This window comes from Nansenia antarctica (genome assembly GCF_963989245.1).
Source record: "Nansenia antarctica genome assembly, chromosome: 5".
Lineage (NCBI taxonomy): Eukaryota > Metazoa > Chordata > Actinopteri > Argentiniformes > Microstomatidae > Nansenia > Nansenia antarctica.
In genome coordinates, this window is record NC_137690.1 from 2,685,679 (window position 1) to 2,757,767 (window position 72,089).

Below are 72,089 nucleotides of genomic sequence, written 5' to 3' on the forward strand. Positions count from 1 at the left end.
GGCTTGTCTAAGTGGATTATTTTCCCTTCATTTTATGGGTCATAAAGTATTTCCTAAGCGAGCATAAGAGAACAGAAATTTGATTTTTATTAGTTTTTTTTGCCATTTCTGTGCAAATACAAACACATGAGAGATGTGTTTTTTATCAAGTAAACTCATTATCATTCTATCATGATTAAACATGTCATACATTTAGGTGGAAAGTCACAAATCAACAGATTCTGGCACATATGATCACACTCCACACTCTATAGGCTTGTTACAAAGTCATTCAAGATGTATGAAAAGTAAAAGGTCTTAAAATCTAAAAAAGCAGTCTAAGTAATTCAAATGTGTCCAAATATCAAGCTATCATTTATGAGCAAAAAGAAAAAAATGAAAATACCTTTTTAAACGTATTTTTTCTGACAAGACACCTAAACATTTACACACCTAATTGTAATATATTATATATTAATTAATATCAAATGATATATTTAAATTATACCTAAAAACTACAACCACCTCAAACAAGCCACCATAAACAACACAACAGCAAACAACCTAGATTGAAACATTGTCATTTAAAAATGAATACACCTGATATTAACACTAGCAAAACCCTGCCCCCCACCCCCCCTACACCCCCTAACCACAAACAAGCCACCATACACAACACAACAGCATATAACCCAGCATCACAACCAGCAGAGGCGAGGGGAGGTAGAAATGGGAGGACTGGCTCATGGTACTGCAGAGAAGGGAATGATGATGGTTTCTACAGCGTATGAGGAATATACCATTCCTCATTCCTCATTCTATTACATCAGTTACAATGAGCCAGTCCTCCCATTTCTGCCTCCACCAGCCTCCACTAATAAACACACATCCCAAAACAACAAACCATCACTGTACAGTACACACATCCAGACCAGTGGGATATTATCCTGAACCCCGCTGACGTGTTTCACATACAAACATTCAACCCCTCGTCATCATCAGCCGTACACACAGCCCCACCCAGACACCAGACATTCTGAAAAGCCCTTATATGGTAAAACAGGATGTAGTAGGCATACTCTACCCTACACATACTCTACAGCAGGGGTTTTCAAAGTCCAAGACAGTGAGCCTACCCTAAGAGAATTGTGACATACACACGCCCCAAAATAAACACCCCAACAGAAAACACCTCCCCCAGCCTCCCCCCCAACTCCCCCAGCCTCCCTCCCAACTCCCCCAGCCTCCCCCCCAACTCCCCCAGCCTCCCCACTACCCCAGCCTCCCCCCCAACTCCCCCAGCCTCCCCACTACCCCAGCCTCCCCCCCTCCCCCAGCCTCCCCCGCTCCCCCATTCTCCCTCTCCCCCAGCCTCAGACACAGGTGTTGCAGTAACCCAGAGACAGGTATTAAACGTGCACAAAATGGAATTGCCGTCATGATTAAACCACTTTCTCACAGATCCAGTACCGCTTGTAGCTACATGGGAAGTCATGCCACTGATTAGATGTACTTCCATAATTATATATGCCAACACAGTCCTCATTCCAATATTTGTCTGGCTGATTGTCACCCCAGTACTCTGAGGTCAGAGGTGTGCCATCCACCCATTTCCAGGTCCCCAATGTGTCTCTGTCAGTCAGACCAATCCAGGCCCACAAATTCTCCTTCAAATCAATGATAAAGTTCTGTTCCTCTCTGCTGTTGATGACCACCAGGTCTGCTCCTCTGCCTCTGCAGTCCTGTCTGCTCTCCTCCCAGGTTTTAGTCTCAGCGGAGAGGAAGTAGCAGCTGGAGCCAAACTTCATCCATCCTTCTGCACCAACGGTTTTCTCACAAAGTTTCCTCTGAAGGTCGTCTCTCTCTTCAGTCAGGGCGTTGCTACTGGTCTGTAACTGGTCTCTCTCTTCAGTCAGAGCGTTGTTACTGGTCTGTAACTGGTCTCTCTCTTCAGTCAGGGCGTTGTTACTGGTCTGAAACTGGTCTCTCTCTTCAGTCAGAGCGTTGTTACTGGTCTGTAACTGGTCTCTCTCTTCAGTCAGGGCGTTGTTACTGGTCTGTAACTGGTCTCTGGTGGAGTATAAATGGACACTCAGACCTATGATCCCAGCCAGTAGGAGAACACACAGCAGCCCCAGACACACTGCAGCAGCTCTGAAGGGTCTCTTCTCTGAGGTCTCCGTACCTGACAGCTGATCACTTGCTACGGTCTTTGGGGGGGCGTCCTCTGTCCCAGGGCTGGGGTCATGGAGTCCGGGCGTGTCTGCACTGACGTAGATATCCACAATCCTCTCCTCCACCTCCCCTCTGTTGAACCTGACCTTTTTAGCCATGTCAGGCATGGCATAGATAACCTCAGACATCTTTCCAATACTTTTTGTTCTAACTTTACCTCAACTCTACTGTATAGTCTCTCTTCGTCTGTGTAGCTGTGTTAGCATGTGTGCCTGACTGACAACTGAATGTGATACTGTTGTTGTTGCCTCAGCCGGCAGGGAGGTGTAGAAAGAGGAAATAAACGAGTGTTTGTGGTTGTGGAATGAGAACTGTCTGTCTGTGCTAGGTGTGATTGTATTGTCCTCATATGCCTCAACAGCCTGGTCGTTGACGTATTTAGCCATCTCAACTTCTTCCATTGCTACTCAATCTGTTTATCTTTGATTCTGTAACCTTACGTGTACTATCTGCTCTGACAGTGATGTGTGTCTCCTCTCTGAACTGTCCTGCTGTGTCTTAGCAGCCCTGCTGACAGGGGCGCGGGACAGGGGGGGGGGGGGGGGGCTGAGGGGGCTGCAGCACCCCCTAGCGACAGGCAGGAGTTTGTTGTCAGATTCCTTGCCGAATCTGTCTGTAATTAATTAATGTATGTATTTTATTTGTAAAGGGACAATGCATATTAATGAACATTAAACATTTAAATAAGCCAGATTTAGCCAGGAGGCTAATGTTCATCAAGTCCCTCGCCAGATATGAAAAAGGATTCGTAAAAAGATAAAATCACATCACACAGTAAAAGCGTACATAGCACAGGTAACCCCACGAACATGTCTCACTAAAAAACATCTAACCCCACCTACACCTACACACAGCCACACCCTCCTCCACCTCCACCTAACCCTAACCCTAACCCTAACCCTCCTCCACCACCTACACCTACACACAGCCACACCTCCTCCACCACCTCCACCTACACACAGCCACACCCTCCTCCTCCACCACCTCCACACAGCCACACCCCTCCACCACCTACACCGACACACAGCCATACCTTCCTCCTCCACCACCTCCACCTACACACAGCCACACCCCTCCTCCTCCTCCACCTACACACAGCCACACCCTCCTCCTCCTCCACCTCCACCTACACACAGCCACACCCTCCTCCTCCTCCACCTACACCGACACACAGCCACACCCTCCTCCACCTCCACCTCCACCCTACACACAGCCACACCCCTCCTCCTCCACCTCCACCTACACACAGCCACACCCTCCTCCTCCTCCTCCACCTACACACAGCCACACCCTCCTCCTCCACCTACACCTACACACAACCACACCCCTCCTCCTCCACCTCCACATACACACAGCCACACCCTCCTCCTACACCTCCACCTACACACAGCCACACCCTCCTCCTCCACCACCTACACACAGCCACACCCTCCTCCACCACCTCCACCTACACACAGCCACACCTCCTCCTCCACCACCTCCACCTACACACAGCCACACCCTCCTCCTCCTACACCTACACACAGCCACACCCTCCTCCTCCTCCACCTCCACCTACACACAGCCACACCCTCCTCCTCCACCTACACCTACACACAGCCACCTCCTCCTCCTCCACCTCCACCTACACACAGCCACACCCTCCTCCTCCACCACCTACACACAGCCACACCCCTCCTCCTCCACCTCCACCTACACACAGCCACACCCCTCCTCCACCACCTACACCTACACACAGCCACACCCCTCCTCCTCCTCCTCCACCTACACACAGCCACACCCCTCCTCCTCCTCCTCCACCTACACACAGCCACCTCCTCCTCCTACACCTCCACCTACACACAGCCACACCCTCCTCCACCTCCACCTCCACCCTACACACAGCCACACCCTCCTCCACCCTGATGTATGAATGAATGAATGAATGAATGAATGAATGAATGAATGAATGGTCTTTATTGTCATTGCTACAGTACAGGTACCAAACAACGAAATATAGGAGGGGTGGCTCCCCTGGTGTTAGGAAAAAAAAATTAAAAAAATAATAATAATCACAAGAAGGGAAGGAGATGGTTTACATAAATAAAGGCTATGTACACTATCCACTATACTATACTGTACAGATAGACGACTAGGGTTGTCATATTGCACAATAGTGCTATTTCACATTTATTTAAAGTGACCTAGGTCTAGGTCTTTGCTGTGTTCAGGGCCTGGACGGCCCTGTGGTAGAAGCTATTCTTCAGTCTGTTTGTCCTTGCGGCCAAGGTCCTGAACCGCCTTTTCGAGGGCAGCCGGGTAAAGTGTTCGTACCCAGGGTGGGTTGGGTCCCTGGAGATCTTGGAGGCCTTCCTGAGACAGCGTGTGTTGTACAGCTCTTCCAGAGAGGGGAGTGGGGCGCCGGTGATCTTCTGTGCTGTTCTCACTACTCTCTGTAGCGCATTTCTCTCCGCTGTTGTGCAGCTGGAGAACCAGTTGCAGATGCCGTAGGTGAGGATGCTCTCCACTGCGCCGCGGTAGAAGGTCACCAGTATCTCCTGCTTGCTGTGTTCCTTCCTGAGGACTCTCAGGGTGTATAGCCGCTGTTGTGCCCTCTTGATGGTGGCTTTTGAGTTGTCCTTCCAGGTCAGGTCATCCCGCATGTGCATCCCCAGGAATCGGAGGGTTGAGACTCTCTCCACGCTCTCTCCGTCGATGAGCAGGGGCTGGATCTCGGACTTTTTCCTCCTGAAGTCTACGATGATTTCCTGGGTCTTTGACTTGTTCAGCAGCAGGTTGTTAACCTTGCACAGCTTGCTCAGTTGCTCTACCTCATCCCTGTACGCCGTCGTCCTGGAACCTGGAACAGGTGAGGACCTGGAACAGTACACGTCGTCGGTTCTGAACCACATAGTGAACTGCACCAACTCAGTCACCGTGGACAAACGGGTCCGGGTCTTGTAACGTGATCACATTAACACTTAACCAGCCATGAGGGGTCATTTGACCCCTGTGAGTAAATAAAAGTGTTATATCTTTGCACTCTATCAAATTTCAGGACCCTCCTTTCATGACTTTTCCTAGATATGTGCGTTCTACCACCCAGTATCCTTACATTTTCTAAATCACATCAGGATAAGCTAGTATAAAGCTATTTTGCAGTTTCTCTGTGTAGGAGGCAGGCTAATTTACAAGCGGCAACTAGTGGTCGTTGTGTGTAAGTAGCAGCGTAGCATTTTACAGAGTTGGCCCGAGGCGGCTCTTATAGGAGGTAACCAGGCACGGCTGTAACCAGGGGCGACTGTAACCAGGGACGACTGTAACCAGGGACGACTGTAACCAGGGACGACTGTAACCAGGGACGACCAGCCCACAGGTATTGTCGTTGTCATCATTGGTGCTGTTGACGTTCCCTCCTCAGAGGACAGAGAAGTATAAAAAAAGAGGAAGATTAGGAAATAAACAGTGGTCGTGTGGTCGTGTGGTTGGCTAACTGTTTTTTTCCGTTCTCGTTAGGACCTGTCTCTGGGCCATAACTGAAAGGGAGACACACACACCATATAAACGATACACAATGAAGAATTTAATAAAGATAACTTTAGAGTAGGCCAAACAATACGACTATCCGATGAGGTATGATAATCAGTGTGTCAGTAGCGTGAGTGAGTGAATGCAGTGGAAAGTGAGGGGTGGAGGGTGTTGTGTGGTGGAAAATAGCATAAGAAAATGAATAAATGGTGCTGGTGGAGAGAGAGAGAGAGAGGGGAGCACTGGAGCCTTTTAACCTCCATCAGTGGACCCAGACAGCTGTGCTGGGGCCTCCTGATTGGTCCAGCCCCGCCCACCAGGTAGCCTACCTGAGCAGACCAGGGTTAGCAGACCAGAATTTAAAAAAAATAATCAAATATGTCAGTGACCCCAACAAATCATCATGTACATGAGTGCAGATTAACACTAGAACAGCCATGGGTGTAAAAAAAACATGTTATATCTTTGCACTCAATCAAATTTCAGGACCCTCCTTTCATGACTTGTCCTAGATACAGTATGTGCGTTCTACCACCCAGTATCCTTACATTTTCATCAAATCACATCAGGATAAGATAGTATGAAGCTATTTTGCTGTTTTCTGTGTAGGAGGCAGGCTCATTTACAAGACAGCCAACTAGTGGTCGTTGTGTGCAAGTAGCAGCTTCCCATTGTAAAGACTATGGTCATTTGACCCCCGAGGCGGCTCTTATAGTAGGTAACATAGACACGGCTGTTCTAGTGTTAAGGTTCTTTCCCAGGGTTAACAGACCAGGATTAACAGACCAGGGTTAACAGACCAGGGTTAGCAGACCAGGGTTAACAGACCAGGGTTAGCAGACCAGGGTTAACAGACCAGGGTTAACAGACCAGGGTTAACAGACCAGGGTTAGCAGACCAGGGTTAACAGACCAGGGTTAACAGACCAGGGTTAACAGACTAGGGTTAGCAGACCAGGGTTAACAGACCAGGGTTAGCAGACCAGGGTTAACAGACCAGGGTTAACAGACCAGGCCAGAGGGCCGTTACACTCTTCATAAGAGGGAGACACAGGGCACCAGATGGGGAAGTGGGGTAATACTGAACGTCATGTGAGGTCTAGAAGCTTCTTCTTGCTAAATATTTGTATGTGAAACGTGTTTGTCGGGTTTGGGAGCTAATGTCATAACATCCTACTGGTCTGGGTGTGTGTACTGCGTAGTGATGGTTCGTTGAACTGGATCTATGAAAGTATGAAGGTGGTTTATTCATAATAGCAATAACATTCTGTCATGTGACAATTTCACAGAACGTGATTATTTTCTGTCTCTCCCTCTCTCTTTTCCTCTCTCTCTCTCTTCCCCCCCCCTCCCTCTCTCTCTCTCTTCATCTCTCTCTCCCCCCACCCCCCCTCTCTCTCTCTCTCTCTCTCTCTCTCTCTCTTCATCTCTCTTCCCCCCCACCCTCTCTCTCTCTCTTCATCTCTCTCTCTTCCCGCCCCCTCTCTCTCTCTCTCTCTCTCTCTCATCTCTCTCTTCCCCCACCCCCCCCCCCCCTCTCTCTCTCTCTCTCTCTCTCATCTCTCTCTTCCCCCACCCCCCCCCCTCTCTCTCTCTCTCTCTCTCTCTTCCTCTCTCTCTCTCTCATTTCAGTGTATCAGGTTATTACCACCATTGAGGCTGGGGGAGGGGGAGGGGGGAGGCTGGGGGAGAGGAGGGGGGAGGGGTTTTCTGTTAGATTGTTTATTTTGACTTTTCAGCAGTGAGCTAAATGTTCACCTTTGACCTTCAACCTCCTACCTCAGGCCTTATGGATTACACACAGGACTCATGTGTGGGGGTACTGGGTGGGGTACTGGGTGTGCTGACCAACAGTTCCTGTTCCGGGGGTTCACCTTTGAACACGCTGGACTGCCATATAAGGGCTTTTCATTCTTTTAACAGAAAACACAGAGACAGCGACAGCGACAAAACTAAACTCGGGGCCAAAGGCCTTGGGGAACAGCTGGGTTTTGAGTATAAGTGACTAAGTTTGGACAAACACTATTGGAAAGACGTCTGATGATATGGTATGGTATGGTATGGTATGGTATGGTATGGTATGGTATGGTATTGTATGGTATGCGCTATCCAAAGCGCTTTACAACGGCCTCTCATTCAACCATTCACACACACATTCACACACCAATGGCGGCCAAACTGCCATGCAAGGCGCCGGCCCGCTCACTGGGAGCAGTTTGGGGTTCAGTGTCTTGCCCAAGGACACTTCGACATGTGGCCAGCCGGGGCTCGAACCGCCGATCTGCCAACCTTGCGATCGTTAGACGGCGGCTATACCTCCTGCGTCTAGGCCAAGCCTAGCGTGGCTAAAAAGGTCAGGCTGCACAGAGGGGAAGCTGAGGCTGCTACTTCCTCTCCACTGAGACTAGAACCTGGGAGGAGAGCAGACAGACAGGAGGAGAGCAGACAGACAGGAGGAGAGCAGACAGACAGGAGGAGAGCAGACAGACAGGAGGAGAGCAGACAGACAGGAGGAGAGCAGACAGACAGGAGGAGAGCAGACAGACAGGAGGAGAGCAGACAGACAGGAGGAGAGCAGACAGACAGGATGAGAGCAGACAGACAGGAGGAGAGCAGACAGACAGGAGGAGAGCAGACAGACAGGAGGAGAGCAGACAGACAGACAGGAGGAGAGCAGACAGACAGGAGGAGAGCAGACAGACAGGAGGAGAGCAGACAGACAGGAGGAGAGCAGACAGACAGGATGAGAGCAGACAGACAGGATGAGAGCAGACAGACAGGATGAGAGCAGACAGACAGGAGGAGAGCAGACAGACAGACAGGATGAGAGCAGACAGACAGGAGGAGAGCAGACAGACAGGAGGAGAGCAGACAGACAGGAGGAGAGCAGACAGACAGGAGGAGAGCAGACAGACAGGAGGAGAGCAGACAGACAGGAGGAGAGCAGACAGACAGGATGAGAGCAGACAGACAGGAGGAGAGCAGACAGACAGACAGGAGGAGAGCAGACAGACAGGAGGAGAGCAGACAGACAGGAGGAGAGCAGACAGACAGGATGAGAGCAGACAGACAGGAGGAGAGCAGACAGACAGGAGGAGAGCAGACAGACAGACAGGAGGAGAGCAGACAGACAGACAGGATGAGAGCAGACAGACAGGAGGAGAGCAGACAGACAGGAGGAGAGCAGACAGACAGGAGGAGAGCAGACAGACAGGAGGAGAGCAGACAGACAGGAGGAGAGCAGACAGACAGGAGGAGAGCAGACAGACAGGAGGAGAGCAGACAGACAGGATGAGAGCAGACAGACAGGAGGAGAGCAGACAGACAGGAGGAGAGCAGACAGACAGGAGGAGAGCAGACAGACAGGATGAGAGCAGACAGACAGGAGGAGAGCAGACAGACAGGAGGAGAGCAGACAGACAGGATGAGAGCAGACAGACAGGAGGAGAGCAGACAGACAGGAGGAGAGCAGACAGACAGACAGGAGGAGAGCAGACAGACAGGATGAGAGCGGACAGACAGGAGGAGAGCAGACAGACAGGAGGAGAGCAGACAGACAGGAGGAGAGCAGACAGACAGGAGGAGAGCAGACAGACAGGAGGAGAGCAGACAGACAGGAGGAGAGCAGACAGACAGGAGGAGAGCAGACAGACAGGAGGAGAGCAGACAGACAGGAGGAGAGCAGACAGACAGGAGGAGAGCAGACAGACAGGAGGAGAGCAGACAGACAGGATGAGAGCAGACAGACAGGATGAGAGCAGACAGACAGGAGGAGAGCAGACAGACAGGAGGAGAGCAGACAGACAGGATGAGAGCAGACAGACAGGAGGAGAGCAGACAGACAGGAGGAGAGCAGACAGACAGGAGGAGAGCAGACAGACAGGAGGAGAGCAGACAGACAGGATGAGAGCAGACAGACAGGAGGAGAGCAGACAGACAGGAGGAGAGCAGACAGACAGGAGGAGAGCAGACAGACAGGAGGAGAGCAGACAGACAGGAGGAGAGCAGACAGACAGGAGGAGAGCAGACAGACAGGAGGAGAGCAGACAGACAGACAGGAGGAGAGCAGACAGACAGGAGGAGAGCAGACAGACAGGAGGAGAGCAGACAGACAGGAGGAGAGCAGACAGACAGGAGGAGAGCAGACAGACAGACAGGAGGAGAGCAGACAGACAGGAGGAGAGCAGACAGACAGGAGGAGAGCAGACAGACAGGAGCAGACAGACAGGAGGAGAGCAGACAGACAGGAGGAGAGCGGACAGACAGGAGGAGAGCAGACAGACAGGATGAGAGCAGACAGACAGGAGGAGAGCAGACAGACAGGAGGAGAGCAGGCAGACAGACAGGAGGAGAGCAGACAGACAGACAGGAGGAGAGCAGACAGACAGGATGAGAGCAGACAGACAGGATGAGAGCGGACAGACAGGAGGAGAGCAGACAGACAGACAGGAGGAGAGCAGACAGACAGGAGGAGAGCAGACAGACAGGAGGAGAGCAGGCAGACAGACAGGAGGAGAGCAGACAGACAGGATGAGAGCGGACAGACAGGAGGAGAGCAGACAGACAGGAGGAGAGCAGGCAGACAGGAGGAGAGCAGACAGACAGGAGGAGAGCAGACAGACAGGAGGAGAGCAGACAGACAGGAGGAGAGCAGACAGACAGGAGGAGAGCAGACAGACAGGAGGAGAGCAGACAGACAGGATGAGAGCAGACAGACAGACAGGAGGAGAGCAGACAGACAGGAGGAGAGCAGACAGACAGACAGGAGGAGAGCAGACAGACAGGAGGAGAGCAGGCAGACAGACAGGAGGAGAGCAGACAGACAGGAGGAGAGCAGACAGACAGGAGGAGAGCAGACAGACAGCAGGAGAGCAGACAGACAGGAGGAGAGCAGACAGACAGGAGGAGAGCAGACAGACAGACAGGAGGAGAGCAGACAGACAGGAGGAGAGCAGACAGACAGGAGGAGAGCAGACAGACAGGAGGAGAGCAGGCAGACAGGAGGAGAGCAGACAGACAGGAGGAGAGCAGACAGACAGGAGGAGAGCAGACAGACAGGAGGAGAGCAGACAGACAGGAGGAGAGCAGACAGACAGGAGGAGAGCAGACAGACAGGAGGAGAGCAGACAGACAGGAGGAGAGCAGACAGACAGGAGGAGAGCAGACAGACAGGATGAGAGCAGACAGACAGGAGGAGAGCAGACAGACAGGAGGAGAGCAGACAGACAGGAGGAGAGCAGACAGACAGACAGGAGGAGAGCAGACAGACAGGAGGAGAGCAGACAGACAGGAGGAGAGCAGACAGACAGGATGAGAGCGGACAGACAGGAGGAGAGCAGACAAACAGGAGGAGAGCAGACAGACAGGAGGAGAGCAGACAGACAGGAGGAGAGCAGACAGACAGGAGGAGAGCAGACAGACAGGAGGAGAGCAGACAGACAGACAGGAGGAGAGCAGACAGACAGGAGGAGAGCAGACAGACAGGAGGAGAGCAGACAGACAGGAGGAGAGCAGACAGACAGACAGGAGGAGAGCAGACAGACAGGAGGAGAGCAGACAGACAGGAGGAGAGCAGACAGACAGGAGGAGAGCAGACAGACAGGAGGAGAGCAGACAGACAGGAGGAGAGCAGACAGACAGACAGGAGGAGAGCAGACAGACAGGAGGAGAGCAGACAGACAGGAGGAGAGCAGACAGACAGGAGGAGAGCAGACAGACAGACAGGAGGAGAGCAGACAGACAGGAGGAGAGCAGACAGACAGGAGGAGAGCAGACAGACAGGAGGAGAGCAGACAGACAGGAGGAGAGCAGACAGACAGGAGGAGAGCAGACAGACAGGAGGAGAGCAGACAGACAGACAGGAGGAGAGCAGACAGACAGGAGGAGAGCAGACAGACAGACAGGAGGAGAGCAGACAGACAGGAGGAGAGCAGACAGACAGGAGGAGAGCAGACAGACAGGAGGAGAGCAGACAGACAGGAGGAGAGCAGACAGACAGGAGGAGAGCAGACAGACAGGAGGAGAGCAGACAGACAGGAGGAGAGCAGACAGACAGGAGGAGAGCAGGCAGACAGGAGGAGAGCAGACAGACAGGAGGAGAGCAGACAGACAGGAGGAGAGCAGACAGACAGGAGGAGAGCAGACAGACAGACAGGAGGAGAGCAGACAGACAGGATGAGAGCAGACAGACAGGAGGAGAGCAGACAGACAGACAGGAGGAGAGCAGACAGACAGGAGGAGAGCAGACAGACAGGAGGAGAGCAGACAGACAGGAGGAGAGCAGACAGACAGGAGGAGAGCAGACAGACAGGAGGAGAGCAGACAGACAGGAGGAGAGCAGACAGACAGGAGGAGAGCAGACAGACAGGAGGAGAGCAGACAGACAGGAGGAGAGCAGACAGACAGGAGGAGAGCAGACAGACAGGAGGAGAGCAGACAGACAGGAGGAGAGCAGACAGACAGGAGGAGAGCAGACAGACAGGAGGAGAGCAGACAGACAGGAGGAGAGCAGGCAGACAGGAGGAGAGCAGACAGACAGGAGGAGAGCAGGCAGACAGACAGGAGGAGAGCAGACAGACAGGAGGAGAGCAGACAGACAGGAGGAGAGCAGACAGACAGGAGGAGAGCAGACAGACAGGAGGAGAGCAGACAGACAGGAGGAGAGCAGACAGACAGGAGGAGAGCAGACAGACAGGAGGAGAGCAGACAGACAGGATGAGAGCAGACAGACAGGAGGAGAGCAGACAGACAGGAGGAGAGCAGACAGACAGGATGAGAGCAGACAGACAGGATGAGAGCAGACAGACAGGAGGAGAGCAGACAGACAGGAGGAGAGCGGACAGACAGGAGGAGAGCAGACAGACAGACAGGAGGAGAGCAGACAGACAGGAGGAGAGCAGACAGACAGGAGGAGAGCAGACAGACAGGAGGAGAGCAGACAGACAGGATGAGAGCAGACAGACAGGAGGAGAGCAGACAGACAGGATGAGAGCAGACAGACAGGAGGAGAGCAGACAGACAGGATGAGAGCAGACAGACAGGAGGAGAGCAGACAGACAGGATGAGAGCAGACAGACAGGAGGAGAGCAGACAGACAGGATGAGAGCAGACAGACAGGATAAGAGCAGACAGACAGGAGGAGAGCAGACAGACAGGAGGAGAGCAGACAGACAGGATGAGAGCAGACAGACAGGAGGAGAGCAGACAGACAGGAGGAGAGCAGACAGACAGGAGGAGAGCAGACAGACAGACAGGAGGAGAGCAGACAGACAGGAGGAGAGCAGACAGACAGGAGGAGAGCGGACAGACAGGAGGAGAGCAGGCAGACAGACAGGAGGAGAGCAGACAGACAGGAGGAGAGCAGACAGACAGGAGGAGAGCAGACAGACAGGAGGAGAGCAGGCAGACAGACAGGAGGAGAGCAGACAGACAGGAGGAGAGCAGACAGACAGGAGGAGAGCAGGCAGACAGACAGGAGGAGAGCAGACAGACAGGAGGAGAGCAGACAGACAGGAGGAGAGCAGACAGACAGACAGGAGGAGAGCAGACAGACAGGAGGAGAGCAGACAGACAGGATGAGAGCAGACAGACAGGAGGAGAGCAGACAGACAGACAGGAGGAGAGCAGACAGACAGGAGGAGAGCAGACAGACAGGAGGAGAGCAGACAGACAGGAGGAGAGCAGACAGACAGGAGGAGAGCAGACAGACAGGAGGAGAGCAGACAGACAGGATGAGAGCAGACAGACAGGAGGAGAGCAGGCAGACAGACAGGAGGAGAGCAGACAGACAGGAGGAGAGCAGACAGACAGGAGGAGAGCAGACAGACAGGAGGAGAGCAGACAGACAGGAGGAGAGCAGACAGACAGGAGGAGAGCAGACAGACAGGAGGAGAGCAGACAGACAGGAGGAGAGCAGACAGACAGGAGGAGAGCAGACAGACAGGAGGAGAGCAGACAGACAGGAGGAGAGCAGACAGACAGGAGGAGAGCAGACAGACAGGAGGAGAGCAGGCAGACAGGAGGAGAGCAGACAGACAGGAGGAGAGCAGACAGACAGGAGGAGAGCAGACAGACAGGAGGAGAGCAGACAGACAGGATGAGAGCAGACAGACAGGAGGAGAGCAGACAGACAGGAGGAGAGCAGACAGACAGGAGGAGAGCAGACAGACAGGAGGAGAGCAGGCAGACAGGAGGAGAGCAGACAGACAGGAGGAGAGCAGACAGACAGGAGGAGAGCAGACAGACAGGAGGAGAGCAGACAGACAGACAGGAGGAGAGCAGACAGACAGGATGAGAGCAGACAGACAGGAGGAGAGCAGACAGACAGACAGGAGGAGAGCAGACAGACAGGAGGAGAGCAGACAGACAGGAGGAGAGCAGACAGACAGGAGGAGAGCAGACAGACAGGAGGAGAGCAGACAGACAGGAGGAGAGCAGACAGACAGGAGGAGAGCAGACAGACAGGAGGAGAGCAGACAGACAGGAGGAGAGCAGACAGACAGGAGGAGAGCAGACAGACAGGAGGAGAGCAGACAGACAGGAGGAGAGCAGACAGACAGGAGGAGAGCAGACAGACAGGAGGAGAGCAGACAGACAGGAGGAGAGCAGGCAGACAGGAGGAGAGCAGACAGACAGGAGGAGAGCAGGCAGACAGACAGGAGGAGAGCAGACAGACAGGAGGAGAGCAGACAGACAGGAGGAGAGCAGACAGACAGGAGGAGAGCAGACAGACAGGAGGAGAGCAGACAGACAGGAGGAGAGCAGACAGACAGGAGGAGAGCAGACAGACAGGAGGAGAGCAGACAGACAGGATGAGAGCAGACAGACAGGAGGAGAGCAGACAGACAGGAGGAGAGCAGACAGACAGGATGAGAGCAGACAGACAGGATGAGAGCAGACAGACAGGAGGAGAGCAGACAGACAGGAGGAGAGCAGACAGACAGGAGGAGAGCAGACAGACAGGAGGAGAGCAGACAGACAGGAGGAGAGCAGACAGACAGGAGGAGAGCAGACAGACAGGAGGAGAGCAGACAGACAGGATGAGAGCAGACAGACAGGAGGAGAGCAGACAGACAGGAGGAGAGCGGACAGACAGGAGGAGAGCAGACAGACAGACAGGAGGAGAGCAGACAGACAGGAGGAGAGCAGACAGACAGGAGGAGAGCAGACAGACAGGAGGAGAGCAGACAGACAGGAGGAGAGCAGACAGACAGGAGGAGAGCAGACAGACAGGAGGAGAGCAGACAGACAGGATGAGAGCAGACAGACAGGAGGAGAGCAGACAGACAGGATGAGAGCAGACAGACAGGAGGAGAGCAGACAGACAGGAGGAGAGCAGACAGACAGGAGGAGAGCAGACAGACAGGATGAGAGCAGACAGACAGGAGGAGAGCAGACAGACAGGATGAGAGCAGACAGACAGGATAAGAGCAGACAGACAGGAGGAGAGCAGACAGACAGGAGGAGAGCAGACAGACAGGATGAGAGCAGACAGACAGGAGGAGAGCAGACAGACAGGAGGAGAGCAGACAGACAGGAGGAGAGCAGACAGACAGACAGGAGGAGAGCAGACAGACAGGAGGAGAGCAGACAGACAGGAGGAGAGCGGACAGACAGGAGGAGAGCAGGCAGACAGACAGGAGGAGAGCAGACAGACAGGAGGAGAGCAGACAGACAGGAGGAGAGCAGACAGACAGGAGGAGAGCAGGCAGACAGACAGGAGGAGAGCAGACAGACAGGAGGAGAGCAGACAGACAGGAGGAGAGCAGGCAGACAGACAGGAGGAGAGCAGACAGACAGGAGGAGAGCAGACAGACAGGAGGAGAGCAGACAGACAGACAGGAGGAGAGCAGACAGACAGGAGGAGAGCAGACAGACAGGATGAGAGCAGACAGACAGGAGGAGAGCAGACAGACAGACAGGAGGAGAGCAGACAGACAGGAGGAGAGCAGACAGACAGGAGGAGAGCAGACAGACAGGATGAGAGCAGACAGACAGGAGGAGAGCAGACAGACAGGAGGAGAGCAGACAGACAGGAGGAGAGCAGACAGACAGGAGGAGAGCAGACAGACAGGAGGAGAGCAGACAGACAGGAGGAGAGCAGACAGACAGGAGGAGAGCAGACAGACAGGAGGAGAGCAGACAGACAGGAGGAGAGCAGGCAGACAGGAGGAGAGCAGACAGACAGGAGGAGAGCAGACAGACAGGAGGAGAGCAGACAGACAGGAGGAGAGCAGACAGACAGGAGGAGAGCAGACAGACAGGAGGAGAGCAGACAGACAGGAGGAGAGCAGACAGACAGGAGGAGAGCAGACAGACAGGAGGAGAGCAGACAGACAGGATGAGAGCAGACAGACAGGAGGAGAGCAGACAGACAGGAGGAGAGCAGACAGACAGGAGGAGAGCAGACAGACAGACAGGAGGAGAGCAGACAGACAGGAGGAGAGCAGACAGACAGGAGGAGAGCAGACAGACAGGATGAGAGCAGACAGACAGGAGGAGAGCAGACAGACAGGATGAGAGCGGACAGACAGGAGGAGAGCGGACAGACAGGAGGAGAGCAGACAGACAGGAGGAGAGCAGACAGACAGAAGGAGAGCAGACAGACAGGACTGTCATTTCACAATGTGGAAGAACTGCCTTTGGATTCACACGTGTGATTCATGTATGTGGTGCAGAGGTGAGCACAGTGAGGGCGAAGTGCGTGTGCGACCGACGTTATTCTGTGTGTGTGAAGAAAATCTGCACGTGCAAACAGAAAAGCAGAAGGAAGTTCAGCGGGTTTTTGTAATTTTGTAATTTATTCATCTTGACTTCAGAACAGCGACAGCTTCCTTCTTCTCGGCGGAGGAGGACGTCACGCATCAGCAGGACAGTGCAGAGAGGAGACACATCACTGTCAGAGCAGATAAGTACACTTACAGCTACACAATCAAAGACAAACAGTCGTCATGGAAGAGGTTCTCGTGGAAGACGTTGAGATGGCTGACTACGTCAACGACCAGGTTATTGAGGCACAGAGGAACAACACAATCACACCTAGCACAGGCGGCCAGTTCTCGTTCCACAACCAGGGATTTGAGATGGCTGACTACATCAACTTCAGCCAACAGGTTGTTGAGACGAAGGAGGATGAACGAATCAAGGGAGAGGCTCAAGACGCACGTAAGTCAATAATAATAATAATAATAATAATATATAAACAATAATCATGAAGCATGCTTGTGATTTCCTGATATAAAATGAATGAAATTACATGCTGTATTTTATGAACAAAATCATACAGCACTGTAATCAAATCAAATCATTTTTTTAATTTGTATAGCGTATTTCTCACAAAATATGACCCAATGCGCTTCACAAGTATATTATGTAAGTAGTTTAAGTGTTATATAATATAAGTAAGCAATTTACCATGAGAGGAAGGGGGTTGTGGAGACATTTACCACTGGTACAGGGTTGTGGCACGAGGCGAAGCCGAGTAGGAAAACCCTGTACAGTGGTAAATGAGTCCACAACCCCCTTCCTCTCATGGTACATTGCTTTTCTACAACAGCCACCACATAATATACAAAATAAATACACAGTTGTAACATTCAATTTATGTATTTACAATCATTAATCGTTTCAGAATACATATCCTTCCGCCACAGAATATAGTCCCATAAACAAGATCAACCATTGCATTGTAGGTCAACACTCACACGCACACGCTCACACACACGCACACTCACACACACACACTCACACACACACACACACACACACACACACGCTCACACACACACACACACACACACACACACACACACACACACACACACACACACAAAGGCTTTACAATGCACATACGGTGGATATACATTTTTTAAATTAGTATGATATTTGGGAAATGTTTTGGATGCCTAAATATTCCCCCCTTTATACCTCTTAAACCGAATGACTGATATGACTAATTTCCGCCTAAAAGCCAGACCCAAACCAAACTGCTTATAACATTTGAAATATGATGATCAGAGGCAAAAGCAGGATGGTAACATCTTGAATAACATACAACATGGTCAGATCATACATGTTCATTATAACATACTACATGGTTAGATCATACATGTTCATAATAACATACAACATGGTCAGATCATACATGTTCAGAATAACATACTACATGGTCAGATCATACATGTTCATAATAACATACAACATGGTCAGATCATACATGTTCATAATAACATACTACATGGTCAGATCATACATGTTCAGAATAACATACTACATGGTCAGATCATACATGTTCATAATAACATACAACATGGTTAGATCATACATGTTCATTATAACATACAACATGGTCAGATCATACATGTTCAGAATAACATACTACATGGTCAGATCATACATGTTCATTATAACATACAACATGGTCAGATCATACATGTTCAGAATAACATACTACATGGTCAGATCATACATGTTCATTATAACATACAACATGGTCAGATCATACATGTTCAGAATAACATACAACATGGTCAGATCATACATGTTCATTATAACATACAACATGGTCAGATCATACATGTTCATAATAACATACTACATGGTCAGATCATACATGTTCAGAATAACATACAACATGGTCAGATCATACATGTTCAGAATAACATACTACATACAATAACATACTACATACAATAACATACTACATACAATAACATACTACACTTGACAAGGCGGTGGACCCCAGGAAAGCCTCAGGGCCGGATGGCGTCCTGGGACGGGTGCTGAGGGACTGCGCCGACCAGCTGGCCGGGGTTTTCACCAACATCTTCAACCAGTCCCTGTCCCAGGCCACCATCCCACCCTGCCTGAAAACCTCAACTATCATCCCAGTCCCGAAGAAAAGCACGGTGAGCTGCCTAAACGACTACCGCCCGGTGGCACTCACACCAATCATCATGAAGTGCTTCGAGAAACTAGTCCGGGCCCACATAGTCACACGCCTCCCGCCCAACCTGGATCCATACCAGTTCGCCTACAGAGCCCACAGGTCCACAGAGGACGCCATCGCGACGACTCTCCACTCCACTCTATCCCACCTGGAGAGGGGAAACAGCTACGCGAGACTGCTCTTTGTGGACTTCAGCTCTGCCTTCAACACCATCCTTCCAGACAGGCTAGTGACCAAACTACTAGACCTGGGACTATCACACTCTATATGTGCATGGATCAAGGACTTCCTGTCTGACCGCCCCCAGAGGGTGCGGGTGGGCTCCCACACCTCCACAGCCCTCAGACTCAGCACTGGGTCCCCCCAGGGCTGCGTGCTAAGCCCCATCCTCTACAACCTCTACACCTACGACTTCACCCCCGTCCACCCCAGCAACTCCATCGTAAAGTTTGCAGACGACACCACCGTGGTGGGCTGCATCTCGGGGGGGGACGAGGCGGCGTACAGGGATGAGGTGGAGCAGCTGGGCAAGCTGTGCAAGGTTAACAACCTGCTGCTGAACCAGTCAAAGACCCAGGAAATCATCGTGGACTTCAGGAGGAAAAAATCTGAGGTCCAGCCCCTGCTCGTCGATGGAGGGAGCGTGGAGAGAGTCTCAACCCTCCGATTCCTGGGGGTGCACATACAGGATGACCTGTCCTGGAAGATCAACACAGCAGCCATCATCAAGAAGGCACAACAGCGGCTCTACTTCCTGAGAGTCCTCAGGAAAGACCACATCGGACAGGAGATGCTTGTGACCTTCTACCGCTGCGCAGTGGAGAGCATCCTCACCTACTGCCTCTGCGTGTGGTTCTCCAGCTGCACAGCCGCAGAGAGGAATGCGCTACAGAGAGTCGTGAGATCGGCCCAGAAGATCACCGGCGCCCCCCTCCCCTCTCTGGAAGAGCTGTACAACACACGCTGCCTCAGGAAGGCCTCCAAGATCTCCAGAGACCCATCCCACCCTGGGTACGAACACTTTGCTCGGCTGCCCTCGGACAGGCGGTTCAGGACCATGTTCGCAAGGACAAACAGACTGAAGCTCAGCTTCTACCCCAGGGCCATTCAGGCCCTGAACACAGCAAAGACCTAGGTTCTAGGCCCTGGACAATCTAGACAATTTGATGGCAGCTACTAGATTGAAATCAAGTGCAATACTGAAACACAACTGTGAACATTTCAAACCTGCAAACTGTGACACTTTAAATGAATGTGCAATAACACTATGTGCAATATGACAACCCTCGGGTACATAAGGTTCAGAGATAGGAAATGTTAGAATATGTATAGCATAGCATAGAGTACAGCACAGTGTTTTATTTGTATAGTATAGTATAGTGGATAGTGTACATAGCCTTTATTTATGTAAACCAGCTCTTTTCCCTCCTTGTTTTTAGTTTTTTTTTTCTTTTTCTTTTTTCCTAGCACCAGGGGAGCCCCCCCTCCCAAATTTCGTTGTTTGGTACCTGTACTATATCAATGACAATAAAGACCATTCATTCATTCATTCATTCATTCATTCATTCATTCATTCATTCATTCATTCATTCATTCATTCATTCATTCATTCATTCACAAGGATATAAAGTCAACACTAATAGGGCCAGCGGTGGCCTAGAGGTTAGAGAGGCCGGCTAGCAATCTGAAGGTTTCTGGCTCGAACCCCGCCTCAGGAGGGAGCTGCATGTGCCCTTGAGCAAGGCACTTAACGCTTAATCGCTCCAGGGGCGGCGACTAAGGCTGACCCTGTGCCTAGAGCAAAAAATACCAAATTCTTCTTCTTCTTCTTCTTCTTCCTCTCCTTCTCCTTCTTCTTCTTCTTCTTCTTCTTCTTCTTCCTCTCCTTCTCCTTCTTCTTCTTCTTCTTCTCCTTCTTCTTCTTCTTCTTCTTCAATTAATAATCAAATTATATCAGAATTTGGGCCCAATTATGCTCTGGCTTAAGAGGGAGAAGACCAATATTATCACACAATATGTTCCTTGATATATGATTATGTGTGTGTTCGGTGATATAGGATTATGCGTGTGTTCAGTCATGTAGAATGGTGTGTGTGTGTTCCTCTTGCAGGTAGAAGAGTCTACACACTGGCTGCTGTGTGTTTTGGGCTGATGTGTATTCTACAAGTCACACTGAACATCTACCTGCGTCTTGTCAGCTGTAAGTCTACTGACTTCTTATTATGATATTGTCCCTGAAATACACACAGAGAGCTCCATGAAGAGAAACCACCAAAGTGAATGTCACATGGTAGCGTAGGATATTTACGTAGGTACTTGGTTGAAACAGATCACGGGCAAAGCTTCTGAGCTACAGACTATTTATTTAAGCAAAGTTACATACAGCTTACAGCATTCCTACTCTGGATCTCATAGAGAGGTCTGTGGGTCAGCTCTGGTCGGTGGTCAGCAGGAAAAAAGAGAAAGAGCTGTCTTAGCTCACACATTTAATACTCCCAGTCATATGGTAATACAAGGCTATGAAAAGACACATATATAGTCCTATCACCTTACTCAGGACAGGTTAGGGTGTACTGTCTGGGTTAAAGGGCAGGGGGCAGGTCACAGGAAGGGAGGCCATCTTGACCATGTTTAAACCCCCCTTGTTAGGAATCTCTGAGACAATGAAAAAGGCAGAACCCTTACAGAACTATACAGAACTATACAGAACTATACAGAACTATACAGAACTATACAGGTCTATGCAGGGCCGGTCCTAGGCATTTAGGTGCCCTAGGCGAGAGTATGATTTGATGCCCCCCCCAAAAAAAATGTTTTTAGGGGCGCCACCACCACCACATTAAGCCACCAGTACTGCCTCATCACCACCCACACATTCAACAGTAAAAATATGGACAACAATGGTTTCAAGACAAAAATAGACAGTAGGCTGAGACATATTTTCATATTTAAATGTAACAAAAACAACAAAAAAGGAAAAATATTAGATTCTTTTTTTTGGGGGGGGGGGGGGGGCATTTGGCGCCCTAGGCGACCGCCTAGTTCGCCTATGCCTAGGACCGGCCCTGGGTCTATGAGTAGTTCTGTGTGTGTGTGTGTGTGTGTGTGTGTGTGTGTGTGTGTGTGTGTGTGTGTGTGTGTGCGTGTGTGTGTGTGTGTGTGTGTGTGTGTGTGTGTGTGAAAATATGTGACAGCTGCTGGTGAAAAGTGCAACCAGTAGCCAAAGTAATTTTTCAGGTTTTTTTTGTCCTTAAACTACAGATTGGAAATGATGTGTCATACATTGAAATCTGAGAAGAATTTAATTGAATTGAACACGACAGGCGTATTTGAATGTTGGTACACCTCAAACACTGAATGGGAGAAAAGTGACTTTAAACGCGGCCACAGCTACAAACGCTGCTAACAGCTAGCGGCTAACAGTGGTACATCGCTACAAGTGAATCAGTTTCACAAGTGAAACTTATTATGTCAACAATATCTAGTTTTCTTTTTTTCTTTATGTTCTCTCAGCATGTTGTGATGTTAGACGTTCGTAGCGATGTACCACTGTTAGCCGCTAGCTGTTAGCAGCGTTTGTAGCTGTGGCCGCGTTTAAAGTCACTTTTCTCCCATTCAGTGTTTGAGGTGTACCAACATTCAAATACGCCTGTCGTGTTCACGCCTGTCGTGTTCTCCGATTTCAATGTATGACACATCGTTTGAAAGCTGACAATCTGTAGTTTAAGCACATGTAAAGAACAGAAAAATGACTTCGGATACTAGTTGCACTTTTCACCAGCAGCTGTCACAAAATGCCACAGTAGTAATTCTTATGAACAAGTTATGAACCACCGCCAGGCTGTCAACCTAACCACCGCTTCTCCTGTCTCTCAGACAAATATGAGGATGATCACACAGACTGGTTGCAGACCAGTTACAACAACCTGACCGAAGAGACAGACTGGTTGCACACCAGTAACATCCATCTGACCGAAGAGAAAGACCAGTTACAGACCAGTAACATCTACCTGACCGAAGAAAGAGACCAGTTACAGACCAGTAACAACGCCCTGACTAAAGAGAGAGACGGCCTTCTGAGGAAACTTCGTGACAAAACCTGTTGTGCAGAAGGATGGCAGATGTTTGGCTCCAGCTGCTACTTCCTCTCCACTGAGACTAAAACCTGGGAGGAGAGCAGACAGGACTGCAGAGGCAGAGGAGCAGACCTGGTGGTCATCAACAGCAGAGAGGAACAGGACTTTATCATTGATTTGAGAAAGACTTTGAGGGTCTGGATTGGTCTGACTGACAGAGGCAGAGAGGGGTTCTGGAAATGGGTGGACGGCACACCTCTGACCACAGTGTACTGGTTTCCTGGACAGCCAGACAATTTGAACGGCGAGGACTGTGTGGAGATATTTAACGGAGGAATTGAGCCTAACCAATGGAATGACCTCGGATGTGAATTTAGCGTCAACTGGATCTGTGAGAAAGTGGTTTATTGATTATAGCAATAACATTCATATGTGACAGTTTCACAAAACGTTGTTATTTCTCTCGCTTGCTCCGTGCCATGTTTTTGCTTGATGTGCACGTTTAATACCTGTCTCTTGGTTACTGCAACACCTGTGTCTGTGGCTGGGGGAAGTGGAGGGGGGGGTGAGGGGAGGGCGGGAGGCTGGGGTGTTTATTTTGGGGCCCAGGTATTCTTTTAGGCAGCAGGCTAAATATTCACTGTTGAACTTTTTATTGGGTCAGGACAAGTTGTCCATCTAGTGGGGTTCAGGATAATATCGTACTGGTTCTGGTGTATCTACTGTATAGTGATGGTTTGTTGTTGTGTTTTGGTGTGTTTCGATGCTAGGTTATGGTGATTGTTGTGTTGTTTGTGGTTGGGGGAGTTTTTTATGGTGGGATGTATTTTATTTTTTATTTTATTTTTTCTCCCTCTCCTCTCTCTCATGTGTTTGTATTTACTTTTTAAATATGAAAAAATCCTTCTTCTAGCTCGACGACTGCCAATGGCCCCTGGCCCGAGCATAGATGACTGTTTCCTGCTACGACTGGTGGATAGATGATTCACTTACTTAGTCAAATGTATTTGTTGTAAGTAAGTCTCTTTGGAATAAGGCGACTGCTGAATCAAAAAATGGTAAATGTAAATAAAGTTCCCCCTCAAATAAAATGTACTTGTCTTCTCTATTCCTTGACCCAAACATAAACCTGGACTTGTTTATAAGTCAATCTGTTATGTATTTTGGTCTGTGCTGTTTGCCGTAGCTGGAAGTGCAATGCATGTTGGGAAAACCGGGTTGTTGTTTTTGTATTGAAGTACCGAGTGGAAATAAAGACGCACTAACTGAAGCTCCGTGCTCCGACTACTTTATGGTTTATGGCAGTCATAAACCTGTCTCCGTATATAACAAATTGGCGACGAGGTGGTTTGAACTCCCGCGAACGGTATGTGTGGTGTGGAGTGGAGTTAATTAGGACGTGGCTGTGTTCTTGTTAGCAGTGTGAAGCTAATGCAGCTAGTTGGCACCGCGCGTCGCGCCCAGCGTCGGTTGTGATTGACACGGATGTCTGCTGGAGGGGAATTATCAGCTGAAGAGGAATTGTCAGAAGGTGATACTGATAACCAGGAGCCTACAAGGAAGATGGCTGGAGTTATTGGAAATATTGGCCCTTTTGATGAACATGTGGAACAATGGAGCGCATACTCTGAGCGTTTTGATTATTTCCTATCAGCTAATGACATTCCTGATGAAAAAAGGGTAGCCACGTTTCTGTCAGTAATGGGTCCAAAGGCCTTTAATCTGTTGCGTGACCTACTGCAGCCTAACAAGCCAGGGACCAAGACCTATCAAGAGATAGTGGATGTCCTGACACAACACTATTCACCCAAACCATTACTAATTGCAGAAAGGTTCAGATTTCACCGACGTGATCAAGAGGAAGGTGAATCTGTTACAATGTTTGTTGCAGCACTGAGAAAATTGTCTGAACATTGTGAATTTGGGCAAGTGCTAAATGACACATTAAGAGACAGACTAGTATGTGGCCTAAGAAATGAAGCAGCACAGAAGAAACTGCTGACTGAGAGTGACTTGACATTACAGAAAGCCATTAACATCAGTGTCTCCATGGAGATGGCCTCAAAGGAGGCTCAACAGCTACACTCAACAGGCAGAGTGCATGCCGTCCAGACAGAGAAGCAGAGTGGACAAGGGCCATGTTTCCGTTGTGGCAGAACGGGACATCAAGCCACGACTTGCTGGTGTAAAGATATGGACTGTTGCAGTTGTGGAAAAAGGGGCCACATAGAGCGTGCCTGTCAAGGCAGAAGAACCATGGAGAAAACCTCGAAGTCTGCCGGCAGACAGGAACCTTGGAAAAACAGGAAGAAAACACAAGTACACACCGTGAGACAAAAAGAGACAGTGTCCAGTGATTTTTCGGAGGGAGAGCAAGTGATGGAGGTGCATACACTGAGGATAATGAAAGTCGATGGGGACTCAGAGGGTTATTGGTTATTGGTCTGGATCACATCACATTAAGGGTTAGGGTCAGTCTGGATCACATCACATTAAGGGTTAGCGTTGGACACAATCAAGGACTTACTACATTAACATGTTTTGCCCAGGTTCATTTTATTGTTCTCTGTCAAATATTACAAAACGTTTTGGTAGATTTATTCAAATGTAAAGGCATTTGAAATAAATAACAACATTGGGAAAGTGGGCAATATGGTTTTTTTCAGAAAACATCTTGAACCAGAAAACTAGAATGAGACTGAGACTAGAATGAGACTGGAAGGTTTTAACTTCTTGAATAAATCTCAAACAATAAATCTATATAGTAGATAATAAATGAAGAAGACTCCTCAATGTCTGTTTATGATATTTATTTGGACAAAGATGTCAACACCCTGTGGGTGAGAATACAGCGTATGAGTAAATACAATTACCATAACAAGACATACATAACAAGATATAAACAAACATAAGCGATTACTGTTCACCAAGATCTGATAACAAAATACATATAACTAATAACAGACTTACGTATAACAGGCAAACACGTCCTAAAGAGAGAGGAGAAACACCGTGTATACTCTGACCACCTGGCATCCACAATGGCAGCCACAACTTATCCTAACTCTAACCTCTTAACAGAGAGTACTAATAACACATAACCCAGTACTCCATCGCCCCCTAGCGGTCGGGAGTACACTCCACCCTGCATCCCCCCCAGACCGGGGAGCCACGAATCCACGTGGGTCCACAGGCTCAAATCCATTGGCCAGACTCAGCGTCATATTGCTTAGGTGTCCTCCTAGCACGGGCTGGGCGGGCGGGCCGCAGAGGCGACGGCGCAGGAAGAGGTGTAGCGGGAGCCACACCAGCGGGAACTAGGGGCGCGGGGAGAGACGACGCCCCGCCTGAAGGCCCTAGCAAAGAGGGGCCCAGAACAGCAACACGGCAGCCGCTGGGTACATGGGGCGACTGGCGTGTAGCCACGGAGGAACCGCCGGTTGCGCAACGTCAGGCGTCCTGAGCCATCAACTCTCACCCGATACTGATCGTGGCCAAGCGACTCCACCACCACCCCAGACCTGTCCCACTTATTGGGGCTCGGGCCCTGCTGAGTCTGGATAAACACCCTCTCACCGAGTGCCAGAGGGCGAAGTGGTCTTGAATGAACCCCCAGAGACTCGGTGGTACGGGACATCCGCGTACGAAGGGCCTCCTCCTTCACAGCCCGTGCCTGACGCCAGAGAGGACGGATATGCGGGTTCGAAAACTTCTCCAGCCTGTTAACGAAGGAGAGCGAACCTCGAAGGGGGTGACCGAAGATGATCTGTGCTGGTGAGAGGTTGCAGTCTGGGTCGGGTGTGTTACGCAACTGTATCATCGCGCGCAAGAAGCGATCCTGGTCGAGACTGCCCGCCGGGTCACTGTTGGACATCAGAAGACGCTTCGCAGTCTTAACAGCGACCTCCGCTCTCCCGTTAGACTGTGTGAAACTGACGGAGGACACACGATGCCTGATCTGCCATAGGCGGAGGAAGTCCTGAGTGTGGCTTGCCATAAATTCCGGGCCGCCATCGCTTGAAAGCTCCTCAGGCACCCCAAAGATCCGAAAGAATGAGCGGAGGTGGCGAACAAGGCCAGCTGCGCCTCCAGCATCAGTCCCGGCCGCAGCGCCCAGGACCTCCACCCAGCCTGAGAGCCGATCCCCGACGACCAGGTAGTGGCGGCCCCCGTAATCAAAGAAGTCAGCAAACACTGCCTCGAACGGGGTGGACGGTGGCGGAGATGACAGAGGGGGCGTAGCTGCCTGTGATGGAGCATTGCGGTTGCAGTCCGCGCACCCGGTCCTGCGGATATCCCCAGACATCCCAGGCCAGTAGACTATGGCCCGGGCGTGCTGCTCCATCGCCGAAACCCCCTGGTGGGCAGCATGAAGGTGTCGAAGGACTCTCTCGCGGAGGGACAGGGGAATCACGGCGCGATCCTGATACAGCAAGACCCCGTCCTGCGCATAGATGGAGTCACAGACTGGCGACAAACTCACCACGGCAGGGTCATGCGCGTCCACTCCGTCCCCGTGCTCAATCATGTCCAGCAGGCGGCCGAGGCATGCGTCAGCCGCTGTCTCTTGCGCGAGGAGGGGCCAGGAGAAGGCGCCGAGCTCCTGAGCATCGATGCAGATGGAAGCCATGAGTGCCAACTCGACAGTGTCAGGCACGCCTGGCGGTTCCAGGGAGAGGCCGCTAGCCGAGCCCGAGGGGGAAGGGTGCCTTGAGGCAGCGTCAGCGGCATGGTTGCTCACGCCAGGGAGGTAAACAATCTCGAAACGCCATGGGAGGGTACGCTGTTTGAGCCTGAACAAGCGTGAGTTTGTGATCTCGTCGAGTGTGCGGTCCCCGAAGATCTTCACCAGGGGCTTGTGGTCGGTGACCACGACGAGATCGTCGCATCCCTGCGTGAAGTATCGTGCCTGCTCCAGACCCCAGGCCACGGCCAGGGCCTCCCCTTCGATAGCCGCATAACGCTGCTCCGCGGAGGACAGGAAGCGAGACCCAGCGAGTGTGATTCTCCAACCTCCCGGGCAGCAGTCCGGCACACCCGAGGCACAGCTGCAATGCTGTTGGAGAAGGAAGTAGCCAATGCCTCGCCTGGACCAGTCGGGGCGGAGGCAGGTGCGCTTCTGCATGTCATAGATCTCTACACCTTCGCGAATGGCCCCAATTATGGCATGCTTAGACGCCTGGAAGGCCTCCTCCAGCTCGGTTGACCATGCGAACTTGCAGCGTGGGCTGAGGAAGGGCTTGAAAGGAGCCATAGTATCGCGCAACTGGGCGTAGTTAGTCACTTGATTGACAAGGCCGAACCAGCTTCTGATATCTGTCGTGGAGACCGGGCTGGGGAAGTCCCGGATGGCGTCCAGGTATTTGGGAAGTGGCTCGATGGTAGCGTCCGACACTCTGAAGCACGCTCCTCTGCGCAAACTGAAACTTGCCCGTGTTCAACACGACGTCTGACCGCCCGACACGTGTCAGGAAATCGATGGTCCTCCACCAGTGCTGCTCCAAGTCGGTGTCGTAGTGGACTGTGTCATCCACACACCGTTCCTTGCGTTCAAAGTCTGAGAGGATAGCGTCAAAACGGCGGTTGTAGCCATCACCCGACGAGAGGAAACCCTGTGGTGCCCTGGTGTAACGCCACCGGCCAAAGGGATGGATGAAAGTTGTCAGATGACGGTCAGACTCGCGCAGTGGCACACTGTGATAACCATTCCAAGCGTCCGTGACTGTCTTCCAGGTGCCCTTCGGGACACGACGTGCGAGGTGGAATGGGGACTCAGTGGCGAACGTCTCACGCTGGCAGAACTTATTGAGAGGGGAAAGGTCCACGGTCCTGCGGGGGGACCCGTCGTGCTTCCGGGTAACCACCATCCGGTGGCACCATGTAACCGGTTCGCCGTACGGCACACGCTCGATGACACCAAGGGCCTCGTCCCGGAGAAGGTCGTCGTGGACCTTCTGCTGCCAGTGGAGAGGCACACCGGCTGCGGTGTGGCACGCTTTCGGCGCGGCAGCAGGGTCCACATGCATCTCGACGGGCGGCCCCTCCATGCAAGGCAATGCCCGATGGGGGCACGTGTTAAATGTAGATGAGGCATACCTCTCAATCAACCACCCCTTCATCCGGCTATTGTTCTCAGGCTCGCAAGAGAATGGCAGCGCCACGGGGCGTGACGGAGGGACTGCACGCTGTGGACACGAGCACCTGGCGTCATGGGGGTCGCTCGGGCCGTCGCAGCCGCCGTTGGCGGACTTCAATGCATTCACAGACAAGGGCCGATCCGGCGAGGAAGGTGGGGCAGGATCGTGCGTGTCCCTGGGTCGCCCCGCACCACCTGTTGGGAAGTCCTTAGGCAGGAGGCTGAGGTTGAGCAGCGACTTATAGGAGAGGTACATTCCCCGGACCGAGCTGCTCACATACACCATTGAGCGGCAGGACGACACCTCGCCGCCGTTGGAGACCGCCGAGAGTGTAGCAAAGAATGCGCCATCAATGGCTATGGGGGAACGATTGGCAGCCGAGAGGCTGAGGCTAACAGGGCGCAGGTCGTCACGCGAGAATCCGCAGGACAGGTACTCCTCTAACGACCAAATGTCCGACTGCGCACCTGTGTCTGCGATGGCGGACACCTCCACCATGTTCCCCGAGGGCCGACAGCCGGCGCCGCCCCCCTGACCCACCGGATTGTCAATCGAGACGGAGATCAGTGCCCGGGGGTGTTCCCTCAGCCTGGCCCGCCTCCATTCGCCCTTGGAAAAGATATGGTGCTCGAGTCTGAGTGGTGCCGTTGTGCGGCGCCGACGATGGTTCCCGTAGTGTCGACCTGGGCGCGCCTCAGACTGAATGACCGAGAGCTGGGAGATCGGCTCCGACTCCAGGGCGGCCTGCCGACCGTTAGACGGCGTCCGCAACCACACCTCGGATCCCATGGTAGCCTGCTGACCGTCAGATGGTGGCAGCCGCCGCTTGCGTCGACGGGCCTTGAAGCAGTCGACACAGAGCTGGTGAGGCCTGATGTTCCATCCGCGAGACCCCTCTGTAAAGACATGGAACGTGTTCTGACACCCTGGGCACACGGCTCGTTTTGCCACATCAGCTGGACTCGGGGCCAAGGAGGGGCTCCGCTGTGGGCTTGGCTGTGGGCCCTTCCTCAAGCGCTGGAATGAGGAGACAGCCGACAGGGCGGATGATGGAAGGGCGTTACGAGCCATCTCCTTGCCCTCGACGAGCGCGACCACATCATTCACGGGCTTCAGAAGAATGTCAGGCGTCCCTAACGCCTCGCGGCGTATGTCCGGGTCGTAGATCCCATTAACAAGGACATCGCGGATGATGTGATCAGTGTAGCTCACACTCTTGCCACACTCGCAGACAGCCACGTAAGAGCACGTCTCCGCCTTCCCACGCACTCTGGCAGTAGAGGCGCGGAATGTCTCATCGCGTTCCTGGCGCAGCTGAAGCAGCTCTGTGCGCAGGACGCATGTGGCGACCGGGACAACGGCCAGCAAGCGCATAGCAGCAAGTAGTTCCTCTAGAGCCCCAGAGGCGACGTCCGGGTCCTGGACGATATCCTGTGCACAGGAGCTACGGATGAGGAACACCTTTGCAATTTGGATGCAGCTCTTCAGAGGCTGCAGGATTACGGGCTCAGGGTTCGCAAAGACAAGTGTGAGTTCTTTCAACTATCTGTTGAGTATCTGGGACATGTGATTGATGCTAAAGGGTTACACACTGCCCCATCCAAGATTCGGGCCATCGTGGACGCCCCGCCTCCAGATAATGTGAGCCAGTTACGTTCGTTCTTGGGCTTACTAAATTATTATGGCCGTTTCATACCGATCTTGTCATCCATGCTCAAGCCGTTGCACGACCTGCTTTGTAAGGGCAAAACATGGAAATGGAGTGACGCCTGCCAGGAGGCTTTTCAGAGAGAAAAAGAGACGTTAGTGACATCAGGGGCACTGACCCACTTTGATCCCTCACTTCCCATTCAGTTGGCCTGCGATGCGTCTTCATATGGGGTGGGGGCCGTCATTTCCCAATTAATGCCAGGCGGAGGAGAGAGGCCTATAGCATTTGCATCACGAACATTGAACAAAGCGGAGGCTAACTATGCTCAGATAGAGCGGGAAGCATTGAGCATCGTCTATGGTGTTCGCAAGTTCCATCAGTACCTGTATGGGAGGCGATTCGAACTTCTGACTGACCACCGACCCCTCACGACCATCCTAGGGTCACACACTGGGATACCTTCACTCGCAGCGAGTCGCATGCAACGGTGGGCATTACTGTTGTCAGCACACTCTTACGATATCAAGTATCGCAAGGCTGACCTTCATTGCAACGCGGATGCACTCTCTAGGTTATCACTTCCTGTCACTAGGCCGGAGCCGCGTGCTGCAGACATCTTTTACTTCAGCCAGGTGGATGATGCACCAGTTTCAGCTGCTCAGGTGAGGAGAGCCACTCGCACTGACCCTGTCTTGTCAGTGGTGATGGACGTTGTGATGAGGGGTAGATCAGGCAGCGGCGACCCCAGTGTTCAACCATATCTCTCCAGGAGAGCCGAACTGTCGGTGCAAGCTGGTTGTTTACTTTGGGGGAGGAGGGTGGTTATTCCGCCGTCATTACGCATCATTTTGCAACAGCTCCATGCAGGTCACAGTGGGATAGTTAGGATGAAAGAGATAGCAAGAAGTTACTTCTGGTGGCCAGGAGTCGACAGGGAGATCGAGAATACGGCCAAAACCTGTTCCTCATACCAAGAAGTTAGGAATACCCCACAACTAGCTCCTCTGCATCCCTGGGAGTTTCCCGAAGAACCCTGGCAGCGAGTACACATTGATTTTGCAGGGCCTGTAGAGGGCCGAATGCTCCTGGTGTGTGTGGACGCACATAGCAAGTGGCCGGAGGTGGCCATTATGAAATCCACCACTACTGCAAAAACCATTGAAAAGCTTGGAGAGATCTTCAGCCGTTTCGGGTCTTCCCTTCAGCTGGTTTCTGATAATGGACCACAACTGGTGTCACAAGAAATGACTACATTCCTACAAGCAAATGGCATCCAACACATCCGATCGGCACCGTTCCATCCTGCGACCAACGGCTTGGCTGAAAGGTTTGTTCAGATCTTGAAGAAGGCCCTAAAGACATCTCAAGGCAAAGGAACACTACATCAGAGATTGCATAGATTCCTGTTAAGCTATCGCAACACGCCACATGCCACTACTAAAGTTTCACCCGCTGCCCTGATGTTCAAAAGAGATCTACGAACCAACTTCGACCTCTTAAAGCCGACAACAGTGAAAGTTGTCGTTCAGCATCAGCAGGAGAAGCAGATCCAACAAAGGATGCTGCGGGCTAAAGAAAGAGCCTTCTCTCCAGATGAGTCAGTACTGGCCAGAAATTATAGTACTAGACCCAAGTGGGTTCCTGCAACCATCGTCAAGCGGTCTGGTCCCGTCTCCTACACTGTCCAAACTGCTGCCGGACTAGTGTGGAAAAGACACGTCGATCAACTTCTGGCAGCATCGCCCAGAGACCAACCTTCGGTGGATGTCCCGGACGAGTCAGAGTTCAGAGCACCCCATCGCCCACCGTCACCACCTCCAGGTGCACCTGAACCCGATGGGGAGACTTCCGTGCCTGAATTCCCATTACAAGGGGCGGTGATGGATGTTCCTACACCTGCGGCTGTTCCAGAGTCCCCTCACAGAGACAGTAAGACTGAACATTCTGTTGAGCAGCGTTACCCGGGAAGAGATCGTCGTCCTCCAGAACGCCTGAACTTATAGACTTTAAGTTTAAGACCACCCACACAACTGGGACAGAATAATTCCCATGGGTATGGTCACGGGATGAGGTAGTCTACCCTCATCTCGTAGTTATGTTTGTGTTTTTGGTAAACAGACTGTTTAGTTATAGTAATAGTTTGAAACGATATAACTATATATTGTTGTTCTTGTGCCTTAAGATTTGAAGTTTAAAGTTCAGTTGTAATTGTTGGGGGAGGGCCTCTGTTCTAAGGGGGGAGGAGATGTTATGTATTTTGGTCTGTGCTGTTTGCCGTAGCTGGAAGTGCAATGCATGTTGGGAAAACCGGGTTGTTGTTTTTGTATTGAAGTACCGAGTGGAAATAAAGACGCACTAACTGAAGCTCCGTGCTCCGACTACTTTATGGTTTTATGGCAGTCATAAACCTGTCTCCGTATATAACACAATCAGTAAGAAATAACCTGTAACTACTGAGTAGTTTAATAACCTGTAACTACTGGTTAGTTTAATAACCTGTAACTACTGGCTAGTTTAATAACCTGTAACTACTGGCTAGTTTAATAACCTGTAACTACTGGCTAGTTTAATAACCTGTGACTACTGGTTAGTTTAATAACCTGTAACTACTGGCTAGTTTAATAACCTGTAACTACTGGCTAGTTTAATAACCTGTGACTACTGGCTAGTTTAATAACCTGTGTAACTACTGGCTAGTTTAATAACCTGTAACTACTGGCTAGTTTAATAACCTGTAACTACTGGCTAGTTTAATAACCTGTAACTACTGGCTAGTTTAATAACCTGTAACTACTGTCTAGTTTAATAACCTGTAACTACTGGCTAGTTTAATAACCTGTAACTACTGGTTAGTTTAATAACCTGTAACTACTGTCTAGTTTAATAACCTGTAACTACTGGCTAGTTAATAACCTGTAACTACTGGCTAGTTTAATAACCTGTAACTACTGGTTAGTTTAATAACCTTTAACTACTGGCTAGTTTAATAACCTGTAACTACTGGCTAGTTTAATAACCTGTAACTACTGGCTAGTTTAATAACCTGTAACTACTGGTTAGTTTAATAACCTGTAACTACCTGTAACTACTGGCTAGTTTAATAACCTGTAACTACTGGCTAGTTTAATAACCTGTAACTACTGGTTAGTTTAATAACCTTTAACTACTGGCTAGTTTAATAATCTGTAACTACTGGCTAGTTTAATAACCTGTAACTACTGGCTAGTTAATAACCTGTAACATCAGGTGTAGTGCTGAGGCACAAATATGTACATTTCAAGCCTGCAAACTGCGACACTTTAAATAAATGTGCAATAACCCTATGTGCAATATGACAACCCTAGTCGTCTATCTGTACAGTATAGTATAGTGGATAGTGTACATAGCCTTTATTTATGTAAACCAGCTCCTTCCCTTCTTGTGTTTTTTTAAAGTGTTTTTTTTAAGTGTTTTTTTCTTTCCTAACACCAGGGGAGCCACCCCTCCTAAATTTCGTTGTTTGGTACCTGTACTATAGCAATGACAATAAAGACCATTCATTCATTCATTCATTCATTCAACTACCTGTAACTACTGGTTAGTTTACTAACCTGTAACTACTGGCTAGTTTTTGACTCACTAGTAAATTATTTAAAAATACATACCTGGTACAGCTACAAGACTGCAACCAAAATAATCAACACAGAACTGCCACAACAATAACATCAATAACATCTACACCACCCACTGTATAAAGAAAGCTCAAAACATCATTAAAGACACCAGCCACCCTGCCTATGCACTATTCACACTCCTCCCATCCCGAAAACGCTATAGAAGTATCAACTCACACACCACCCGCCTCAGAAACAGTTTCATCCCACAGGCAGTCAGGTAGTCAGGAACAGCTGAACCATGCGCACTGCACTTGGCACTTTACACCCTGCACTAACACCTTTACCCCCTGCACTAAGCACCATGTACTGTGTTGTTGTTGTTGTGTTTGTGTTGTGGACTATGTTGTTGTGTGTGATACTACAGAGAGAGACAAGGCTGAAGAATTTCATTGTATTAATACATACAGGTCTCTGGCTAACAAGATGGACGAACTGAGACTGCAGGTAGCTTCCAATAACACCGTGGGGGACAGCTGTGTGATTATTCTCACAGAGACCTGGCTCAACGACTCCATCCTCGACTCGGCGGTCGGGCTAGAAGGCCGTACTTTACACAGAGCGGACCGGACGCTGCTTAGTGAGAAGACGCGCGGAGGCGGCCTGATCATATCTACGAAGGACAGCTGGTGCTTAAACACAAAAACTGTAAGTAGCCACTGCTCCCCAGACCTGGAATACTTGACTGTTAAATGCCGACCCACATACCTCCCGAGGGAATTCAACGCGGTGTACATAACATCTGTTTACATCGCGCCTAGCGCGGAAGGTAGCTTAGCATTGGCGCGGCTACATGACGTCATCAGTGGTGGACAGAGCGCAGACCCACAGGCAGTACATATAATCGCCGGGGACTTCAATCATGCTGACCTGAAGGTAGTACTACCCAAGTTCTATCAGCATGTTAAATGTGCAACAAGAGGAGAAAAAACACTGGATAAGGTATACACCAACATCAAGCTTGCTTACAAGGCTAGACCGCTAGCTCATCTAGGCATGTCTGACCACGTGTCAATCCTCCTGATCCCAGCCTACACTCCCATGAGGAAAAATGCTCCCATCACCACTAAGACTGTCAGAACCTGGCCAGCAGGGTCCGCTCCACTGCAGATCTGCCTGAATGACACCTCATGGCAGGAATATGAGCATGAGGACCTGGAACAGTTCACGTCGTCGGTTCTGAACCACATAGTGAACTGCACCAACTCAGCCACCGTGGACAAACGTGTCCGGGTCTACCCCAACACGAAGCCATGGATGACTGTGAAGGTCCAAAAACTGCTCAAGGAGAGGGACAACGCCTTCTCAGCGAAGGACACACTGCTGTACAGCACCACCAGGGCTAACCTAAAGCGTGGCATCCGGGAGGCCAAGGCAGACCACAGAGAGAAGATTGAGGAATGCTTCCTGAGCAACGACTCCAGGCGGGTGTGGCAGGGGGTTCAGCACATGACAAACTTCAGAGCCAACAGGCTCACAGCCGCGGAGGACGACCCCCTGCTGGCGGAAAAGCTGAACTCCTTCTACGCCCGGTTCGACGAGGGGCGAACGGAGGTAACCACAACACAAACACCACTCTCTCCAGCTCTCAGCAGCCTCACCCTCACAGAGCATGAAGTGAGACGCGTGCTGAAGGCGGTGGACCCCAGGAAAGCCTCAGGACCGGATGGCGTCCTGGGACGGGTGCTGAGGGACTGCGCCGACCAGCTGGCCGGGGTTTTCACCAACATCTTCAACCAGTCCCTGTCCCAGGCCACCATCCCACCCTGCCTGAAAACCTCAACTATCATCCCAGTCCCGAAGAAAAGCACGGTGAGCTGCCTAAACGACTACCGCCCGGTGGCACTCACACCAATCATCATGAAGTGCTTCGAGAAACTAGTCCGGGCCCACATAGTCACACGCCTCCCGCCCAACCTGGATCCATACCAGTTCGCCTACAGAGCCCACAGGTCCACAGAGGACGCCATCGCGACGACTCTCCACTCCACTCTATCCCACCTGGAGAGGGGAAACAGCTACGCGAGACTGCTCTTTGTGGACTTCAGCTCTGCCTTCAACACCATCCTTCCAGACAGGCTAGTGACCAAACTACTAGACCTGGGACTATCACACTCTATATGTGCATGGATCAAGGACTTCCTGTCCGACCGCCCCCAGAGGGTGCGGGTGGGCTCCCACACCTCCACAGCCCTCAGACTCAGCACTGGGTCCCCCCAGGGCTGCGTGCTAAGCCCCATCCTCTACAACCTCTACACCTACGACTTCACCCCCGTCCACCCCAGCAACTCCATCGTAAAGTTTGCAGACGACACCACCGTGGTGGGCTGCATCTCGGGGGGGGGGGGGGGGCGAGGCGGCGTACAGGGATGAGGTAGAGCAGCTGAGAAAGCTGTGCAAGGTTAACAACCTGCTGCTGAACCAGTCAAAGACCCAGGAAATCATCGTGGACTTCAGGATGAAAAAATCTGAGGTCCAGCCCCTGCTCATCGACGGAGAGAGCGTGGAGAGAGTCTCAACCCTCCGATTCCTGGGGGTGCACATACAGGATGACCTGTCCTGGAAGAACAACACAGCAGCCATCATCAAGAAGGCACAACAGCGGCTCTACTTCCTGAGAGTCCTCAGGAAGGAACACAACAAGCAGGAGATACTGGTGGCCTTCTACCGCTGCGCAGTGGAGAGCATCCTCACCTACTGCATCTGCAACTGGTTCTCCAGCTGCACAGCCGCAGAGAGAAATGCGCTACAGAGAGTCGTGAGAACAGCCCAGAAGATCACCGGCGCCCCCCTCCCCTCTCTGGAAGAGCTGTACAACACACGCTGCCTCAGGAAGGCCTCCAAGATCTCCAGAGACCCATCCCACCCTGGGTACGAACACTTTGCCCGGCTGCCCTCGAAAAGGCGGTACAGGACCATGGCCGCAAGGACAAACAGACTGAAGCTCAGCTTCTACCCCAGGGCCATCCAGGCCCTGAACACAGCAAAGACCTAGGTTCTGGGCCCTGGACAGTCTGGATGGATTGATGGCAGCTGCTGGATTGAAAAATCAGGTGTAGTGCTGAGGCACAAATGTGTACATTTCAAGCCTGCAAACTGCGACACTTTAAATGAATGTGCAATAACACTATGTGCAATATGACAACCCTAGTCGTTTTAACTGTACAGTATAGTATAGTGGATAGTGTACATAGCCTTTATTTATGTAAACCAGCTCCTTTCCCTTCTTGTTTTTTTAGTTGTTGTTTTTTTCTTTCCTAGCACCAGGGGAGCCACCCCTCCCAAATTTCGTTGTTTGGTACCTGTACTATAGCAATGACAATAAAGACCATTCATTCATTCATTCATATATCTGTCTGTTTTTATTGTATGTATGTGACCTATGTGTGTTTTTAATGTGGATAACGTATTCATGAACTGCACAAAGCCTGTCAAAGGAGAATTTCGGTCACTCTGTGACAGACAATAAAGCAATCTTGAATCTTGAATCTTAATGAACGGCAAGTCCGATTGACATGAAAATTGGTACGTAGTAGGTTTGTACAAGTCCCTGCAAAGTTAGCAAAGGACATTTAAAAAAACACAGCGATATTCAAATAAATATGTACCATAAATGATGACATATTAAAATAGGGCTGTCAGTCATTGTTAGTCTAATCAATGTCAAAGTTAGCGTGCTTTGAGACAGGGCCATAAAAGGGATGTGTACCAAATGTTAGGTTATCCTTAGCGCCCTTAATTCCCACTTGCCGCTGGATTTCTTATTATAACAGGAAGAAACAGAGCATCACATAGGGAAGACAGAGGAGGAGCACTTCCTTCTTGTTACAGGATGAACACAATCAGCTTGGTTTGTCTGTTCTGCTATTCTTTTGTATTTAATCTACATACAATAGAAAACTGATAAGAAATGGCCTTGTAACTGTAAAACACATGACCATGACTTCACAAGAGGAACAAACCTCAAGGCATCAAATACAGAGGAGAGAGCAATAGGGCAGGGTTCCTCACACAGCAGGACAGTTCAGAGAGGAGACACACATCACTGTCACAGAGCAGATAGTACACTTAAAGTTACAGAATCAAAGATAAACAGATTGAGTTCTCATGGAAGAAGTTGAGATGGCTGACTACGTCAACGACCAGGCTGTTGAGATGGCTGACTACGTCAACGACCAGGCTGTTGAGATGGCTGACTACGTCAACGACCAGGCTGTTGAGATGGCTGACTACGTCATCGACCAGGCTGTTGAGATGGCTGACTACGTCAACGACCAGGCTGTTGAGACGAAGGAGAACAATGGACCCAAGGAGGGAGAGACTCTGAACTCAGGTCAGTAACTAATAACTGTCAACAGTCAAAATAACTAAAATGTACAGATATTGTTACATACCAAACAGGACAATTCATGTTTAAAGCAAAAAATAACCTACGACCAGTAAATATTTAAAAAAAAGTGTTCAGTGATTGAGAGGGGGGTTATAATTTAAGGGGAATGTTTTATTTCAAAACACACAGTATTCGTACCACCAGGAAAGGGTTTTGTACATCAATCTGTGGAGTGAAGCTGTGGAACAATTTGAATGTGGAGTTAAAGCAATGTCCAAACATAATCCAGTTTAAAATAAGGTATAAAAACATGGTCTTCATAATGTACAGGGATGATGGGGGGGCGGGGTTGATAATGTGTTTACAGGGGTTATTGTTTATTTATTGTTTATTAAATACAGTATCTGTATATATAATGAGATTGTATTAAATTGAACAGGAAGCATCTTTATGATTGATGGAGAAGGGGTGGGATTGAATAAGTGTGTACTTCTTCTCACTCCTTTTCAAATATGTGAGAAAGAAAAAGAAAAAGTAAAATTAAGAAATAATGTAATTTGCTTAAAGAAAAATTAAGTTAAATGTGCAATAATTTATTTTGCTTTATGCTTTTTAATTCAAATTTTTTTGTTTTCCGTTGTATTTATTATTGTTGGATATTTTACACACACACACACGCACGCACATGCATGCACATGCACACACAAGCAATGAGCCAGTGGAATGTACATGTTGTAGTGCCGAGAGACGGGAGTCGGAGGCGGCATATCAAATGTCACAGCTAAACGTTTATTAACAAACATGAACAAGCTGCGACCACATGCTTCAAGCAGTAACTATAACACTCATGTAACAACTCGAGTACCACGCACTTAACCCTCCGTGCGGGAACCATAATCCCAACCCATAGTTCCGGGGGTGAATTATGTTAACCCACCACACAAGCCCCCCCAGAATTCACCCATATAGTCAAAATCCCTGTGTCGGGGAGGGACGACGATCCGACCCCGGCGGGTGCGGGACGCAGGGGCAGGGCCAGCCGGGGCAGGGGGAACCGGGACAGGGGCAGGGGCAGCCGGTGCAGCTGAAGGCACCGTGACCGGGGGTGGGGCATGGGGGGGCGGCCACGGCGTGGGGGCTGAGCCAGTTCCAATGGCCGGGAAACGTCCACGTGAGCGGACTTGATCCTATCAATGGAGACCGTCTCGTGTCTACCACCAACGTCCACCACCAGGGTCTTGTCCCCGTGTTGTAGGACCTTGAACGGGCCATCGTAAGGGGGGCGTAGGGGGCCGCGGTGGGCGTCGTGGCGAATGAAGACAAAGTCTGACGAGCGCAGCTCGGTGGGGACCCGGAAAGCAGGGGTACCGTGCTGTGAAGTGGGGACGGGTGCGAACACCTCAGCGGCTTCCAGTAGGGAGGAGCGCTGCCTGGCTGCAGACCAGGGGACAGTGGCATCCGGGATGAAATCCCCGGGGACTCGTAGGGTTTGGCCGTATACGAGTTCGGCAGACGAGGACTGCAAGTCCTCTTTGGGGGCACATCTGAGGCCAAGCATGACCCACGGAAGTTTGTCCACCCAGTTGCCGTCCGTCAAACTCGCGCGTAGGGCCGCCTTCATTGAGCGGTGGAACCGCTCGCACAAACCGTTAGCCTGGGGGTGATAGGCAGTAGTGCGATGCAGCTTTACCCCCAAACCACTAGCTACAGCGTTCCACAGTTCCGAGGTAAACTGCGAGCCACGGTCAGAGGACAGGTCAGACGGGGTCCCAAAGCGCGCGACCCACGTGCCGATGAACGCACGGGCCACGTCGGAAGACGCCGTCGAGGAGAGGGGAACGGCTTCGGGCCAGCGGGTCGTCCTGTCCACCATAGTGAAAAGGTAGGTGAAGCCGTGAGAGGCGGGCAGTGGTCCCACAAGGTCGACGTTGACGTGGTCGAACCTCCTCTCAGGAACAGTGAAGGGCTCAAAAGGGGCTCTGGTATGGCGGTGTACTTTGGCGCGTTGACAGGCCACGCACGTGTCGACCCAGCCCCTTACCTCTTTCTTGAGTCCCTGCCATACGAACTTCTCAGAAACTAATTTCACGGATGGTTTCCTGCCGGGGTGGGAGAGGTTGTGTACAGCCTCAAAAACGGGCCGGCGCCAGTTCACAGGGACTAGCGGCCGCGGCTGGCCCGTAGAGAAGTCGCACAGCAGTTTTGCGCCTGAGTCACCGACTGCGACATCCTCCAAGCGTAGTCCTGTGTCCGCGTTCTTGAGGGTCTGGACCCCGTGATCGGAAGCCTGGTCCGCACTCATGCGGAGGTAGTCGAGACCCAGTTGAACGGCCCCGACGACTGCTCTGGAGAGACAGTCCGCGACCACGTTGGACTTGCCAGCGATGTGTTGGATGTCTGTGGTGTACTCAGATATGTACGAGAGCTGGCGTTGCTGGCGGGCAGACCAAGGCTCGGCCACCTTGGACATGGAGAACGTGAGGGGTTTGTGATCCACGAACGCCGTGAACTCACGGCCTTCCAGCAGGAACCGGAAGTGGCGGACTGCCAAAAAGAGGCCAAGGAGCTCCCTGTCGAACGCACTGTATTTGCGCTCTCTGGGCGTCAACTGACGGCTGAAAAAGGCGAGCGGCTGCCAGGCGCCTGCGACCCATTGTTCGTGCACCGCGCCGACGGCGTAGTCTCTGAGCGTCGAATCCATTAGCCGCTGAAAGGACTGGGCTGCATTCTTAAGTCCAAACGGCATGCGTAGGAATTCGAATAGCCCGAACGGCGTGATCACCGCCGTTTTGGGAATGTCTGAAGGGTGCACGGGGACTTGGTGGTAGCCACGCACTAGGTCCACCTTTGAGAAAACCAGCTTACCCGCCAGATGCGCAGAGAAGTCCTGAATGTGGGGGACTGGGTAGCGGTCGGGTGTCGTAGTGTCGTTGAGGCGGCGGTAGTCGCCACACGGTCGCCATCCGCCGTCTGGTTTCGGCACGATGTGTAGCGGTGAGGCCCATGGGCTGTCTGAGCGGCGGATGATACCAAGGCGCTCCATGTTGGCGAACTCAGACTTAGCGACTGCTAGCCTGTCGGGGTTAAGCCGCCGGGCCCTAGCGTAGATGGGGGCGCCCTTGGTCTCTATGTGGTGCTCCACCCCATGTTTGGTAGTGGTGGCGGAAAATGTGGGCTGTGTCAAGCTGGGGAACTCGCTGAGCAGGTGCTGATAGTTGTCACCCTCTGAGAGTGAGCTGGAGAGCCCGCCGTATGTCGCCTCACCGCGGACACATGCAAGTGAGGAGAATGTCAGTGCGTCCACCAGGCGGTTGTTCTTGACGTCCATGAGCAGTCCGTGAGCGCATAGGAAATCCGCACCGAGGAGGGGAAAAGAGATGTCGGCCGTGACGAAGTCCCATGTAAACCGCTGACCCCCGAAACATAGGCCTACAGCTTTCGTGCCATAGGTGCGGATGGGGGTGTCGTTAGCGGACTTTAAATGTGGGCCATGACCTCCCCTGGCGGTGTCATCCACTGTCGCAGGCAGGACACTCCTCTGAGCACCGGTGTCACAGAGGAATTTGCACCCGGAGAGAGTGTCTCTGATGAATAGTAGCTGGTTTGTTGTGCCCACGCTCACAGCCACTACAGAGCGCAGGCTTTGCCGTTTCCCGTCGAGCTGTAGTTGCAAGGGGAGCGGCACCTCTTCGCTTTCGCGCCAAAGCGTGAGTGAAAATAGCACATGCCTGGGCTAGTACGGCTATCGGTGGTAGGTGGGCCCTTGTTAGCTAGCCTGTCTCTGCCAGGGGGAGTGTAATTGTGTGTCGGGGCTAGCACTTCAGGGGTAAAACGCTGGGTAGCTAGGAAGAAGCGGTCAGCCTCTTCTGCTAACTCACGGGGTTCAGTGATAGTCGTATTAGCGAGCGCTGTCTGTACATGTGCAGGCATGTGCCGAAGAAACAGTTCCATAAATAGAAAATTAGGTTCTTCCGTACCAAGTAGGTTCAGCATCATGTCCATGTGCTGGGAAGGCTTGCTGTCTCCCAGCCCCTGAATTGCGAACAGACGTCGGGCTCGTTCTGACCGTGACAGTTCGAAGGTCTTGAGGAGGAGAGCCTTAAACGCTGTATATTTATTCAGGGCAGGGGGAACTGTAATGAAGCCCACCGTTCTGGCTGCAGTGGAGCTCCCCAGCGCCGAGACGACATGGTAGTAGCGTGTGGCGTCATCTGTAATCCCACGGAGGGCGAACTGCGCCTCCGTCTGTGCGAACCATGCTGCCGCGGACGTCTCCCAAAACTCCGGCAATCTGAGAATAACGGCGTTATTTGCCATGTTCGGTTCAGTCTCGGATACTTCAACGGGACTGACGTCGGGGTCACCAGTGTAGTGCCGAGAGACGGGAGTCGGAGGCGGCGTATCAAATGTCACAGCTAAACGTTTATTAACAAACATGAACAAGCTGCGACCGCATGCTTCAAGCAGTAACTATAACACTCATGTAACAACTCGAGTACCACGCACTTAACCCTCCGTGCGGGAACCATAATCCCAACCCATAGTTCCGGGGGTGAATTATGTTAACCCACCACAATGTACTTTATTATTTTATCTTATTTTTTACCCATTAAATTCTAATTTCTCTAAAGAAATATAATTCGCACTTGAGTCAGAGAGACTGAGAGTCTTAAGGCCAATGCACACGGCGTGCGATTTTTGTTGCCGGACAAAATTCGATTTTGAAGTTTGAATGGAAGTCTATGAGGAAAATCTCATCCCAATGCACACGGCCCCGATTTTCATCGCACCGCGAAAATTCGATTCCATTCGTTTTGAATGGGACAAAGTACACGGCGTGCGAGTTTTGTCGCACTGTCAAATTTTGTAAAAGTTTGTGGTGCGACGGATTATTGCATCACAATGGGACAATTGGGAAAACTTCAACTGGTCTATCTAAATTAATTGAGTCACTCATAACGGGGAGAGAGACTGGAGCATACCTTTTTATATAGTTATAGTTTTGCAAAAAAGCTTGCTATCATTACATAAAAGCATATCAACGTTAACGTTGCTACTCACCCATTTTCGTTTGTCTCCTTTCGTTGATGACTGTCTCCGTCCTCCGAATCTATGTCTGCCTGATCATCGCCCATAATAATAAAGTGGCTTTTATAATACACCTTTCTGGCTGTGTGTTTTGTGCGCTCCCTCTCCTGACATTTTACCAATACCCCTAAATCAGGGGACCCACATATTTTATCACAATATGTCCAGTTGTATCTTGTAGAAATTGTGGAAGCAAGGCAAGCAATTATTGGTAGAGCCTATTGTAATCAGCCTGCCTGGTCCGACTACGTAACAATAAAGTAACAATTGAGAATGGAATGTTGTGGTGCAACAAAATCTCGCACGCTGTGTGCATTGGGATGAGATTTTTTATGATTTTCTCATAGACTTCAATGGTGTGAGTTGAAAATTGAATTTTGCGGTGCACCAAAAATCGCATCGCACGCCGTGTGCATTGCAATCGAATGTTGTGGTGCAACAAAAATCGCACGCCGTGTGCATTGGCCTTTAACTGACATTATCATCATGTTATGATGTGGGACGGTACAGGGTTTGTTCATTGATATGAGATTATGTGTTTGTTCATTGATATGAGATTATGTGTGTGTTCATTGATATGAGATTATGTGTGTGTTCATTGATGTACTGTCCTCCAAAACCATCTCCCCTAACACCCACTCCACTCTCACTACCTGCTTCCGCATCCGACCCTCCCTGTCCTTTTCCACTGCTGAAACACTTATCCACGCCTTCATAACTTCCCGACTCGACTACTGCAACAGCATCCTCTACAGTTTGCCTAATAACATCCTAAACAAATTCCAATATGTCCAGAACTCTGCTGCCCGTCTGCTCACCTCCACTCGCCGCCGTGACCACATCACCCCTGTCCTCCAAAACCTACACTGGCTCCCGGTCAAATTCAGGATCCAATTCAAAATCCTATACTCACCACTTACAAAGCCATCAACAATCTGGCCCCCTCCTACCTTGCCGACCTCGTCCCCCTCCACACCCCCTCCCGTTGCCTCAGGTCTGATGACCAAACCACCCTCGAGACCACCAGGACCAAGCTCCGGACCTGGGGTGATAGGGCCCTTTCAGCCGCAGCCCCGTCCCTCTGGAACGCCCTCCCCAACCACATCAGACAGGCCATTCTGTGTCTTTTTATTATTACTACTCGATCTTTTCAGTTTGTAAAGAGTCTTTGAGTGTCTAGAAAAGCGCCATAAGTCTAATGTATTATTATTATTATTATTATTATTATTATTATTATTATTATTATTATTATTATTATTATTATTATGTAGGATTATATGTGTGTTCAGTGATGTAGAATGGTGTGTGTGTGTTCAGTGATGTAGAATGGTGTGTGTGTTCCTCTTGCAGGTAGAAGAGTGTACATCCTGGCTGCTGTGTGTTTTGGGCTGATGTGTGTTCTACAAGTCACACTGAACATCTCCCTGCGTCTTGTCCAGGGTGAGTCTCCTGACTTCTTATTATGATATTATCCTTGAATCCACACAGAGAGCTCCATGAAGAGAAACCTGCCACCAAACTGAATGTCACATGGTAGTAATTCTTATTATCTGAATCAGTTCAGTAGAACCCTGAGAATAATGTAGTGATGATGGTGAGAACAAGTTATAAACCACCAGGCTGTCAACCTAACCACCGCTTCTCCTTTCTCTAAGACAACAACCTGACCGGAGAGAGAGACCAGTTACAGACCAGTAACAACAACCTGACCGGAGAGAGAGACCAGTTTCAGACCAGTTACAACAACCTGACTAAAGAGAGAGACCAGTTACAGACCAGTTACAACAACCTGACTAAAGAGAGAGACCAGTTACAGACCAGTTACAACAACCTGACTGAAGAGAGAGACGACCTTCAGAGGAAACTTTGTGAGAAAACCGTTGGTGCAGAAGGATGGAGGATGTTTGGCTCCAGCTGCTACTTCATCTCCACTGAGACTAAAACCTGGGATGAGAGCAGACAGGACTGCAGAGGCAGAGGAGCAGACCTGGTGGTCATCAACAGCAGAGAGGAACAGGACTTTATCAGTGATTTGAATAATAACTTCTGGATTGGTCTGACTGACAGAGACACAGAGGGGACCTGGAAATGGGTGGATGGCACACCTCTGACCTCACAGTACTGGTATGAGAATGAGCCAAACGATTCTAAAGGGAATCAGGACTGTGTTTTCATATATGCTTATGGAAGTAAACCTAATCGATGGATTGACCACACATGTAGCAACAAGCTGTTCTGGATCTGTGAGAAAGTGGTTTAATCATAATAGCATTTGCATTTTGTGCACGTTTAATACCTGTCTCTGGGTTACTGCAACACCTGTGTCTGAGGCTGGGGGAGGCTGAGGGAGGGGGGAGGGGAGGCTGAGGGGGAGGCTGGGGGAGGGGGAGGCTAGGGGAGGGGGGAGAGGGAGGTTGGGGGAGACTGGGGAGGGGGGAGAGGGCAGAGGCTGGGGAGGCAAGGCTGGGGGAGAGGGAGAGGGAGGCTGGGGGAGGGGGAGGTTGAGGGAGAGGCTGGGGGAGAGGAAGGCTAGGGGAGGGGGAGGCTAGGGGAGAGGGAGACTAGGGGAGGGGGGAGGCTGGGGGAGAGGGAGACTAGGGGAGGGGGAGAGGCTGGGGGAGGGGGAGGCTAGGGGAGAGGGAGGCTAGGGGAGAGGGAGGCTGGGGGAGAGGGAGGCTAGGGGAGGGGGAGAGGCTGGGGGAGAGGGAGGCTAGGGGAGGGGGAGAGGCTGGGGGAGAGGGAGGCTAGGGGAGAGGGAGAGGCTAGGGGAGAGGGAGAGGCTGGGGGAGAGGGAGGCTAGGGGAGAGGGAGAGGCTAGGGGAGAGGGAGGCTAGGGGAGAGGGAGGCTAGGGGAGAGGGAGAGGCTGGGGGAGAGGGAGGCTAGGGGAGAGGGAGAGGCTGGGGGAGAGGGAGAGGCTGGGGGAGAGGAAGGCTGGGGGAGAGGGAGGCTGGGGGAGAGGGAGGCTGGGGGAGAGGGAGAGGCTGGGGGAGAGGGAGAGGCTGGGGGAGAGGAAGGCTGGGGGAGAGGGAGGCTGGGGGAGAGGGAGGCTAGGGGAGAGGGAGAGGCTGGGGGAGAGGGAGAGGCTGGGGGAGAGGGAGGCTGGGGGAGAGGGAGAGGCTGGGGGAGAGGAAGACTAGGGGAGGGGGAGAGGCTGGGGGAGAGGGAGGCTAGGGGAGGGGGAGAGGCTGGGGGAGAGGGAGGCTGGGGGAGAGGGAGGCTGGGGGAGTTGGGGGAGGCTGGGGGAGAGGGAGGCTGGGGGAGAGGGAGGCTGGGGGAGAGGGAGAGGCTGGGGGAGAGGAAGACTAGGGGAGGGGGAGAGGCTGGGGGAGAGGGAGGCTGGGGGAGAGGGAGGCTGGGGGAGTTGGGGGAGGCTGGGGGAGAGGGAGGCTGGGGGAGAGGGAGGCTGGGGGAGTTGGGGGAGGCTGGGGGAGAGGGAGGCTAGGGGAGAGGGAGACTAGGGGAGAGGGAGGCTGGGGGAGTTGGGGGGAGGCTGGGGGAGAGGGAGAGGCTGGGGGAGGGGGAGAGGCTAGGGGAGAGGGAGAGGCTGGGGGAGTTGGGGGGAGGCTGGGGGAGTTGGGGGGAGGCTGGGGGAGGTGTTTTCTGTTGGGGTGTTTATTTTGGGGCGTGTGTATGTCACCATTCTCTTATGGGAGGCTCACTGTCTTGGACTTTGAAAACCCCTGCTGTAGAGTATGTGTAGGGTAGAGTATGCCTACCACTTCCTGTTTTACCATATAAGGGCTTTTCAGAATGTCTGGTGTCTGGGTGGGGCTGTGTGTACGGCTGATGATGACGAGGGGTTGAATGTTTGTATGTGAAACACGTCAGCGGGGTTCAGGATAATATCCCACTGGTCTGGATGTGTGTACTGTATAGTGATGGTTTGTTGTTTTGGGATGTGTGTTTATTAGTGGAGGCTGGTGGAGGTAGAAATGGGAGGACTGGCTCATTGTAACTGATGTAATAGAATGAGGAATAAGGAATGGTATATTCCTCATACGCTGTAGAAACCATCATCATTCCCTTCTCTGCAGTACCATGAGCCAGTCCTCCCATTTCTACCTCCCCTAGCCTCTGCTGGTTGTGATGCTGGGTTATATGCTGTTGTGTTGTGTATGGTGGCTTGTTTGGGGTTAGGGGGTGTAGGGGGGGGTGGCAGGGTTTTGCTAGTGTTAATATCAGGTGTATTCATTTTTAAATGACAATGTTTCAATCTGGGTTGTATGCTGTTGTGTTGTTTATGGTGGCTTATTTGAGGTGGTGGTAGTTTTTAGGTATCATTTAAATATATAATTATATATTAATTAATATATAATATATTAAAATTAGGTGTGTAAATGTTTAGGTGTCTTGCCAGAAAAAATACATTAAAAAAGGTATTTTAATTGTTTTCTTTTTGCTCATAAATGATAGCTTGATATTTGGACACATTTGAATTACTTAGACTGCTTTTTTAGATTTTAAGACCTTTTACTTTTCATACATCTTGAATGACTTTGTAACAAGCCTATAGAGTGTGGAGTGTGATAATATGTGCCAGAATCTGTTGATTTGTGATTTTCCACCTAAATGTATGACACGTTTAATCATGATAGAATGATAATGAGTTTACTTGATAAAAAACACATCTCTCATGTGTTTGTATTTGCACAGAAATACAAAAAAAAACAAATAAAAATCAAATTTCTGTTCTCTTATGCTCGCTTAGGAATGACTTTATGACCCATAAAATGAAGGGAAAATAATCCACTTAGACAAGCCTATAAATCAATCAGGAAGAACTGGAAAGGAAGTTGACTTGTACAAAACATTTATAAATGACTGACAGAGAAACACAGGACCATGACTTCATACCAGGAAGGAATAGAAAAAGATAAACAGATTAAGTCGTCATGCAAGGAGGTGAGATGGCTGACTACGTCAACAAAAAGCCTCAAAGGTTGCTCTGAACTTGAATGAAAAGTCTTTGGTTTCCAGAGACATAACACAGAATATCATATGAAACATTATTGCTTGCCTCAAGTCCTTCAACTTATTATGACATGTTTTACCTCATCAGTACAAATAAGTAGGTGCCTTGCACTGTCTCTCCATTACAGCTTCTACCACAGGGCCGTCCAGGCCCTGAACACAGCAAAGACCTAGGTTCTGGGCCCTGGACAGTCTGGACGGATTGATGGCAGCTGCTGGACTGAAAAAATCAGGTGTAGTGCTGAGGCACAAACATGTACATTTCAAGCCTGCAAACTGCGACACTTTAAACAAATGTGAAATAACACTACTGTGCAATATGACAACCCTAGTCGTCTATCTGTACAGTATAGTATAGTGGATAGTGTACATAGCCTTTATTTATGTAAACCAGCTCCTTCCCTTCTTGTGATTTTTTTTAAACGTTTTTTTTTTTTTTTCCTTTCCTAACACCAGGGGAGCCACCCCTCCTAAATTTCGTTGTTTGGTACCTGTACTGTAGCAATGACAAATAAAGACCATTCATTCATTCATTCATTTCTGGTTTGGTCTGACTGACAGAGACACAGAGGGGACCTGGACATGGGTGGATGACACACCTCTGACCTCAGAGTACTGGGATGACCTCTGACCTCAGAGTACTGTTGGCATGACAACCCAACCATAGAGAATCTGCAGGAGTGGGAGAGGACTGTGTTGAGATGGATCATTATGCAAATGAGCTTACTGTAGAGAGATGAATTTTTAAATGGTTGGTATATTTGGAAAAAATATCACGTCAAAGCTCTTTGTGGACTTCAGCTCTGCCTTCAACACCATCCTTCCAGACAGGCTAGTGACCAAACTACTAGACCTGGGACTATCACACTCTATATGTGCATGGATCAAGGACTTCCTGTCCGACCGCCCCCAGAGGGTGCGGGTGGGCTCCCACACCTCCACAGCCCTCAGACTCAGCACTGGGTCCCCCCAGGGCTGCGTGCTAAGCCCCATCCTCTACAACCTCTACACCTACGACTTCACCCCTGTCCACCCCAGCAACTCCATCGCAAAGTTTGCAGACGACACCACCGTGGTGGGCTGCATCTCGGGGGGGGGGGGGGCGAGGCGGCGTACAGGGATGAGGTAGAGCAGCTGAGAAAGCTGTGCAAGGTTAACAACCTGCTGCTGAACCAGTCAAAGACCCAGGAAATCATCGTGGACTTCAGGATGAAAAAATCTGAGGTCCAGCCCCTGCTCATCGACGGAGAGAGCGTGGAGAGAGTCTCAACCCTCTGATTCCTGGGGGTGCACATACAGGATGACCTGTCCTGGAAGAACAACACAGCAGCCATCATCAAGAAGGCACAACAGCGGCTCTACTTCCTGAGAGTCCTCAGGAAGGAACACAACAAGCAGGAGATACTGGTGGCCTTCTACCGCTGCGCAGTGGAGAGCATCCTCACCTACTGCATCTGCAACTGGTTCTCCAGCTGCACAGCCGCAGAGAGAAATGCGCTACAGAGAGTCCTGAGAACAGCCCAGAAGATCACCGGCGCCCCCCTCCCCTCTCTGGAAGAGCTGTACAACACACGCTGCCTCAGGAAGGCCTCCAAGATCTCCAGAGACCCATCCCACCCTGGGTACGAACACTTTGCCCGGCTGCCCTCGAAAAGGCGGTACAGGACCATGGCCGCAAGGGCAAACAGACTGAAGCTCAGCTTCTACCCCAGGGCCATCCAGGCCCTGAACACAGCAAAGACCTAGGTTCTGGGCCCTGGACAGTCTGGATGGATTGATGGCAGTTGCTGGATTGAAAAATCAGGTGTAGTGCTGAGGCACAAATGTGTACATTTCAAGCCTGCAAACTGCGACACTTTAAATGAATGTGCAATAACACTATGTGCAATATGACAACCCTAGTCGTTTTATCTGTACAGTATAGTATAGTGGATAGTGTACATAGCCTTTATTTATGTAAACCAGCTCCTTTCCCTTCTTGTTTTTTTAGTTGTTGTTTTTTTCTTTCCTAGCACCAGGGGAGCCACCCCTCCCAAATTTCGTTGTTAGATAGATAGATAGATAGATAGATAGATAGATAGACTTTATTTGTCATTGCTACAGTACAGGTACCAAACAACGACATTTAGGAGGGGAGGCTCCCCTGGTGTTTAGGAAAGGAAAAAGAAACACATTTTGGAAAAAGCATAGATGCATAAAATCACAAGAAGGTAAGGAGCTGGTTTACATCAATAGTGGCTATGTACACAATCCACTGTACTATACTGCACAGATAGTCAACTAGGGTTGTCATATTTCACAAGAAAGTATTTTTTCACATTTTTTTAAAGTGTCACAGTTTGCAGGCTTGAAAATGTACATGTTTGTGCCTCAGCACTAGCTGCCATACAATCCGTCCGGACTGTCCTGGGCCCAGAACTTAGGCCTTTTCTGTGTTCAGGGCCTTGACGGCCCTGTGGTAGAAGCTGTTTGGTACCTGTACTATAGCAATGACAATAAAGACCATTCATTCATTCATTCATATATCTGTCTGTTTTTATTGTATGTATGTGACCTATGTGTGTTTTTAATGTGGATAACGTATTCATGAACTGCACAAAGCCTGTCAAAGGAGAATTTCTGTCACTCTGTGACAGACAATAAAGCAATCTTGAATCTTGAATCTTAATGAACGGCAAGTCCGATTGACATGAAAATTGGTACGTAGTAGGTTTGTACAAGTCCCTGCAAAGTTAGCAAAGGACATTTAAAAAAACACACAGCGATATTCAAATAAATATGTACCATAAATGATGACATATTAAAATAGGGCTGTCAGTCATTGTTAGTCTAATCAATGTCAAAGTTAGCGTGCTTTGAGACAGGGCCATAAAAGGGATGTGTACCAAATGTTAGGTTATCCTTAGCGCCCTTAATTCCCACTTGCCGCTGGATTTCTTATTATAACAGGAAGAAACAGAGCATCACATAGGGAAGACAGAGGAGTAGCACTTCCTTCTTGTTACAGGATGAACACAATCAGCTTGGTTTGTCTGTTCTGCTATTCTTTTGTATTTAATCTACATACAATAGAAAACTGATAAGAAATGGCCTTGTAACTGTAAAACACATGACCATGACTTCACAAGAGGAACAAACCTCAAGGCATCAAATACAGAGGAGAGAGCAATAGGGCAGGGTTCCTCACACAGCAGGACAGTTCAGAGAGGAGACACACATCACTGTCACAGAGCAGATAGTACACTTAAAGTTACAGAATCAAAGATAAACAGATTGAGTTCTCATGGAAGAAGTTGAGATGGCTGACTACGTCAACGACCAGGCTGTTGAGATGGCTGACTACGTCAACGACCAGGCTGTTGAGATGGCTGACTACGTCAACGACCAGGCTGTTGAGATGGCTGACTACGTCAACGACCAGGCTGTTGAGACGAAGGAGAACAATGGACCCAAGGAGGGAGAGACTCTGAACTCAGGTCAGTAACTAATAACTGTCAACAGTCAAAATAACTAAAATGTACAGATATTGTTACATACCAAACAGGACAATTCATGTTTAAAGCTAAAAATAACCTACGACCAGGAAATATTTAAAAAAGTGTTCAGTGATTGAGAGGGGGGTTATAATTTAAGGGGAATGTTTTATTTCAAAACACACAGTATTCGTACCACCAGGAAAGGGTTTTGTACATCAATCTGTGGAGTGAAGCTGTGGAACAATTTGAATGTGGAGTTAAAGCAATGTCCAAACATAATCCAGTTTAAAATAAGGTCTAAAAACATGGTCTTCATAATGTCCAGGGATGATGGGGGGGCGGGGTGGATAATAACAAGGTGTTTACAGGGGTTATTGTTTATTTATTGTTTATTAAATACAGTATCTGTATATATAATGAGATTGTATTAAATTGAACAGGAAGCATCTTTATGATTGATGGAGAAGGGGTGGGATTGAATAAGTGTGTACTTCTTCTCACTCCTTTTCAAATATGTGAGAAAGAAAAAGAAAAAGTAAAATTAAGAAATAATGTAATTTGCTTAAAGAAAAATTAAGTTAAATGTGCAATAATTTATTTTGCTTTATGCTTTTTAATTCAATTTTTTTAGTTTTCCGTTGTATTTATTATTGTTGGATATTTTACACACACACGCACGCACATGCATGCACATGCACACACAAGCAATGAGCCAGTGGAATGTACATGTTGTAGTGCCGAGAGACGGGAGTCGGAGGCGGCGTATCAAATGTCACAGCTAAACGTTTATTAACAAACATGAACAAGCTGCGACCACATGCTTCAAGCAGTAACTATAACACTCATGTAACAACTCGAGTACCACGCACTTAACCCTCCGTGCGGGAACCATAATCCCAACCCATAGTTCCGGGGGTGAATTATGTTAACCCACCACAATGTACTTTATTATTTAAATTCTAATTTCTCTAAAGAAATATAATTCGCACTTGAGTCAGAGAGACTGAGAGTCTTAAGGCCAATGCACACGGCGTGCGATTTTTGTTGCCGGACAAAATTCGATTTTGAAGTTTGAATGGAAGTCTATGAGGAAAATCTCATCCCAATGCACACAGCCCCGATTTTCATCGCACCGCGAAAATTCGATTCCATTCGTTTTGAATGGGACAAAGTACACGGCGTGCGAGTTTTGTCGCACTGTCAAATTTTGAGAAAGTTTGTGGTGCGACGGATTATTGCATCACAATGGGACAATTGGGAAAACTTCAACTGGTCTATCTAAATTAATTGAGTCACTCATAACGGGGAGAGAGACTGGAGCATACCTTTTTATATAGTTATAGTTTTGCAAAAAAGCTTGCTATCATTACATAAAAGCATATCGTTAACGTTGCTACTCACCCATTTTCGTTTGTCTCCTTTCGTTGATGACTGTCTCCGTCCTCCGAATCTATGTCTGCCTGATCATCGCCCATAATAATAAAGTGGCTTTTATAATACACCTTTCTGGCTGTGTGTTTTGTGCGCTCCCTCTCCTGACATTTTACCAATACCCCTAAATCAGGGGACCCACATATTTTATCACAATATGTCCAGTTGTATCTTTTTGAAAAGAAATTGTGGAAGCAAGGCAAGCAATTATTGGTAGAGCCTATTGTAATCAGCCTGCCTGGTCCGACTACGTAACAATAAAGTAACAATTGAGAATGGAATGTTGTGGTGCAACAAAATCTCGCACGCCGTGTGCATTGGGATGAGATTTTTTATGATTTTCTCATAGACTTCAATGGTGTGAGTTGAAAATTGAATTTTGCGGTGCACCAAAAATCGCATCGCACGCCGTGTGCATTGCAATCGAATGTTGTGGTGCAACAAAAATCGCACGCCGTGTGCATTGGCCTTTAACTGACATTATCATCATGTTATGATGTGGGACGGTACAGGGTTTGTTCATTGATATGAGATTATGTGTTTGTTCATTGATATGAGATTATGTGTGTGTTCATTGATATGAGATTATGTGTGTGTTCATTGATGTACTGTCCTCCAAAACCATCTCCCCTAACACCCACTCCACTCTCACTACCTGCTTCCGCATCCGACCCTCCCTGTCCTTTTCCGCTGCTGAAACACTTATCCACGCCTTCATAACTTCCCGACTCGACTACTGCAACAGCATCCTCTACAGTTTGCCTAATAACATCCTAAACAAATTCCAATATGTCCAGAACTCTGCTGCCCGTCTGCTCACCTCCACTCGCCGCCGTGACCACATCACCCCTGTCCTCCAAAACCTACACTGGCTCCCGGTCAAATTCAGGATCCAATTCAAAATCCTATACTCACCACTTACAAAGCCATCAACAATCTGGCCCCCTCCTACCTTGCCGACCTCGTCCCCCTCCACACCCCCTCCCGTTGCCTCAGGTCTGATGACCAAACCACCCTCGAGACCACCAGGACCAAGCTCCGGACCTGGGGTGATAGGGCCCTTTCAGCCGCAGCCCCGTCCCTCTGGAACGCCCTCCCCAACCACATCAGACAGGCCATTCTGTGTCTTTTTATTATTACTACTCGATCTTTTCAGTTTGTAAAGAGTCTTTGAGTGTCTAGAAAAGCGCCATAAGTCTAATGTATTATTATTATTATTATTATTATTATTATTATTATTATTATTATTATTATTATTATTATGTAGGATTATATGTGTGTTCAGTGATGTAGAATGGTGTGTGTGTGTTCAGTGATGTAGAATGGTGTGTGTGTTCCTCTTGCAGGTAGAAGAGTGTACATCCTGGCTGCTGTGTGTTTTGGGCTGATGTGTGTTCTACAAGTCACACTGAACATCTCCCTGCGTCTTGTCCACTGTGAGTCTCCTGACTTCTTATTATGATATTATCCTTGAATCCACACAGAGAGCTCCATGAAGAGAAACCACCAAACTGAATGTCACATGGTAGTAATTCTTATGAACTGAATCAGTTCAGTAGAACCCTGAGAATAATGTAGTGATGATGGTGAGAACAAGTTATAAACCGCCAGGCTGTCAACCTAACCACCACTTCTCCTGTCTCTCAGACAACAACCTGACTGAAGAGAGAGACGACCTTCTGAGGAAACTTTGTGAGAAAACCTGTTGTGCAGAAGGATGGATGAAGTTTGGCTGCAGCTGCTACTTCCTCTGCACTAATTATACAACCTGGGAGGAGAGCAGACAGGACTGCAGAGACAGAGGAGCAGACCTGGTGATCATCAACAGCAGAGAGGAACAGGACTTTATCAGTGATTTGAAGGAGAATTTGTGGGCCTGGATTGGTCTGACTGACAGAGACATAGAGGGGACCTGGAAATGGGTGGATGGCACACCTCTGACCTCACAGTACTGGTATGAGAATAAGCCAAACAATTATAATGGGACTGGGGACTGTGTTGGCATATTATATGATTATGGAAGTAAACCTGATCAATGGTTTTACTTCCCATGTAGCTACCAGCTGAACTGGATCTGTGAGAAAGTGGTTTAATCATAACGGCAATTCCATTTTGTGCACGTTTAATACCTGTCTCTGGGTTACTGCAACACCTGTGTCTGAGGCTGGGGGAGACTGGGGGAGGGGGGAGAGGCTGGGGGAGACTGGGGGAGGGGGAGGCTGGGGGGAAAGGGGGAGGAGATGGGGGGAGGGAGGTTGGGGGAGGGAGGAGGGGTTTTCTGCTGGGTTGTTTTTTTCCAGGCCAAGGTATTCTTTTAAGCAGAGGGCTAAACATCTAAACATCTAAACATCTAAACATCTAAACATCTAAACATCTAAACATCTAAACATCTACACATCTAAACATCTAAACATCTAAATATTCACTGTTGAACTTGTTGGGTTTTGTCTCTGTAGAGTATGTGTAGGGTAGAGTATGCCTACTACTTCCTGTTTTACCATATAAGGGCTTTTCAGAATGTCTGGTGTCTGGGTGGGGCTGTGTGTACGGCTGATGATGACGAGGGGTTGAATGTTTGTATGTGAAACACGTCAGCGGGGTTCAGGATAATATCCCACTGGTCTGGATGTGTGTACTGTACAGTGATGGTTTGTTGTTTTGGGATGTGTGTTTATTAGTGGAGGCTGGTGGAGGCAGAAATGGGAGGACTGGCTCATTGTAACTGAGGTAATAGAATGAGGAATAAGGAATGGTATATTCCTCATACGCTGTAGAAACCATCATCATTCCCTTCTCTGCAGTACCATGAGCCAGTCCTCCCATTTCTACCTCCCCTAGCCTCTGCTGGTTGTGATGCTGGGTTATATGCTGTTGTGTTGTGTATGGTGGCTTGTTTGGGGTTAGGGGGTGTAGGGGGGGGTGGCAGGGTTTTTCTAGTGTTAATATCAGGTGTATTCATTTTTAAATGACAATGTTTCAATCTGGGTTGTTTGCTGTTGTGTTGTTTATGGTGGCTTGTTTGAGGTGGTGGTAGTTTTTAGGTATAATTTAAATATATAATTATATATTAATTAATATATAATATATTAAAATTAGGTGTGTAAATGTGTAGGTGTCTTGTCAGAAAAAATACGTTAAAAAAGGTATTTTCATTTTTTTTTCTTTTTGCTCATGAATGATAGCTTGATATTTGGACACATTTGAATTACTTAGACTGCTTTTTTAGATTTTAAGACCTTTTACTTTTCATACATCTTGAATGACGTTGTAACAAGCCTATAGAGTGTGATCATATGTGCCAGAATCTGTTGATTTGTGATTTTCCACCTAAATGTATGACACGTTTAATCATGATAGAATGATAATGAGTTCCTTGATAAAAAACACATCTCTCATGTGTTTGTATTTGCACAGAAATACCAAAAAAACCAAATAAAAATCAAATTTCTGTTCTCTTATGCTCGCTTCGGAATGACTTTATGACCCATAAAATGAAGGGAAAATAATCCACTTAGACAAGCCTATAAATCAATCAGGAAGAACTGGAAAGGAAGTTGACTTGTACAAAACATTTATAAATGACTGACAGAGAAACACAGGACCATGACTTCATATCAGGAAGGAATAGAAAAAGATAAACAGATTAAGTCGTCATGCAAGGAGGTGAGATGGCTGACTACATCAACAAAAAGCCTCAAAGGTTGCTCTGAACTTGAATGAAAAGTCTTTGGTTTCCAGAGACATAATACAGAATATCATATGAAACATTATTGCTAACCTCAAATCCTTCAACTTATTATGACATGTTTTACCTCATCAATACAAATAAGTAGGTGCCTTGCACTGTCTCTCCATTACATCATCATACTGTAGTCATGAGGGCTTAACAGATGACCACAGGGGGGCAGTAGAGAGCCACGGTCTGGTTTCATGTCATTATCAGACACGACAGAGGGAGGGTCTCTATGACAAGGTCTGTCAGCTCTGACTCACCTGTCAATGTCCTGTGTGTGTGTGTGTGTGTGTGTGTGTGTGTGTGTGTGTGTGTGTGTGTGTGTGTGTGTGTGTGTGTGTGTGTGTGCGTGCGTGCGTGCGTGCGTGCGTGCGTGCGTGCGTGCGTGCGTGCGTGCGTGCGTGTGTGTGTGTGTGTGTGTGTTTCATATAGTTCCATATAGTTCATATAGTTTCATATAGTTCCATATAGTTTCATATAGTTCCATATAGTTTCATATAGTTCCATATAGTTTCATATAGTTCCATATAGTTTCATATAGTTTCATATAGTTCCATATAGTTTCATATAGTTTCAGATAGTTTCATATAGTTTCATATAGTTTCATATAGTTCATATAGTTTCATATAGTTTCACATAGTTTCATATAGTTTCATATAGTTTCATATAGTTTCATATAGTTTCATATAGTTCATATAGTTTCATATAGTTTCACATAGTTTCATATAGTTTCATATAGTTCAGATAGTTTCATATAGTTTCATATAGTTCATATAGTTTCATATAGTTTCATATAGTTTAATATAGTTCCATATAGTTTCATATAGTTCCATATAGTTTCATATAGTTTCATATAGTTTCATATAGTTTCATATAGTTTCATATAGTTCCATATAGTTTCATATAGTTCATATAGTTTCATATAGTTCCATATAGTTCATATAGTTCATATAGTTTCATATAGTTTCATATAGTTCCATATAGTTTCATATAGTTCCATATAGTTTCATATAGTTTCATATAGTTCCATATAGTTTCATATAGTTTCATATAGTTCATATAGTTCATATAGTTTCATATAGTTTCAGATAGTTTCAGATAGTTTCATATAGTTTCATATAGTTCATATAGTTCATATAGTTCATATAGTTTCATATAGTTTCATATAGTTTCATATAGTTCATATAGTTTCAGATAGTTTCAGATAGTTTCAGATAGTTTCATATAGTTTCATATAGTTCATATAGTTCATATAGTTTCATATAGTTTCATATAGTTTCATATAGTTCATATAGTTTCATATAGTTTCATATAGTTTCATATAGTTCATATAGTTTCAGATAGTTTCATATAGTTTCATATAGTTTCATATAGTTCATATAGTTTCAGATAGTTTCATATAGTTTCATATAGTTTCAGATAGTTTCATATAGTTTCATATAGTTCATATAGTTTCATATAGTTTCATATAGTTTCATATAGTTCATATAGTTTCATATAGTTTCATATAGTTTCATATAGTTTCATATAGTTCATATAGTTTCATATAGTTTCATATAGTTTCATATAGTTTCATATAGTTCATATAGTTTCATATAGTTTCATATAGTTTCATATAGTTTCCATTTAAGTTGAGAGGAACAAAGCACTCAGACTGTGTTTTTAAGAGTGAAGAGACCAATATTATTACATTTACATTTACATGTTTGGCATTTAGCAGACGCTTGCAGAAGGATGGAGGAAGTTTGGCTCCAGCTGCTACTTCCTCTCCGCTGAGACTAAAACCTGGGATGAGAGCAGACAGGACTGCGGAGGCAGAGGAGCAGACCTGGTGGTCATCAACAGCAGAGAGGAACAGGACTTTGTCAGTGATTTGAGGAGGAGTTTGAGGGTCTGGATTGGTCTGACTGACAGAGACACAGAGGGGACCTGGACATATATTGAGAATGTTTATTTTGGTCCCCTATGCAATTCACAATACAGATATAAAAATTTAAAAAATGTACACAGTCACAATTCATAACACTAGGACCAAAAAGGTGTAGGCTGAAGCCGTGGCTTATTGCGCCTACCCTTGTTACATGTATGCATGTCCCCCCATGAATGCATCATCAAAACATTGAAACTTTTATAAACAAAATTTCGAGTAGGGTACAACTGCGCGCATCAAATCCATCACCCGGAAATGTGATGTACCATACGTCATCATACCGCGCCTGCATATTTGCATAGACTACGTCATCGCCTTACTACGGTAACGGTGGAAACCATGAATCGCCTTACTACGGCCTTACTACGGTGGAATCTACGGAAAAAACTAATATGTAGAGTACAGTCCTATCAATTGTTCGAAAAGGAGTAGGAAGAAGCCTGTCCTACCCCTGTTTATACTTAACAATTATGCTTACATTATATAATCCAATTAATTAATACATATATTTCAGTATCATCCGTTCTAATACTTTTTCATTAAAAATAATTTAAACCATTGACACCTGTCAATGTCCTGTGTGTGTGTGTGTGTGTGTGTGTGTGTGTGTGTGTGTGTGTGTGTGTGTGTGTGTGTGTGTGTGTGTGTGTGTGTGTGTGTGTGCGTGCGTGCGTGCGTGCGTGCGTGCGTGCGTGCGTGCGTGCGTGCGTGCGTGCGTGTGTGTGTGTGTGTGTGTGTGTTTCATATAGTTCCATATAGTTCATATAGTTTCATATAGTTCCATATAGTTTCATATAGTTCCATATAGTTTCATATAGTTCCATATAGTTTCATATAGTTCCATATAGTTTCATATAGTTTCATATAGTTCCATATAGTTTCATATAGTTTCAGATAGTTTCATATAGTTTCATATAGTTTCATATAGTTCATATAGTTTCATATAGTTTCACATAGTTTCATATAGTTTCATATAGTTTCATATAGTTTCATATAGTTTCATATAGTTCATATAGTTTCATATAGTTTCACATAGTTTCATATAGTTTCATATAGTTCAGATAGTTTCATATAGTTTCATATAGTTCATATAGTTTCATATAGTTTCATATAGTTTAATATAGTTCCATATAGTTTCATATAGTTCCATATAGTTTCATATAGTTTCATATAGTTTCATATAGTTTCATATAGTTTCATATAGTTCCATATAGTTTCATATAGTTCATATAGTTTCATATAGTTCCATATAGTTCATATAGTTCATATAGTTTCATATAGTTTCATATAGTTCCATATAGTTTCATATAGTTCCATATAGTTTCATATAGTTTCATATAGTTCCATATAGTTTCATATAGTTTCATATAGTTCATATAGTTCATATAGTTTCATATAGTTTCAGATAGTTTCAGATAGTTTCATATAGTTTCATATAGTTCATATAGTTCATATAGTTCATATAGTTTCATATAGTTTCATATAGTTTCATATAGTTCATATAGTTTCAGATAGTTTCAGATAGTTTCAGATAGTTTCATATAGTTTCATATAGTTCATATAGTTCATATAGTTTCATATAGTTTCATATAGTTTCATATAGTTCATATAGTTTCATATAGTTTCATATAGTTTCATATAGTTCATATAGTTTCAGATAGTTTCATATAGTTTCATATAGTTTCATATAGTTCATATAGTTTCAGATAGTTTCATATAGTTTCATATAGTTTCAGATAGTTTCATATAGTTTCATATAGTTCATATAGTTTCATATAGTTTCATATAGTTTCATATAGTTCATATAGTTTCATATAGTTTCATATAGTTTCATATAGTTTCATATAGTTCATATAGTTTCATATAGTTTCATATAGTTTCATATAGTTTCATATAGTTCATATAGTTTCATATAGTTTCATATAGTTTCATATAGTTTCCATTTAAGTTGAGAGGAACAAAGCACTCAGACTGTGTTTTTAAGAGTGAAGAGACCAATATTATTACATTTACATTTACATGTTTGGCATTTAGCAGACGCTTGCAGAAGGATGGAGGAAGTTTGGCTCCAGCTGCTACTTCCTCTCCGCTGAGACTAAAACCTGGGATGAGAGCAGACAGGACTGCGGAGGCAGAGGAGCAGACCTGGTGGTCATCAACAGCAGAGAGGAACAGGACTTTGTCAGTGATTTGAGGAGGAGTTTGAGGGTCTGGATTGGTCTGACTGACAGAGACACAGAGGGGACCTGGACATATATTGAGAATGTTTATTTTGGTCCCCTATGCAATTCACAATACAGATATAAAAATTTAAAAAATGTACACAGTCACAATTCATAACACTAGGACCAAAAAGGTGTAGGCTGAAGCCGTGGCTTATTGCGCCTACCCTTGTTACATGTATGCATGTCCCCCCATGAATGCATCATCAAAACATTGAAACTTTTATAAACAAAATTTCGAGTAGGGTACAACTGCGCGCATCAAATCCATCACCCGGAAATGTGATGTACCATACGTCATCATACCGCGCCTGCATATTTGCATAGACTACGTCATCGCCTTACTACGGTAACGGTGGAAACCATGAATCGCCTTACTACGGCCTTACTACGGTGGAATCTACGGAAAAAACTAATATGTAGAGTACAGTCCTATCAATTGTTCGAAAAGGAGTAGGAAGAAGCCTGTCCTACCCCTGTTTATACTTAACAATTATGCTTACATTATATAATCCAATTAATTAATACATATATTTCAGTATCATCCGTTCTAATACTTTTTCATTAAAAATAATTTAAACCTTTTTTTAAATAGAGCAATAGAGCAATATTTCTGCTTTCCTTCATATTTTCTTCATATTTTTGACATTAGGAACAAGTTATTAGTGTGATCACGATATCCGACCTCATGTACAATCCTCATAGCTTTTTTCTGTAGTGTAATCAATGGGTTTAAAGTGCTTTTATATTCATTTCCCCATATCTCCACACAGTAACTCAAATAGGGTAAGACAAGACAACAATATAGAGTATACAACATCCTCTGTTCCAGAATATGTTTTGCCCTGCACAATACTGCAATACTCCTTGATACTTTGGATCTAACGTATCTTATATGAGATTTCCAACAGAATTTACTGGGCTTAAAGTGCAGACTCTCAGCTTTAGGTTAAGGGTATTCACATCCAAATTGAAGGAAGGGTTTATGAATTATAGCTCTTATATATAATAACCAAAAGTAATTAGATAATTGACTCAAAAGCTGTTTCATGGGCCAGTGTGGGCTATTTATTCCTTCATTATTTCTTTATCAATTAAGCAGGTAAAAGGTCTGAGTTGATTCCAAGTGTGGCATTTGCATTTGGAGGCTGTTGCTGTATACGCACAACATGCAGTCAACAGAGCTCTCAATGCAACTGAAACAGGCCATCCTTAGGCTGTAAAAACAAAACAAAAATCCATCAGAGAGATAGTGGGAACATTAATACTGGCCAAATTAACTGTTTGGTACATTCTGAGAAAAAAAGAATGCACCGGTGAGTGTGATGACATGGACATGCATGGCTTCCAATGGCACTGGGTCACTAGTGTTTATTGATGATGTGAAGACAGAAGCAGACAGATGAATTCTGAAGTGTTTAGGGATATTCTGTCTGCTCAGATTCAGACAAATTCAGCAAAGTTGATTGGATGGTGCTTCACAATGGACAATAGACAATGACCCAAAATATAGTGTGTAAGCAACCCGGGACTTTTTTAAGGCAAAGAAGTGGAATATTCTGCAATGGCCAGAGTCAATCACCTGATCTCAACCCAATCAAGCATGCATTTCACTTGCTGAAGACAAAACTAAAGGCAGAAAGACCCACGAACAAACAACAACTGAAGACTGCTGCAGTAAAGGCCTGACAAAGCATCACAAAGGAGGAAACCCAGCATTTGGTGATGTCCATGTGTTCCAGACTTCAGGCAGTCATTGCCTGCAAAGGATTCTCGACTAAGTATTAAAAATGAACATTTTACTTACTGTATGATTGTTAATTTGTCCAATTACTTTTGAGCTCCTGAAAATAGGAGACTGTGTATAAAAATGGTTGCAATTCCTAAATGTTTCATACAATATTTTTGTTCAACCCCTTGAATTAAAGCTGAAAGTATGCACTTCAATTACATCTTGATTGTTTCATTTCAAATCCTTTGTGGTGGCATACAGAGACAAAATTATGGAAATTGTGTCACTGTCCAAATACTTCCAGACCTAACTGTATATAAATAAAAGAATGTCAATGACCCCAGGTGTGGGACTTTATTAGGTCAAACACAATGTATAGGTGTGTTGCAACACAAATGCCCAAAAAAGTGTACAAGGGATCAAATCAATTGTATATACAAGTTTTATTTGTATAGCGCATTTCTTACAAGATGCGACTCAATGCGCTTCACGTAATGACAGATGTTCAGTGTCCAGTGTAGTGTTCAGTGTTGTGTCCAGTGTAGTGTTCAGTGTTGTGTCCAGTGTCCAGTAGTGTTCAGTGCTGTGTTCAGTGTTGTGTCCAGTGTTCAGTGTTGTGTCCAGTGTCCAGTGTAGTGTTCAGTGTTGTGTCCAGTGTCCAGTGTAGTGTTCAGTGTCCAGTGTAGTGTTCAGTGTTGTGTCCAGTGTCCAGTGTAGTGTAGTGTTCAGTGTTGTGTCCAGTGTAGTGTAGTGTTCAGTGTTGTATCCAGTGTCCAGTGTAGTGTAGTGTTCAGTGTTGTGTCCAGTGTAGTGTTCAGTGTTGTGTCCAGTGTCCAGTGTAGTGTAGTGTTCAGTGTTGTGTCCAGTGTCCAGTGTAGTGTAGTGTTCAGTGTTGTGTCCAGTGTAGTGTAGTGTTCAGTGTTGTGTCCAGTGTCCAGTGTAGTGTAGTGTTCAGTGTTGTGTCCAGTGTCCAGTGTAGTGTTCAGTGTTGTGTCCAGTGTCCAGTGTAGTGTAGTGTTCAGTGTTGTGTCCAGTGTAGTGTAGTGTTCAGTGTTGTGTCCAGTGTCCAGTGTAGTGTAGTGTTCAGTGTTGTGTCCAGTGTTCAGTGTAGTGTTCAGTGTTGTGTCCAGTGTCCAGTGTAGTGTTCAGTGTTGTGTGTAGTGTAGTGTAGTGTTCAGTGTTGTGTCCAGTGTAGTGTAGTGTTCAGTGTTGTGTCCAGTGTCCAGTGTAGTGTTCAGTGTTCAGTGTTGTGTCCAGTGTCCAGTGTAGTGTTCAGTGTTGTGTCCAGTGTCCAGTGTAGTGTTCAGTGTTGTGTCCAGTGTCCAGTGTAGTGTTCAGTGTTGTGTCCAGTGTCCAGTGTAGTGTAGTGTTCAGTGTTGTGTCCAACCCCCAGTGGTCAGACACGGACAGCTCCGTTGGTGGCCAGTCGTCCCTCTGCTCGGGACCACAGCTCGGCGCCTGCAAAAAGTCAGCTCTCAAAAACAAGAAAACAAGCAATAAAAATAGGGGGATAAGTAATCGGTAGACATCTGAGAATGTAGCTATTGTGAACTTTTAAATTACATTAAGTGGTTGAAGACAACGCAGCGTTTTTTTAGCCCTGCCAGCTGTACATCTTATATGCATAACTGCATTTTGTTGTTGGTACTTGTACTCAGCAATGACAATAAAGTTGAATCTAATCTAATATCTCTCTAATATCTCTGATAACGCTAAACCACATAGGATTACCCAATTAGCCAAGCCAGATGAACAAAACTACGTGCGAAACAGCCGCGTAACACATGCAACAACCTAAATAATAAATACACATCTGAAAACTATAACATGTTCATTAATAATATTTCGAAATTCTCACCTGAGCTGCATTTGCCATTGTATTTGTAATTCTTCTTCTTCTTCTTCTTCTTATCAATTGCGTGTTCAAATTATTGTTCGTTAAATGTCCTATACAATGTCGCCGTGTTTTTAAAATCCATTTAAGATCCTTCAAAATCTCGCGGTTTCTCGCGGTTACTTTTACCGACGCGCTTACGATGACGTGGTCCAAAAATGGTACATCACATTTCCGGGTGATAGATTTGATGCGCGCAGTTGGATATACTTGAAAATTTCACTTACGCATGTCAACAAAAGTTCAAAAAAATACCAAACAAAAACTATATTTAAAGTTTAATGAAAATGTGTAGTACACTAAAAGGATTAAAGAAATTACTAAAAAATAAGATGATTAACAAGTATAAAACAGAGGTTTAAGATGATTAACAAGTATAAAACAGAGGTTTAAATTTTAAACCTCTGTTTTATACTTGTTAATCATCTTATTTTTTAGTAATTTCTTTAATCCTTTTAGTGTACTACACATTTTCATTTCCTTTTCAAAAGTATTCCATAAGTTAACTCCTTTAACTGTTATACATCTTTGTTTTGCATTTGTTCTAATCTTTGTTTTCATAAACATACATATTCCTCTGAGTTCGTAATGACTCTGTCTAACTTGAAATAGTCTCTGGATACAGACATGTATGGAGGACATGGGTGGAGGACACACCTCTGACCTCAGAGTACTGTTGGCATGACAACCCAACCATAGAGAATCTGCAGGAGTGGGAGAGGACTGTGTTGAGATGGATCATTATCAGGGTTCGAGTTATAAGCTGAGCTTTGTGGGGGTCTCCAAAATAACAGTGCGAAATGTTCTCATGCACGCGCGCGAATCATGCCCACACAGCGTTGGGACTTACAAGTTTTAATTAGCCATAGGCTACTCATTTCACCACATCAACAGCACCACATGAAACAACAGCTATAAGCGATAGTCACGGGTATCTCGGCCAATAATTTTGTTGTTTTTGCTATACAGTCCATTCACTTTCCCTGTTAGCACGACACATTGTCCACATCTCCATTTCCAGTGACATCGCACCTGACATAAATAATCATGTATGCTCGTCCATGAATTGTGCTTTCATCTAATGTTATGCTACTACGGGAATCAAGTGATTTGACATTAGAAATGAATTTGTTTTTCATCTCTTGTGCAATGTGCTCTACAATCTGGGTACATGAATGATCGGATCGGTGAGCAGGGGCCAACTGTCGCGCCATTCATCTCATTAAGTTTCATAATTGGATTCAGTTTTGTATAAGGCATTCTTTCTTTAGACAGTATAGGCTGCCCTGAACGAACTAGCTAGCTGTCTCCTTATACTGTACATACTGGAGGTGAGTTCTGCTACTTTCTTCGGAAGCACTTGGATTTGTTTGAGCTCTGCTATTTCAACAGTTTCAACGTTAGGTGTCATAACAGGTGCAGCTGAATTCAAGTTTGGTTTCTTGGATGAAAACCCGAAACTTTCCAGGCTTGTCGATTCGGTCGGCAGTAGTGGCCTTTTTTGGGGCGGCATGATAGCTAGCTACTGAATGTTTTCTTCTCAATAATCGTGTTTTCACGTTCGCAAGCTCTCAACGATAATATTCTGCTGTTGCACAATATTCTACTGCGCCCCATAGTGTCTTGGTGGTAAAGTGCAGGCAGTCAAAGGCATACTGTCATTCACAGGAGATTAATGCTGGTGCGCGTAGTTCTTTTGGAAAACGTGTTTATTTTAGAATATTTATCATATAAATAAATATAAATAATACTCATTACATTGACATTTATGATCAAATAATGGTTGTGGTAATGTATTATTAGCGACCCCCACAGATGTATGATTTTACTGCTTTCATGGGAGCTCAGACCTTCCTTATGGGAGCTCAGCTCCCATTGGCTCCCACATAACTCGAACCCTGATCATTATGCAAATGAGCTTAATCAATGGAATGACCGCCGATGTGGCAAAATATGCAACTGTGTCTGTGAGAAAGTGGTTTATTCATAATAGTACCTACTTTTTGTCATGTGTGACAGTTTCAATCAACTGAATTATTTATGTCTGTCTCTATCTCTGTCACTCTCTCTCTCTCTCTCTGTCTCTCTCTCTCTCTGTCTCTCTCTCTCTCTCTCTCTCTCTCTGTGTCTCTCTCTCTCTCTGTCTCTCTCTCTGTCTCTCTCTCTGTCTCTCTCTCTCTCTCTCTCTGTCTCTCTCTCTCTCTCTGTGTCTCTCTCTCTCTCTCTCTCTGTCTCTCTGTCTCTCTCTGTCTCTCTCTCTGTCTCTCTCTCTCTCTCTCTCTCTCTCTCTCTCTCGGTTACCTTAGCAACTGTGTCTGCGGCTGGGGCTTTTAGGCATGTTTCACTGTGCTGTCGTGTGAAATGGTTGTAGGCGTGCAGAAGTGAAACCACAACCTTTTGAGCTCTGCTGCACACCTTTGCAGCAGCCATCTGAGTTCTGCAAACTCTGTCATTAAGGGGAATCACAATGACCTATTTCACCAGAGGAGCAGACCTGGTGATCATAAACAGCAGAGAGGAACATTACCTTCTGGTCTGACTGACAGAGACGCAGAGGGGACCTGGAAATGGGTGGACAGCACACCTCTGACCTCACAGCACTGGCATGACCAGATAATTATGGTGGGAAAGAGGGTTGTGTTGAGATATACAAATGGACTGCACTTAAATAACGCCTTTATCCAAAGCGCTTTACAACGGCCTCTCATTCACCCATTCACACACGTTCACACATCAATGGCGGCAAGCTACCATGCAAGGCGCCGGCCGGCCCGCTCATTGGGAGTAATTTGAGGTTCAGTGGCTTGCCCAAAGACACTTCGACATGTGGCCAGCCGGGGCTCGAACCGCCGATCTGCCAACCTTGCGATCATTAGACGGCGACACTACCTCCTGACACACAGCCGCCCCACGGCTACAATGCAGAGAGTAAGACTAATCAAGGGAATGACTTCAGAGGTGTTGACTATCAGAACTGGATATGTGACAACGTGTTTTAGAGTACTTCTACCTAGCCGTCATCCACCTCATTAACATAATCACTTACTTGTCATTGGCTACTTATCAACTAAGCACCATACAGTTTCCATTTAAGTTGAGAGCAACAAAGCACTCAGACTGTGTCTTTAACAGTGACAAGACTAATATTACATTTTTGTCATTTAGCAGACGCTTTTATCCAAAGCGACTTACATTAAGTACATCTGTCTAAAGTAAGTTAATCATCTATATATCAGTGATCATACAAAGACATCTATGGTAGGACCTGGCAGTTACAATGCTAGAAGAATCACACCTACCGCACATATCACACGTATCACACGTATCACACGTATCACACGTATCACAGACGACCAGGCCACAACCACATCTTTTCTTTTCTACTGAGGGCAGCAACAACAGTATCACATTCAGTTGACAGTCAGGCACACATGCTAATGCAGCTACACAGACAAAGAGAGACTATATAGTAGTTGAGGTAAAGTTAGAACAAAAAGTATTGGAAAGATGTCTGAGGTTATCTATGCCAACCCTGACATGGATGAAAACGTCAGGTTCGACAGAAGGGAGGTGGAGGAGAGGATTGTGGTCAGAGAGTCTCATCACTCAGGTCAGTAACTAATAACTGCTCATCAGCTGAAACAGAGTAAGACTTATGGATTTAAAATGCACATACTGTAGAGAGATTCATCTTTAAATGGTTGGTATGTTTGGAAAATGTTTGGAAGGCCTAAATATTCCCCTTTCAAATTCAGTGTCAAGGTCGTTCATAGAGTTACTTCCTCTCTACCAAACTGTATATGGTCTCTTACTGCATGTACATTTTACATTTTTGCCATTTAGCAGACGCCTTATTCCAAAGCGACTTACAATCGATATATTTGACTAAGCAAGTGAATCATCAATCCACCAGTCGTAGCAGGAAGAGTAAACTAGCTCAGGCAAGCGGCCACTGGCATTCGTCGTGATAGAAGAAGAAAGAAGAGGGTTTTTGGACACAGGAGAAACAGTACAAGGCGGCAGTAGGAACCTCAGGAGACACAGTGCTGGGGGGGTAGTAGATGTCTCAGGAGACACAGTGCTGGGGGGTAGTAGATGTCTCAGGAGACACAGTGCTGGGGGGTAGTAGATGTCTCAGGAGACACAGTGCTGGGGGGTAGTAGATGTCTCAGGAGACACAGTGCTGGGGGGTAGTAGATGTCTCAGGAGACACAGTGCTGGGGGGTAGTAGATGTCTCAGGAGACACAGTGCTGGGGGGTAGTAGATGTCTCAGGAGACACAGTGCTGGGGGGTAGTAGATGTCTCAGGAGACACAGTGCTAGGGGGTAGTAGATGTCTCAGGAGACACAGTGCTGGGGGGTAGTAGATGTCTCAGGAGACACAGTGCTGGGGGGTAGTAGATGTCTCAGGAGACACAGTGCTGGGGGGTAGTAGATGTCTCAGGAGACACAGTGCTGGGGGGTAGTAGATGTCTCAGGAGACACAGTGCTGGGGGGTAGTAGATGTCTCAGGAGACACAGTATGGGGTAGTAGATGTCTCAGGAGACACAATGCTGGGGGGTAGTAGATGTCCCAGGAGACACAGTGCTGGGGGGTAGTAGATGTCTCAGGAGACACAGTATGGGGGTAGTAGATGTCTCAGGAGACACAGTGCTGGGGGGTAGTAGATGTCTCAGGAGACACAGTATGGGGGTAGTAGATGTCTCAGGAGACACAGTGCTGGGGGGTAGTAGATGTCTCAGGAGACACAGTATGGGGTAGTAGATGTCTCAGGAGACACAGTATGGGGGTAATAGATGTCTCAGGAGACACAGTATGGGGGTAATAGATGTCTCAGGAGACACAGTATGGGGGTAGTAGATGTCTCAGGAGGAGCAGTTAAGGTGTAGCCTGAAGAGATGGCTCTTCAGTCTCCGATGGAAGATGGGTAGTGACTCTGCAGTTCTGACAGCCGTGGGAAGCTCATTCCACCAGCGGGGAGTGAGTGTAGTGAAGAGACGTGACCGGGCAGCGTGACTGCCGCGTTGGCGTAGAGGTGGTGGGGCCAGTCGGCCAGCCGAGGTGGAGGAGCGGAGTGCACAGGCTGAAGTTTTGGGGGGTAACCATTTCCTTCAGGTAGGCAGGGGCTGTCCCTTTAGCTGCCTGGTATGCAAGCACCAGGGTCTTGAATCTGATGCGAGCTGCTATCGAGAGCCAGTGTGAAGGAGGAGGGTGAGATGAGAACATTTGGGGCGGTTTAGCATGTAGCATGTAGCTGTATCAGCATGTAGCATGTAGCTGTATCAGCATGTAGCATGTAGCATGTAGCATGTAGAATGTAGCTGTATCAGCATGTAGCATGTAGCATGTAGCTGTATCAGCATGTAGCATGTAGCATGTAGCATGTAGCATGTAGCTGTATCAGCAGGTGTCCAGACTGACAACTGAATGTGGTCTTGTTGGTGTTTCCCTCAAAAGAAAGGAATGAGTAAAAAGAGGAAGAATAGTAAAAACAGTATAAAGAGTAATTGTAGTGAGAACTTGTCTAGGTGTGAATATTTAGTTCACTTGTCCAGACGCGTTCTGCAGGCTTCGTTGCTTTGACCTTAAATGGAACTATACTACTATACTACTATACTAAACTATCTGGTCTGGTTTCATGTCATTATCACCACAGAGGAAGGTCTCTACCGAATGCTACTAACACACACACAGCATGCTGTCCACTCACACACCCATACACACACACACACACACACACACACAGACACACACACACACACACACACACACACACACACACGCACACACACACACACACATGCACACACACACACACACACACACACAGCATGCGGTCCATACACACACACACACACACACACACACACACACACACATATTAACGCTTCAGACACTTTTGTGCAAATGTCTTTTGCTGTCATCTTTATTGTCTCTATTGTGTTGTTGCATCATAACTGTGCTTAAGTTTCTCTTTTGGCAGGACCTGTGACCATACTGGATGCAGAACGATGCAAATACAACACTAAATTTATGGACAGTGTGTACGCCGATAATATGCAAGGAATTTTTCCTGGATACATGGTGTACAGGTTTTTGCCCTTGCTTGCTTGCTTTGTGCCGGTGGTCCTTGGCCTCCCCTGGGGGACCGCTGGGTACTGGTAAGCAAACTGGCTAGTAGTCGCTCTATTGGTAGAGGGCTGCAAGGGAATTTTTCCTGGCTACATAGTATACAGGTTTTTTACTTTTGCCTGCTCGCGGCTCTGTCAGTATTGATTGATTGATTGACTGATTGACTGAACATTTTCATTGTGTGAAGCGCATTGAGTTGCATCTTGTAAGAAATGCGCTATACAAATACAATTTGATTTGATTTGATTTGAAATGTCTGCTGCCATCTTGTGGACAAGTACTTTCTTATTTTATTATTATTTACACATTAAAATCTCACTACTCTAAAGAAATAGAATCAGCACTTGAGTTAAAGAGATAGGGTTAACTAACATTATCATCATTTTATGTTTGTTCATTGATATGAGATTATGTGTGTTCAGTGATGTAGGATTATGTGTGTGTTCAGTCATGTAGAATGGTGTGTGTGTGTTCAGTGATGTAGAAAGGTGTGTGTGTGTGTGTGTGTGTGTGTGTGTGTGTGTGTTCCTCTTGCAGGTGGAAGAATCCACATGCTGGTTGCTGGGCTGATGTGTGTTCTACAAGTCACACTGAACATCTCCCTGCGTCTTGTCAGCTGTGAGTCTCCTGACTTCTTATTATGATATTATCCTAGAATCCACACAGAGAGCTCCATGAAGAGAAACCACCAAACTGAATGTCACATGGTAGTAATTCTTATGATCTGAATCAGTTCAGTAGAACCCTGAGAATAATGTAGTGATGATGGTGAGAACAAGTTATAAACCGCCAGGCTGTCAACCTAACCCCCGCTTCTCCTGACTCTCAGACAACAACCTGACTGGAGAGAGAGACCAGTTACAGACCAGTTACAACAACCTGACTGAAGAGAGAGACCAGTTACAGACCAGTTACAACAACCTGACTGAAGAGAGAGACGACCTTCAGAGGAAACTTCGTGAGAA

At 47.6% G+C, this 72,089-nt stretch overlaps 2 protein-coding genes across 2 annotated transcripts; one reads left to right on the forward strand and one right to left on the reverse strand.

The window, feature by feature from the left end:
* Window positions 1-1,421: 1,421 nt before the first annotated feature.
* On the reverse strand, window positions 1,422-2,342 carry LOC308159166 (uncharacterized protein; the record flags this gene model as incomplete). Its single annotated transcript, XM_080532916.1, has 1 exon — window positions 1,422-2,342. One exon carries the CDS (start codon window positions 2,340-2,342, stop codon window positions 1,422-1,424), a length of 921 nt encoding a protein of 306 aa, XP_080389042.1.
* Window positions 2,343-16,669: 14,327 nt separating this feature from the next.
* Window positions 16,670-56,318, forward strand: LOC308159167 (uncharacterized protein; the record flags this gene model as incomplete). The annotated part of the gene is made up of 6 exons (XM_080532917.1): window positions 16,670-16,883; window positions 22,543-22,707; window positions 45,257-45,790; window positions 51,867-52,049; window positions 55,194-55,434; window positions 56,282-56,318. The coding sequence occupies 6 exons, from the start codon at window positions 16,670-16,672 to the stop codon at window positions 56,316-56,318; spliced, it is 1,374 nt and encodes a 457-aa protein (XP_080389043.1).
* Window positions 56,319-72,089: the final 15,771 nt, after the last annotated feature.